General features: G+C 42.3%; 1 protein-coding gene across 1 annotated transcript; it reads left to right on the forward strand.

Annotated features, from left to right (window-relative positions):
- Positions 1 to 4,331: 4,331 nt before the first annotated feature.
- On the forward strand, positions 4,332 to 43,889 carry LOC134612037 (gap junction beta-5 protein-like). The gene is made up of 2 exons (XM_063456420.1): positions 4,332 to 4,484; positions 42,360 to 43,889. Exon 2 carries the CDS (start codon positions 42,391 to 42,393, stop codon positions 43,225 to 43,227), a length of 837 nt encoding a protein of 278 aa, XP_063312490.1. The 5' UTR covers positions 4,332 to 4,484; positions 42,360 to 42,390; the 3' UTR covers positions 43,228 to 43,889.
- The last annotated feature ends 28,200 nt before the right edge of the window (positions 43,890 to 72,089 follow it).

Raw genomic sequence — 72,089 nt, forward strand, 5'->3', positions numbered from 1 at the left:
TGTCTGTATAGTGGATGCAGTGTGTGTATTTTGTAATGGATGCAGTGTGTGGATAGCGGATGCAGAGTGTGTGTGTATATGGTGGATGCAGAGTGTATATACAGTGGATGCAGTGTGTGTGTGCATAATGGATGAAGTGTGTGCCCGCACAGAGGATGCAGTGTGTATGTGTATAGTGGATGCAATGTGTGTGCGTGTATAGCGAATGCAGTGTGTGCGTATAGTGGATACAGTCTGTGTGTGTGTATAGTGAATGCAGGAGGGAGGGGGTGACACAGTGAGGGAGGGGGTGACAGGTGGCAGAGTGACTGAGGGAGGGAGCGGGTGATGGGAGGGGTGACACAGTTTGGAGGGTGTGACAGATGGCAGAGTAAATGAGGGAGGGACGGGGTGACACAGGTGACAGAGTGGGTGACAGGTGGTTGAGTGACAGTGAGGGAGGGGGTGACAGGTGGCAGAGTGACTGAGGAAGGAAGGAAGGGGGTTATGGGAGGGGTGACACAGTTTGGGAGGGTGTGACAGGTGGCAGAAGGACTGAGGGGTGACAGAGTGGGTGACAGGTGGGAGAGTAACTGAGGGAGGGATGGGGTGACACAGGTGACAGAGTGGGTGACAGGTGGTTGAGTGACTGAGGGAGGGGGTGACAAGTGGCAGAGTGACTGAGGGAGAGGTTGACACAGTGAGGGAGGGAGTGACAGGTGGCAGAGTGACTGAGGGAGGGGGTGACACAGTGAGGGAGTTGATGACAGGTGGCAGAGTGACTGAGGGAGGGAGGGGGTGGCAGAGTGATGGAGGGAGGGGGTGGCAGAGTGAGGGTGACAGGTGGTAGAGTGACTGAGAGAGGGAAGGGTGACACAGTAAGGGAGGGGGTGGCAGAGTGACTGAGGGAGGGTGTGACACAGTAAGGGAGGGGGTGGCAGAGTGACTGAGGGAGGGGGTGACACAGTAAGGAAGGGGGTGACAGAGTGACTGAGGGTGGAAGGGGTTGACAGGTGGTAGAGTGACTGAGGGGGTAACACAGTAAGGGAGAGAGTGACACAGTAAGGGAGGAGGTGGCAGAGTGACTGAGGGAGGGAGGGCTGACAAAGTGGGGTGGGGTGACCGTGAGGGAGGGAATTGTAATTTAGAAAATACCTTTATTTTTTTCCCTGGTGGTCCAGTGTCTTTGATCCCTGGTGGTCTGTCTCTCCAATCTGCCCTGAGAGGCAGAGAACCAGCACAGTCTGCAGCGCCACCGGGTGTGAGCTGCAGACGGTGCAGTGTCTCGCGATATCCAGAAGTCAAAGCGTTGTCGTGGTAACCTGCGGCAACACTCTGATTGGCCAGAGATTGCGAGACACTGAACAGGCTGAGCTGCAGACTGTGCTGGCTCTCTGTCTCGCACCCATCGGCATACCGGGCAAGCCGCCGGGCCCCTTCCTGGTGTCGGGTCGGTGAGGAGAGCCACTGGCCCGCCACTGACAGGGGCAGAAAAATCATAGTGCCGCCTAGAGCCGTAACTCCAGCGCGGGTTATGGACGTGCCGCGCCCTTGGAGCACCAGACCGAGGGAGACTGACAGTTATTTTGTGTTTCTTCCATTTGCAAATTTGCACCAACTGTTGTCACCTTCTCACCAAGCTGCTTGGCGATGGTCTTGTAATCAGCAGGTGATCAAATACTTTTTTCCTCACTGTATTTTCTATTGCCCCTGACATGTACAATTCTTCAAGGGTGTGCTGGTGGGCCTATCTTTTTTTTTTGCCCCCCCCCATCTCTTTTGACTACCTTCAACTCCCTCCAAACCTCTACCATAAGAACAGCCCTGTGATGTGTGCAGAGATGATTATCAAATGTCCCCAAACTTTTCCACTGCTAATCTCCTTGCCACATAGCTTGCATTTTACCCAACATCCATTTCCCACAGTTTTAAAAAGATCCCACACTTTTCCACTGTGCTATAGATCTGCCGAACGGAATATGCATACATGTATACATATCTATACATGCATAAATACATATACAATATACAGGATATAGATTGATCAACCAAACATTAAAACAGCTGTAAGGTGAAGTGGATAACATTGACTATATCCCATAAGGGATGGGAATATTAGGCAGCAAGTGAACTGTCATTTCTTGAATTTTATGTGTTGGAAGCAGGCATAATGGACAACATTGATCTGATCGACTTTGACAAGAGCCAAATAGTGTTGGCTAGATATGAGTCGGAGCATCTCCAAAATGGCAAGTACATACCAAAAGGGGTGCAAGGAAGGACAACCAGTGAACAAGCGTCAGGGTCATGGACACCCAAGGCTCATTGATGCATGTAGGGAGCAAAGGCTAGTCCGTCTGGTCCGATCACACAGAAGAGCTACTGTAGCTCAAATTGCTGAAAGACTTAATACCATGATAGAAATGTGTTTTGCAGTTTGGTATGTATATGACTGCATAGTTGCAGGCCAGTAATAATGCCCATGATAAACCCTGTCCACTGTCGAAAGCGTCTTCACTAGGGACGTTAGAGTTAGAACTGGACATTGGAGCAATAGAAGAAGGTTGTCTGGTCTCAAAAATTACATTTACTTTTAGGTCAGGTGGATGACCAAGTGCGTATGAGTCCTTTACCTGGGGAAGAGATTGCAACAGGATGTACTATAGGCCATTCCATTGTTCAGGAATGGTTTGAGGAGCATGACAAAGAGTTCAAGGTGTTGCCATGGCCTTTAAACTCCCCCTATCTTAATCTCATTGAGCATCTGTGGGATGTGTTGGAGCAACAAACTCACCTAGCAACTTGCAAAAATTTAGAGCCAGAGCCAGCTCCTGACCTTCATTCCCATCAGCCGGGATCATCAGGATCCCAGGAAAGCTACTCTCCTGCACACAAAAGGTATGTTAACAGGAGGGTGGCTATAAATACATAAAGTATGGCATATCATGTGTATCTATGTGTGTCACTCTGAGTATGTGTCAGTATATGTATCTATGTTTTAGTGTGCGTATCTGCATGTCAGTGTGTATTTGTGTATCAGTGTGTGTGTCAATATGTGTATCTGTGTGGTAGTGTGTGTATCTGTGTGTCAGTGTGTGTATGTGTCAGTGTATGTATGTGTCAGTGTGTGTATCTGAGTGTGCGTATATCTGTCATATCTCTGTGTGTATGTATATTTGAGTGTCAAGATTTGTGTGTGCAGCAGTGAGTGTATCTATGTGTCAAGATGTGTTTATGTCAATTTGTTTATCTGTGTGTCAAGGTGTGTGTATCTGGATATGTGTGTATGTGTCAGTGTGTGTATCTGTGTGACAGTGTGTGTATGTGTCAGTGTGTTTATATGTGTTTATCTGTGTGTTAATGTGTATGTATATCTGTGTAAGTATGAATGCATGTTGCAGTGTATGTTTATTTGTACATACATCCAAGAAATCAAACACCAACACTACATGAAAACACATCCTACAAGCAAACACAAACATTATGTATAAACACCCTGCATTCAAATTTTTTAATTATATACACCCCTGCATTCAAACGAAAGCATTACACACTAGTACACCACTGCATATCAATGGCAAGAGTATATACAAAAAACTCCTACATGCACACACATACTCTATACAAAAACATGCTTACATTCAAATGCACAAACACTGCTCACATATACAACCCTGCAGGAATAGGCAAATGGTAAATCCCCAGATGGCCTAGCATCACAGATGGGGAGCTACCTTTTGGCAACCTTTGTGCTAGAAGGGTCACAAACATTTCATACACCATGGTCCACTCTGCATTCGTTCCACCACAGACCAGAGGACATCGAGAAAGATCTCGTGGAGTCCAATCATTGATGCATCAGAGCTGTTTTGGCAGCATGATGGTGTTTACACGATGTTAGGCATGTGGTTTTAATGTTGTGGCTGATACCCACACTGACACAGAGATGATTGATCAGCCACAAGCTTATCAAATGTCCTCAAACTTCTTCTCTCCTCTTAGTGCTTCCTCCGTCCTCTTGGCCCACGGGGTCTGTAAGCTGAGAGGAAGTGACACTCTCTTACTACCCAGCACTGACTAACGATATTAAAGTAGCCAGTTCACACTGCTAAAGATCTCCGAACTGATCTGCTTGCTTATTGGGTTCGTCCTAAGTGCGAATTGGGAGGTGTGCATCATTTATTTATATTTTCTCTCTCACACACTCATTCTTTCCATTTCTGCAGAGAAGGCTTAATGAATGCTTGCATGAGGTTATTTTCTTTTTTCTTTTGTAATACAGCTCTGCACATTTTATTGTATTCACAAGTGGATGGCAGTAGTAAGATACATTATTCTCTTAGCAATTTCTTTACCTGAATACTCTGGACACACCCAGACATGCCATTTGAGTCAGAAATTAAAAAGAGTTGGAATGGCTGACAAGTCAGAGCCATGAGTTCAAACAGCAAACAGAAAAGCTAGTCGAAGACCAAAATCTTCCCCAACCAAGCAACTAAAACAAGGTAAGTGATGGATACGGTTTTAAATGTCACTCAGAAGATACTTTACAATCTCTTGAGTGTATCTCTTGTCTGGACTTTATGTGGAAGTATCAGGATGCCTTATAAACTTTACAGCAATCACATTCAGCGAGATCAGTTCTCTGTGGTGTTGAAAAGTTTATTAAAATATGGCTACATTTGTTAAATTATTATTGATTAGCAAATATATAACACTTAATTGTCACAATGTCTTCCCTTACTGAAGTGAAGTTCTCTTATTGTAATATTTGGCAATTTAAGAAATCCAGGTGGGCTGGTGATAATTACATTTGAAATTAATTTGCTACAAATTACCAGACGTGTATGTAATAAATCAATAGATTAATGCAGTAAAAAGATTATAAAATAATATTAAAAGCAGTAAGGGGTGATAAATGAAAATGTGAGTCACATACAACTTTCATAAAGGGGTAGAAGAATGTAAATTCCAAACAAACTAAAATGGACTATACAGGGTGGAGAGGATCAACAGAAAATACTTGTTTTGTACAGACTTGATATTTTTAGAGGTGTGGTTACATAACATATGTTAATGGAATGTGTCTTCATGGGGGCCAGGTAACTATCACTAAGATATTTAGCGTTATGTACAGGAAAAAAACAAGATTTTGAGCGCAGGCTCAAAATAATTATCATTTTTACTTCCCGGTGGTTTTTCAATAAATGATGTAGAACATTTAAGTAAAATCAAATAGACAATAGTAAAAATATACCTTTTTTTCAAAGCAAGTAAATGACAAAGGTTCACACTGTGCACGATTTATGGGGAATTCACAGTGAATTCCATATTTTAAATGAAAATAACCAAATGGTAAAAGGAATCTGGTATGTTTTTAGTTCTGCTATGTTGACCCAAAATGTGAAATCCACTTTCAATGCATTTTGAATTTCTGACAATTACCAACGTAATAAACCAGTCAGATTTGAATGTAAAAAAAGTAACTATTTTAGTTTAGGTTCTAGAGAAAATGTTATATGTTTTGTTGTTTGTCAACTTGCACATTTTTTTTTTTATAAAACGTGACTTTGCCATATATTTAACAAAATCATTTGTACCCTGAAATCCAATGTGTGAATATAGTAATAATTAATGCATTTGTATTAAATCATGCTGCAGAATGTATGTTTATTTTAGATTTAAGGGCACTTGTTAATCAAACATTTGATGTGGCCACTTCATACAGTTTTAAAAAATATATTTTTATTAGGTTTTCAAACCATAAAAAATACATGGCCATCATTTAGAATAACATTCTGTTCATTTTAATAATAGTTATCAAATAACAATTTCACTGAATAACATAGTCTCGCAATTGGTGTCAGTGTGTTTCTACAGTAGTAAAGTTCACATTTGACAAAGTCCTTCATATAAGCAATATGTATACTATGACTTTACTAGTACATATTCGTGTTAACATTTCAACCTTTGGGGTTCAGGTGTGGAGACAACATAGTGTTTTTCGGCATCTTGCAGTTCGGTGTGCATGTAGGTCAGTACCAGGAGGAATGTCGAGTCCTCGCAGGAGTGTGTCACAGTCATCGCTATGGATTACGTTGTATCAAATCACTATATTTTCTACCCTAGCGTGTGGCATTGACTGAGTACCCGAGATATGTGATACTCGAGAGTCGGCTCCCACGTATTAATCATCTATGTGTGCTCGAAAATGCACGCGGTCTGGGAATGACTGCCTTTCAGTGAGAGTTGGTGTCTGCCAGTATAAAAGTGCTCCATGGTTCCCAAATGCTCGTGAATGTAGTGTCATTTTTGGATTTTGCATAGGTGATCTCTTCTATGTGTTTTACACCCTCTACCCTTTGGATCCATTCCCTAATGGATGGGGGCTCTATCTATTTACAAAAGACTGGAATTAGTTGGTTTGCTGCCATAAGTAAGTGGGTGGCCAGGGCTGTCCCCTGTCTTCTCTGTTGGGGGGGAGGTAGGAGAAATAGGAGGTATTCTGGGAAAAATGGAAACTGTGTTGCCGTGATTGTGTGTATCAGTGTGGGAATTCGTTTCCAGTATTTTGTGATTTTAGGGCATTGCCACCAGATGTGTGCAGGGTGTGCATCTGGTCGTTGGCATCTCCAGCACGTATCCATGGAGACCTTGTGTATTTTGTGTATTTTCGCTGGGGTGTAATGCCAGCGAGTGAGCCTTTTGTAATTACTTTCTTGTGTAATGAGATTTGTAGATGTCTTGTGTACTCTAATAAATATATTCTGCCACTGGTCATGTGTGATGTCTACATGCAATTCTTCTGCCCATTTCCCGGTGAACCCTGGGAGTTCAGGTGAGTGTGGTTTTTGTAGCATCGTGTACATTGTGGAGAGTATCTTAAATTTTAAGCTGCATGAAGTGCCCAGCTGGTCGAAGGTTGTAAGGTTCCTATCTCCATCTGGCAGTGAGCTATTTGTGTATATTAGAGGTGTTGTGTACCTTTGGGTGAGTTCATCGAGAAGAGGAACATTAGGCCTGAGTTGTGCCATGGGATTGTCAGGATGGGAGTGTCAAAGAAGGATGCTTCTATGTGCACACATTTTTGGGTCGTGCTAGTGTCGGTCCATCCATAGATCCTAGCGAGATGGATGGCTTTGCGGTACGTGTCTATGTCAGGGAGTCCAACAGCTCCCCTGTCACCACACTTGGTGAGGAGAGAGTGTGCCAGTCGGGAATGTGAGTGTGACCATATAAAAGACGTGACCATCGCCCTAACTATATCAAAGAATTTCTTGGGGAATACTATGGGAATCGTTTGCAGGGCATATAAAATGCATAGCAGCATATTCATTTTTAGGATGTTAAGTCTGCAAAACCAGCCATAACAAGGTTTATGCCATGTTGTCATATCCTTAGATATGGCAGCTAGTAGTGGGGGAAAATTCAGATCATATAATTGATTAGTCCTAAGCGGTAGGTGTATACCCAAATATTTAATAGAGGTGGCGGCCCATGTGAAGTGAAAATTCTGCTGCAGTTGTGCGTTTATGTCTGGGGTCGTGTGCAAGGGAAGTAACTCGCATTTTATGAGATTGGCCCGAAAGTTGGATAACCTTCCATAGAGGTCCATTTCTTCCAGGATGTGTGGGAAAGTGTGGAACAGGTCAGATACAGTGGAAATGAGATCGGCTGCAAACGCAGATATTTTGCATTCCTCCCCTTTGATTTTAAATCCATGGCTCTTTTGATTTTTCCTAAGTTCCTGTAGGAACGCTTCCAGAACCAGAATAAATAGGAGGAACAGGGGGCATCCCTGCCACTTGCCATTTGTTATCCTAACTGGGCTGGAGAGTTGGCCATTAATACGCAGTCGAACGGTGGGTGAGAAGTAGACAGCTCCCAGCCAATCAAGCCACCGCGGCCCAAAGCCCCACTTCATACATTTTATCTACACATCTATTGTGCTAGACAAATTAGTAGCAAACGTATAGATAAAATGCAGTTGACATTTGTAGCATTTATTTACAACTAGTGACACTGAACCATGTGTATGCATATCACCTGCAATCTTATGTGCAGTACAATGTATGGCAATTTTGTATATTGTTGCACTTAGTATTTAATTGGAGGGAACATGTATACATAATAGTTAGCATAAATTATAGCAGCCATCATGTACATGCAGAAGAAAGCCAATTTTACTGTAAGAACAATCAGGATGTGGAATTCTCTGCCTGAAGAAGTGGTGGAGTCCATGCAGATGTTCAAACAGCTACTAGATGCATACTTGCAAAAACAGAATATTCAAGGATATAATATTTTAATGTAGGGTAATAACTGCTTGATCCAAGGATAAATCTGATTGCCATTCTGGGGTCAAGAAGGAATTTTTTTCCTAGCTTGTTGCAAAATTGGAAGTGCTTCAAACTGTTTTTTTTTTTTGCCTTCTTTTGGATCAACAGCAAAAAACATATGTGAGGAAGGCTGAACTTGATGGACGCAAGTCTCTTTTCAGCTATGTAACTATCTAACTATGTAACTATGTAAATGTATTTGGTGTTAATGTTACAAGGTTAATACATAGATTTCTTTTCTATGTCTATCTTAAATAGATCTTGACATTCTCAACTGTTGTTGATGACAGATACTAGTTAAGTGCCTACCTGTTTTCTGTTTCAGCATTTACTATCAACGGTGTTTACTCATGTGTCATATAATTATATACTTGTGTACTGTATATATAGATTTTAAGATGATGCTATTGCTAATTATGTTCAAGCATTTAATCTTTTAAGAGAAAAAAAACACATATGGAATGCCCTTATTCTGCAAATAAAACAGCATATACGTTTTGGACATTTAAACTGGGGAGGAGAGGGAGTGTGAGTGATGCACCCTCCGGGAAATCAAATAACAGGGGGGAGACACATAATGGGTAAATTCACCCCCCATTAAATTAGGTGTATATATATTTTAAAAAGGCAGCAGGAAGTGGAACAGCTGAAGTTATATTATGTAAATTCAGGTGTTTCACATCCAGATCCCGCATAGGTGCCAACAATCTCAAATATGCTGGAACAGTTCTGCATTTTGGGGTACTGTACCAGCAAATTTAGATCCCAGTGACTTGTCCCTCTTTTTAAATCTGCTGGCAGATATCAAAATGCAAAAGGGGACTGGGCACTAAGACCACGCATAGAATCTATGTAGTGATCTGTGTGTGGTCTGCTGGAGGGGCCAGACTGTCAGTCAACCTTGCCATTATCTCTCTGGGCAAACATGCCCCCTTTAGTAGTAGGACCCATCCCCTTTGGGCCGGCTCGCCCCTTCCCAAATTATGACTTGTGTGTATGTGTATATGTGTCAATATCTGTGTATAGTGTGTAAGTGTCAGTGTGTACGTGTATCTGTGTCAATATGAGTATGTCAGTGTGTATGTAACTGTCTTAGTGTATGTGTGTGTCAGCAGGGCGTGTGTAAAGTGAATCCAGTGTGTGTTGTAAATGCAGACTGTGTGCTTGCAAGGATGCATTGTGTGTGTAAAATAGGGGGGGAGCATTTTTTTTTTGTTACATTTATTTGTGTATCTTTTATTCCCCCCTCCCTGTTTCTTACCTTTCCAGGAAGGGGGAGATCACATTCCCTGGTGGTCCAGTGGCATGGTGGAGTAAGCCAGCCGATGTTCAATGCAGACGGGGGCCCAGCAGCACACTCTATCTTCCCTTTCCAGCTGCTCTATGTGTATCTGTGCCAGTATATGTTATCTGTGTGTGTCTTCGTGTCTATGTGTATCGGTATCAGCATGTGTGTGTCAACATGTATGTATATCTATATCAGTATGTGTGAAGCAGTGTATGTGCATATGTTCATATCTCAGCATTCAAATGCCAACATTATACACAAATACAACACTGCATTCAAACAGCAACGCAACATACAAACACTTCATTAAAACACCAACATTATCAAACAACACCCCCACTGCATTCTGATGCCATCAAAACGCACACAAAGTTTAAAATTAATAAAATGTATTTGTTCAATGTTTATCTTTTAGCTGTGTAATAAATAATTCCCTAATTATCCTTCATATATTGCTCAAAAGTCATTTTGTAGATAACTCCCAAGTTTGTTACCCTTATGTGGAATTGCCTTGTATAAGGGCACTAAATTAAGAAACTATCTATTAAACTACTGAAGGTTCGAAATTAAGAAAAGTGTATTTCAGATGTTTAGTAGTTAGCGTCCTACACCCTGTTTCAAATTATTATGCAAATTATATTTTTCTCATTTACCTAAATAATTCATGTAAATAATAGGCATGTGCATGGGGAAACTTTTCGGTTTGGTTCGGCATTCCGAAATTTGTGACTTCGGCAATTCGGCCATTCGGCACTTCGACACTTCGGAACTTAGGCAACTTCGGAACTTCGGCACTTCAGAACTTTGGCACTTCGGAACTTCGGAATTTCGGCATTTCAGAATTTTGGGACTTCAGCACTTCAGAACTTCTCTTGCAGCCGCTTAGTATATAACTCCCTAATTCCCACGGTATTAGGGAGTTATCTACCAAAAGGCTGAAAGACCTAAATTGGTCTTTCAGGCAAATTTACTAATAATAACCCTCACTAGTGATGTACCGAACTGTCCGCCGGCGAACAGTTCCCGGCGAACTTAGCGTGTTCGCGTTCGCCGCGGCGGGCGGACACATGCGCAGTTCGATCCGCCCCCTATTCGTCATCATTGGGCAAACTTTGACCCTGTGCCTCTCGGTCAGCAGACACATTCCAGCCAATCAGCAGCACTCCCTCCCTTCCACACCCTCCAACCTCCCTCCCAGCATCCATTTTCGATTCATTCGGAAGATGCATGCTTAGTGAGAGGAGGGAAAGTTTAGCTGCTGCTGATTAGATAGGGAAATTGATAGCTAGGCTAGGGTATTCAGTGTCCACTACAATCCTGAAGGACTCATCTGATCTCTGCTGTAAGGACAGCACCCCAAAAAGCCCTTTTTAGGGCTATAACATCAGGCTGCTTTTTTTTTTTTTTTCCTGTGTAATGTAATTGCAGGTGCCTGCCTGCCAGCTTCTGTGTGAGGTTCACATTGGATACTGTGCCTACTTGCCCAGTGCCACCACTCATATCTGTTTTAACAATAGGTTAAGCTTTACATTTAAAATAAAAAAAAAAATTCACTGTAATAGAAGAGCAGTTTCCTGCCTGCCAGCTTCTGTGTCAGGTTGGATGCCTTGCCCATTTGCACAGTCAGTGCCACCACTCATATCTGTTTTAACAATAGGTTAAGCTTTACATTTAAAATATTTTTTTTTCACTGTAATAGAAGAGCAGTTGCCTGCCTGCCAGCTTCTGTGTCAGGTTGGATGCCTTGCCCATTTGCACAGTCAGTGCCACCACTCATATCTGTTTTAACAATAGGTTAAGCTTTACATTTAAAATAATTTTTTTTTTCACTGTAATAGAAGAGCAGTTGCCTGCCTGCCAGCTTCTGTGTCAGGTTGGATGCCTTGCCCATTTGCACAGTCAGTGCCACCACTCATATCTGTTTTAACAATAGGTTAAGCTTTACATTTAAAATAATTTTTTTTTTCACTGTAATAGAAGAGCAGTTGCCTGCCTGCCAGCTTCTGTGTCAGGTTGGATGCCTTGCCCATTTGCACAGTCAGTGCCACCACTCATATCTGTTTTAACAATAGGTTAAGCTTTACATTTAAAATAAATAAAAAAATTTCACTGTAATAGAAGAGCAGTTGCCTGCCTGCCAGCTTCTGTGTCAGGTTGGATGCCTTGCCCATTTGCACAGTCAGTGCCACCACTCATATCTGTTTTAACAATAGGTTAAGCTTTACATTTAAAAGAAATATATTTTTTTCACTGTAATAGAAGAGCAGTTAGTTGTCTGCAAGCGTCTGGGTGTCAGGCCTACTTCAGCGTGTGCTCTGCAGACCTGTGCCAGCGTGCTTTGACAGTTGCCAATCATATCTGGTGTCTCTTTAGCGTGCTTTTACAAAGAAAAAAGGTTTCTAGTGTAAGCTAATAGCAGCCAGTCAGTGTCCTTCAAGCGGCTCTGTCAGTCCTTCCTTCAGCGTGTGCTCTGCAGAACTGTTCCAGTGCACATTGCCAATCATATCTGGTGTCTCTATAGCGTGCTTTTACAAAGAAAAAAGGTTTCTAGTGTAAGCTAATAGCAGCCAGTCAGTGTCCTTCAACAGTCCCTATTCTGCTTTGTGTCAGTGTGTATCAGGGGTTTTGAGGACAGGTGTCAATCCATATCTGCCAAGTGACCCTATGTAGGGGGAACAGTCCCTATTCTGCTCTGTGTCAGTGTGTATCATGGTCTCTGTGGACGGTGAACAGTCTCTATTCTGCTCTGTGTCAGTGTGTATCATGGTCTCTGTGGACAGGGAACAGTCTCTATTCTGCTCTGTGTCAGTGTGTATCAGGGGTTTTGAGGACAGGTGTCAATCCATATCTGCCAAGTGACCCTATGTAGGGGGAACAGTCCCTATTCTGCTCTGTGTCAGTGTGTATCAGGGATTTGACTATCTTTATTCAGATTCAAAAATTACAATTCCAGGAAAAATTTAACAAACATTTACAAGAACATGTTATGCACATCATAGAAACAACGTGAACCTCTTTAAAGCCACAAACTTAAGACAAAAAATACGTACACACAATGTGTAAGGGTTTGAAAGAATATTCTGAATCCTTACATGTTTACTTTATCGTTTGTTTGATTTTTGTAAACCATATATAAACTACAAGCAGCGTGAAAACTATAAAAACTCAAGTGGCCATGCTGATCAAATTAAATAGTATGCTTTACACAGCGTATAAGGGCGATGTCACAGCACAACGGGAATCTAACAGGGGAAGAGGTGAAAGTCATCCTCCCCCTCCCACGACCCCACCATATCTGCCAAGTGACCCTATGTAGGGGTAACAGTCTCTATTCTGCTCTGTGTCAGTGTGTATCATGGTCTCTGAGGACGGGGAACAGTCTCTATTCTGCTCTGTGTCAGTGTGTATCAGGGCAGGGCTTTGAGGACAGGTGTCAATGTTAGGTGATTTCTGCCCTTTATGGATTAAAAGCAGACTCTGCATCAACTGTGCAATTTTCCATGGGAGTTTTGCCATGGATCCCCCTCCGGCATGCCACAGTCCAGGTGTTAGTCCCCTTGAAACAACTTTTCCATCACTTTTGTGGCCAGAAAGAGTCCCTGTTGGTTTTAAAATTCGCCTGCCCATTGAAGTCAATGGCGGTTCGCGCGGTTCGCCGGTTCGCGAACATTTGCGGAAGTTCGCGATCGCCGTTCATGACACGAGACGGGGGACGCGCGGCGAGCCCGGAGGGACGAGGGAGCTCGCCATCCCCCAAAATTCTTCTCCCTCCCCTTTTTTGTTTTTCCCTTCTCCTACATCCCCTCCTCCCCCTCCCTTCCTTCCTTCTCCCCCCACATACGATGACCGGGGTGGACGGGGCCTGCACAGGAAAGGGGGCCGAGGGAACGACCAAGGGCTCCCGAACCACGGAACAAACAATCTGGAGGTCAACCCACAACACACACACAACAAGGGAAACCTATAGGCTGGTGAAGGGAGGCAAAAAGGATCCAATAGCCCACACAATCGACAAGACAGAATTTGAAGAGACAAACAGAACATAAACGCGAAAGAAGTTGCATAGAAGGCAGGAACAGACAGCCACGACCACGAGACACAACTCGCCCCTACCTCACGACCTGGAATTATCCTACGACAAAAGAAGTGAGAACAGGGGAAGCACTAATACATGCCTGTTGGCTCCGAGAAACACAGAGTTACAGGAGGTAACCCCATATGGAAAGTGCACACAACAAGGCCAAACAAATTTTAGGTAAACAGCTAGCTAACTAACCTGTTGCACCGCAATTCCACAAAACAGGCTATAACACTCGAGCAAAGAGGCAATAATATTTCAAAATCAGCAGTACAAGAGAAATTGGCTCATTCTGATACCAGTGATAATGACCAGATGCACATAGTGTAAATAGCATAGTACTTAAACAATGTTAGCCAAACATGATTCGAAATATACAAATGGGAAGTTATATGTTTCAACGTTTTATATTGCATTTTGTCCAATTGGCTCTGTAACCAATAAGCTCAGTATCTTGTACGAATACTTAAATATGAAAATAAAGATTGTCAAAAAAAAACAAAAAACAATGCGCAGCCTATTTTACTTTAGGGCCCCCACCCGCCGCTCAGGGGTGGGGGCCGGTGGGGGGCAATAGGTACCTCCCCTTATTAGTATTTAGGGCCCCCACCCACCGCTCAGGAGGGGGGACCTTTTTTTTTTAACCGTGTTTAATAGACATGCCCCTACTCGCGGTATAGCGAGTAGAGGCATAATTTACTAATACTAAGTAATCTTTACTCAGTATTAGTAAATTTGGCTCAAAGACCAATTTAGGTATTTCAGCCTTTTAGTAGATAGCTCCCTAATACAGTGGGAATTAGGTAGTTATCTACTTATTCATTCCTGTCATTACATTGGCTGTCTAAGTAACTTACATTTTATATGAATGTATGTTAATTGATTGTTGTAAGTGTTGCAAATGCTTACAGCTGAATCCTGGCTATGTTTGTATACTTTTTATTTAAAATTGTATACAGTGTAACATTCTTCATTCTTCTAGCAATAATGTGCTTCGGAACTTCGGCACTTCAGCACTTCGACACTTCAGAAATTCGGCAATTTCGGAACTTCGGGACTTCAACAATTCGTCAATTCATCTATTCGGACATTCAGATGTACCCGAATGTCTGAATTGCCCGAAATTCGTCCGAATTCACATTCGGACCGAAACGAATTGCACATGTCTAGTAAATAACAGTCAACATAATTCTCATGTTATCAACTATTAAGAGTACAATTCAAATTTTATTGAACAAACCTCCTAATGATAACAGTATTTTTTTAAAACATAAAAAAACTTACAATGCACTGTTCCAAATTATTACGCACAGTAAGTTTCAAAACACTTTATAGGTTGTAAAGAACTGAAAATTGTCATTTGTTGTGTTTGCAGCATATTTTCTGAAATCAAAAGCTATTTCAATCAAACTTATAACAACATTTTAACTTTTTAAACATTTTAACAGGTCACGTTACATTTTAACATAGGTCCCCTTATTTGATAGCAGCTTCACAAGTCTTGCATCCATTGAACTTGTGAGTTTTTGAACAGTTTCTGCTTGAATTTGTTTGCAGGATGTCAGAATAGCCTCCCATAGCTGCTGTTTGGATGTAAACTGCCTCCCACCCTCATAGATCTTTTGCTTTAGGATGCTCCAAAGGTTCTCAATAGGATTGAGGTCAGGGGAGGATGGAGGCCACACCACGACTTTCTCTCCTTTTATCCCCATAGCAGCCATTGATGCAGAGGTATTCTTTGCTGCATGAGATGGTGCATTGTCATGCATGAAGATGATTTTATTACGGAAAGCATAGTTCTTCCTTCTGTACCAGGGATGAAAGTGGTCAGTCAGAAACTCCACATACTTTGCAGAGGTCATATTTACACCTTCGGGGACCCTAAAGGGGCCAACCAGCTCTCTTCCGATGATTCCGGCACAAAACATGACTCCACCACCACCTTGCTCGCAGCCTTGTTGGAACAGGGTGGCCATCCACCAACCATCCACCACTCCATCCATCTGGACCATCCAGGGTTGCACGGCACTCATCAGTGAACAGGACTGTTTGAATATTAGTCTTAATGTATTTTTCTGCCCAATGCAGCCATTTCTGCTTGTGAGCATTGGTTAGTGGTGGCCAAATAGAAGGTTTATGCACAGTTGCAAGACTCTGGAGGACTCTACACCTTGATGTTCGTGGGACTCCAGAGGCACCAGCAGCTTCAAATATCTGTTTGCTGCTATGTAATGGTATTTTAGCAGTTACTCTCTTGATCCGATGCATGGATCTGGCAGAAATCTTCCTCAATGTGCCTTTATCTGCACTAACCCGTCTGGGCTCTGAATCAGCCATAAATCTCTTAATAGTGCGATGATCACGCTTAAGTTTTCGTGAAATATCTAATGTTTTCATACCTCGTCCAAGGCATTTAACTATTTCACTCTTTTCGGCAGCAGAGAGATCCATTTTCTTCCTCATATTGCCTGAAAATGGTGCTCTGCTTAATTATGTCAAACACCCTCCTTTAGTAGTTTTTCCTTAAATTGGGCTCACCTGGCAATCTAATTATCACAGGTGTCCGAGATTGTTTTCAGTGATCAAAAGAGCCCTGAGATACAATGCCATCCATGAGTTGAACTGAAAAACAAAATATTTAATCTTTGTGACACTTAAATAGAATGTGCATAATAATTTGGAACAGGGTGTAATTTGGTATCCTTATATATGGCAATTCCACATAAGGATGCAAAATTAGGGAATTTTCAATTAAATGGCTTAAAGATCATAGTTCAGAAAAGTCAGCAATTTAGTAGATTTGATATACATAGATTTGGATTACCTAATATATAGAATACCAAATCAGAGAGCTATCTATTAAACTATTACATTTCTAAAGTTTTCAAATTAAATAAAAAGGCTTTTCTGAATTATGATCTTTCATTGTGTGATAGAAAATGGGGAATGGTTGTTGAGGGAAGATATATTAGGCCTGCTTTACTAAACAGCAGCCTGAGGTTTATCAGACTTTTATATACCTCAGGAGTTCCTGAGATGTGAATTGACTTTCACCTGTAGCTTTTAAAAGAAGTGATCAGCCTACTGCAGAGTGAGGGAGAAAGAGCCAGAGGAGTGGTGTGTTTTGCATCTATATTTTTGTTATTTTAAATTGTGTGAAAGTGTGAAAGCCACCCAATTCCAGATAGTGATTACTGTGTTTATTAAGTGCTCAAACAAGAGCAAGGAGCTTTGTTTTGTTTATTTTTATTTTGAAGCACCTGTATATTTTGCACCAAGTATATTGGCAAAATAGAGCTGGATGTGCCTTGGACTTTGATTTCCCTAGAATGCTGTGGTTTAACGTAAGATCTGTCAAAAAATCCTACCTGTAAAAGAGGTGGTTTGTTACAATATGTTTAGTAGATAGTTCCTTAATTTGGTGTTCTCATGGTGGATTGACATTTATAAGGTTATCAAATGAAGGGGCTATGTACTAAATTGCTAAAATATCAAAATTAAGCCAAGGGTTTACATCTTCCTAACCCAATAGGAGTTAAGTAAATAAATTGTTATGCAAAATAAGAAGCATCCTATCCCGTGGTAAAATTGAAAATTATGCTAGCTTTAGTGTATTTATAATCCTAATTCTAATAATGACAGGAGGCGAGAATTTTGCATAAACTTCCTTTATTACTCCATAGCAGCAAAGAACACATAGAAAAAGGGAACCAATCAGAAACAAGCAGTATAACATGCTCCTCCCACTGAGGCACTTCCTCTTGATAGTAGCGACATCACAAGTCACAAAGAAAATTAAGAAACATTAGGAAAAAGAATAAGGAATAAGAAACTTCAGAAACTATGAATAAGCCATTGTTAATACAGACCAAGGACATAGAACAAGCACAATTAATGTATCAAGTAGGGTACACACCAGTGAGTATAGTCATACGTAAACCATCCCCACCATATACATACATTGGCAATGACTTACCGGTATAAGGCTAACCCAATTCCGAAGAAGGGAAAGATAATAAGGGGGGGGGGGGGGGGAATACTTGTCTCCTGTCATTATTAAAATTAAGATTATTAGTAAACTAAAGCTAACATAATCTTAAATTTTATTACATGACAGGAGGCTTCATATTTTACAGTTTTAACGCTAAGGTATAATTGAGAAGGCGGCATGAGAAGATGGGCAGAAATAATACGTCCAGAAGGTGGATTCCTGTGACCAGTCTGCCGCTAGTAACATGTCTGATAAGGAGGCCCCTGCCTCGAGTCACGTAGGCCTGTAGTGCCTGGACCACATAAAGTTGGGGTTCTGACGGAAAAAAGGATGGAAAATCGCAGTTAAATTTGACTTGGTACATCGAGATACCCGAAAAGTGAGAGAAGTGGAGAAAACGATAAAAGGGTCTAAATCAAAGGCCCGAACATCCGAAATTCGACGGAAGGTTAATAAACACGAGAAGTGTAACTTCACCGTTAATTGTCGTAATGACAGCTTATCGTTGGAAGGCCATTCCTTTAGGAAGCTTAGAACTTGGGGCACATCCCAAAGGGAGGAGTACTTTGGGGCCGGGAGTCTATGCATCCTAATGCCCTGAAGTATTCTACAAACCAAGGGATTCTGACCTATCGGTTTCCCTTGGATTGGGATGTGAGCCACCACTATCGCAGAACGCACCACATTAATAGCCTGGTAAGACTTACCTTCTGAAAACAGAGATGCTAGAAATATGGAGGATAGAGATTCTGTAAAGGGATCGGTATTCCGTACCACACACCAATCGTTACAGGAATTCCTGGCTGAGAGATAAAATTTTCTTGTTCCTGTGACCCAGGAATCGCAGAGGATACCTCTAGCTGTTGACGATAGGTCGTTGGTACACCAAGCATCCCTGAAAGGCTCCAAGCTATTAAAGAGAGGTGTCCTTCTTGTAGCATGGGATGAGAATTCCCCGTGTGATCCGTCAGCAGCATCTGATCGTCCGGCAGTAGGCGAGGATCTTTGCACGGCAGTGCTAGGAGAACCGGGAACCAGGGTTGACTCGTCCACCGGGGTGTCACCAGGAGGATCGTCACTTCTTGTAATCTGATGTGATGGATCACTCTTGCAATCATTGCGAATAGCAGAAATGCATAAGCTCCTTTGGGTGGCCAGTTCTGCAGGAATGCATATACCGCTGAACCCTCCAGGACTGGCAACCAACTGTAGAAAATCAGTAGTTGTCGGTTGATGCAAGACGTGAAATTATCGATTCTGAGCAGTCCCTTCAACCTGATCAGCGTTGCAAATATGTGCGAGTCCAGTTGCCAATCGCTGCTGTCTCTCCAGTGTCGAGAGAACCAGTCCGCTGTCAGGTTGGTTTCTCCTGGCAGGTGTTTCGCCATTAGTGTGATATTGCGTGGGAGGCAATACTCGAAGATCTCCTTCATGAGTTCTACCAGCGTCTGAGAGCGAGTGCTGTGACGGTGGTCACAAACACAATGCAATAACTGCGAATGGTTTGTAGAACCCAAGAATCTGACGAAAGTTCTACCCACTTTAGGAAAAAATAAAGAGAGGCGACCTGCAGGGGGTGTCGCGGTTAGTACAGAAGTCATAACATTTCGACTCCCTTTCTTGGGTCTCTGCCTCCCCTTGCCATGAATGCCAGCATCATTTGGTCCATCTCAGGGGTGTATGCGATCTTATCTGATAGAGAAGGTCTGGAGAATTCAGACCTTAAGCGTTTGCGGACTTCCTTGTCCAGTGGCTTGCACATCCAGAAGTGCATGAATTTTAGCAGATGAGGGGGATGGTAAATATTTTGTGGGTCAAACAGCCATTGGCCCGTGGAGTCAAAGACATTTTTTCCGAAACCCGTTTCTCGGTCATGTCACTCATCTGCTGGGGCTCACCCAGATATGTTTCATTAATAAAAGAATTGGGGCTCCATGTGCCATCATCTGAATGGGACTCATTAGGTGGCCATTCGTTAAGGACAGAAAGTAAAGGAGGCATATCGTGCTCCTCATCCGAGGATACAGTATGAGTCATGGGGATCACTGGTCCGCCTGCCTTCTCTTCTTAAGGGGAGCCTTACCTTTTGAAAGTTTTGTCTTGGACCCTTCGCCCTTTCAGTGGTGTTTTGCCGTGCGTTCATGGTCCTTGGACAATAAATCTGAGTCTCAGATACTTCTCTCCTTTGAGAGTGCTTAGGAGTGATTTAGTATACCACGTAGTATCCTGCATGGCAGGCAGCTCCTTAGCAAATGTCTTCTCTACTGATGCAGCAACTACCATGTTAATCTGTGCTTGAAGATAAGAGGGAATCTGAGAATCTTCCATGTTGGGATATTAAAATAGTATTGGGGCTCACCCAAATTAAAATCTGTTATAAAATAAAAGGCAAATTGGTGACAGGGACTGCCTGGGGTACAGTGGTCAAATACGTGATGCACAATAATGCAGACTGAAGCAAAATCTGGGGCTCACCCAGTAATAAGGAGACTGCAAGTACAGCTCCACTTGGCAGCACAATATGCGGGGGCTCACCCCAAGCTGGGTTACTAGGCCAAGACCTGACCTGCTGACTTACCCTAAGGTTGCAACTAACCTGGAACAGTTCCCTTGGCAGATAATATGCTCGGTGGGCAGGAGAGTCCCAATGGCGCCTCACGCCCCCTGAAGGCAGTGTGTACCGTTGTGAGAATCCTCCTGAAGTGGCGAGTGTAGCCACAGAGCAGAGGGGGGCCTGACAGGTAGCAGGGGAACCCTGGGGAAGGGAAGACGGAGCGGGGAATGATAGGAAAAAGGGGGCTACAGCCCAGGTTACCATGCAAGGGGGTCCCAAATGCAAGGGAGCCCACAGTCCCAACGTTCCCCACAAGAAAGATGCAAAATAATACAACAACCAAAATACATATATGAAAATCAATATATACACATTAAAATAAAACAAGACAAGTCTAAAGTGTTAGAAACACACAGTGTTAGAGACCACAAAAGGAGGGCAGGAGTGGAAGACACACACAAAAGAGGCTGGGGGGAAAGAAACACAAAAAGGGGCTGGGAGGATAAAGAGACACACAAAGGAGCCTGGGGGTGAAAGAGACACACAGAGGGGAAGAGGAAAAAGAGACATACAAAGGGGCTGTGGTGGGTGGGAACAAAACAACAGAGGGGTTGGGTAAGGGGTACAAGAAACACACAGAGGACCTGGGGAAGGAAAGAAAGAGACAGACAGAGGGGCTGTGGTGAAAGAGACACACAGAGGAGCTGGTTGTTGAAGAAAGAGACACACAGAGAGGCTGAGTGAGAAAAAGACATACAGATGGGCTGCGGGGAAGAAATAGACATACATAAGGTTGGGGGGAGAAAGAGACACACAAAAGGGATGGGGAGAGAAAGAGTTGCACAGAGGGATGTGGGGTAAAGGCACACAAGGGAAAAGGAAAAGAGGGAAATAGATGGGCTGGGAAGGGGAGAAAGAGACACAGAGTGTCTGGGGGAAGAAAGAGACACACAGAAATGCTGAGGGGAAGAAATATACACAAAGTAGCTGGGGGAGAAAGAGAAACACAAAGGGGCTGGGTGATAAAGAGACAAACAGAGGGGATCGGGTACAAAGAGGCACACACAGAGGAAGGAAAAAGAGATAAGGGGGTAAGACATTTAAAACGGGAGTTAAGAGAAACACAGGTGAATATGCATTTTATTTTTGTGGATGGAAAAGAGGCAAAATGCACCAGCTGCCTGTGTAGACAAAATTCCTAGAACCAGCCCTACATGATCATACTCAACAATGAAAAAAAGTATGTACCAAACACACTATAGGATTTCTAGTGGACTTTCTGCCAAGATCGAATGAGTAGCAATTTATCATCCCTCTTTGGTCTTCATCAAACTACATTATGAGAGACTGTGGCATACAGGCTACCCATGCTGCCAGTTGTCACATGCTGTTTACAGAGTTCAGTGATTTCTTTTTACAGACCTCTCACTGTGATAAAACTTCACTGCTTAACAAGAGCTTGAACACAACCACCTGAAGCTTGATTAGCTGTCAAACATCTCACTGTGTATTACAAGGTTAATGTACATATGCCTATGCAGCACACAACATCAGTATCTGCACACCGTGAATGTTTAACTTTATTTAAAAAAATACTAATTGAGAAAGATGCACAATAAAAATAGTTTTTCTCTAGTGATAACAAGGTGCATAAAAAGAGTCACTTTAATAACATGCAAAATAAAATATTGTGTATAGAGTGTATTTTCCACTAGTAGGGGATATATACAGCTTTTCCCAATATCTACAATTATTCAAAAATACAAACAGAAAAAGTGACAGGGAGCACAATTATACACTCAAAATACAGTGAAAATAGTGAATAAAACTTTTTTGTCTTTCCTCCCTTTATTGGAGGTAATGTACATCACAGCAAATCTGGGAATGAAACAGCGAGAGACACTCTCATAGTGTAATATAGTTAAAGCAAATATTTATAGTAAGAGAGATAATTGGCCACTCGCACTTTGCACAGCCACATATTGCAGGCTCTGGCTACAATGGCACTTGGTATTTTTAGTAATCCTTTAGGCTCCCTGTCTTTTTGTCCGAGATCCAATCAGGACTGGAGTGAATAAACTTTAATAAGAAATAAAATAGTGCAAAAAAATATATAGCACAAACCATACCAATGGAATAAAAGTGGATAAATCACGACACGTTTTTACCTTAACGGTCTTCCTCTGGGTGCATATCTGTCCATTATACTCATTATACTACTGTGTTTCAAAGCATTAAGATCTGGATATTGAACTTCACACCTGTTTCCTAGCTTTTGTACCAGTCCTCTGTCGATGTCAGGGTTACGAGGTAATGCCGAATTGTCACTCTGTCTACGTCATGATATGACTTAAAAATGTTGTCTAGCTTGGGGGGGACCTGAGTAGATGCCTGAGTAGAAGCTCCTCATGGGCCTACCGAAAATATCCAATATCTCCCATCCGGCACTCCATCCAGCCTTGCAACCCTGAAAACTGAAATCAGGACACCTTCCGAACATTGATCGATGCCCTTTCAGTACGGGGCAAAACCCCACTGAAGTTTAAGGACTCTTCATTGAATTTTTTTCAGGATCTGACTAGGGCAACACTACAGTGGTGCAGAATTCCGGGTCCCATTATGACTCTGCTTACTGCTGGGGGAACTCAGGGTACCTTACTGGTAACCCAGAACGGAACGGTCCACACACTCCAATCAATGGCAGAAACTCCTAAATTCTACACTGCTTTGGGAATATCAGCACCCAACCCTGGTCACACCTGGAGTGTCATGCCCCAACTACCGGTAATTCCTTGTCTCTTCCGGGTTGACGGAGTTTAGCCACACCCCCTCTCTGACACGGTCTCGCCACGCTACATAATGCGACCGGAACTCGAACTAACCTCCTTCTCCTCTCCTCGACCACGGCTAGTATCTGGACTTCTCTCATCCTGTCTCAGAAAGAACCTCCCCGGAGGAGAACTCCGGGAACCTGATTTTTCACCCTCTGGAAGCTAAGTCAATTGTTTCATCTGTGATAAGAGCTTACCCTCTCTCAAGCCTGCTGAGCATTCCTTCCATAGTCTGCTCTCAAGTCCGTTAAGCATTCAGGCACCAGCTGCTCCCTGGCCTGCTATCTCTAACTCCAAAACGAATCTCTCTTGTTACAACTTCAATTATAGCTTTCTACATTTCCCTAAAACTTGCAAACACCAATGTGCTAGATTGCATGGATATAGGAAGCTGCTTACTCCAATTAAACCAACAGCGAAGTAATTAAAGATACAGTACCTGTATTTTCCTATATTAAAAAATACAATTCCTATATTATTCTCTAATTTTCCTAATCATCAATTTAAGTCCTAAGAAATCTGCAGTTGCGCTCCATATCAATCTATGTAAACGTGACATGGAGGTGCCACAACTAGGTCATGGAACCCTGCAACGGTTGTCCCTTTTGTACCTAGTGCCAAGAGCCTCTCCTCAGCAGGGACTTGACTCACGGGCATGCCCACACAGAGCCCATGAACTCACCTGACACAAAGTCATAGAGGCCAGCTAAGACACGACCTAACGTGTACGGTTCTCTTGTTCAAATTTACCATTGTGTTTCATACTGTTTATATTGCTGTTTTGCATGTTGTAGCGGGAAATGGTTAAGTATCATAAAATAAAACTCTGAGGTACCCAGCCCATTTAAGATTAATAGCTCACATTGTCACAGATTGGAGATAATCCCCCCCTCCCCCCGCACCCCGCCGCCCCACAATTAAGGGGTAATACTCACCAAAACAGACCTGTCACATACAGCCACACTTGCAGGCACTAGACACCTCTCATACCCCAACTGCATAAAGAAATGCAATGACACTTTGTAATACCTACCTGGAACAACACCCTAAAGTGATACGCCACGCATAGCTGACAAAACCCGAAACTACTCGAATTATTATCCTGTATATCACACTCGCTTGCAGCTCCACTCAGTAGTTAAGGAAATAGAATTGTTGAGAAAAAAAAATGGTGCGTTCCTCAGTCATGTAACGCCAAAATGTTATTTGCATTTTTTAAATACCATATTGACGCATAATGTATTGTATAAAACGAGCACTACTCAAAATAAAGGTTTGTTTGTTTGTTTGTTTGTTTTTTAAAGTCTAGCAACACTAGAGCTAATAGTCTCTGCTTTTTTTTTTTTATTTAATATTGTTGTTTTACATACCATACAGTTCCCACAACTGATGAAACCCTTTATAGATTATCTAAATTAATTAATAAGATCTCTTTTAGTTTTGGTTCAATCTTATTACTGTCCTTTTTTAATGTGTACACTAGTAGATCTTACTTTCTATACTCATGAATATTATCTATCTCTTTTTCAAGATTTTCTATCAAAGAGCCCCTATCTAATTACTGTTTTTTTTTTTTTTTTTTTTTAAAGATCTGCTTGAACATTATATTTATCAACTTCTGAACAGTTACTTCTTAGTCGCAGGAACTCTCCCCTAGTGATATATGCTAAACATGCTAGCTTATGTTTTAAGCTATTAACATAAATATGTAAAAGACTCTCCACAATAAGCCATAAATAAGTTAGCTTGGCAAAAACCTGATCTCCATTGCTGTACCCCTACACTGTAAAAAATAGTCTCTCTCGATTCAAAAAGGTTATTATTTAATATTAATTTTGTACCATCTATAATAAATTCAATTTGGTCCATGTGGAATAATCATTAGTCTTCTAAAAAGAATCTAGTGGTTTTACACCATATCTCGTGTTCTATACAAGTGTATAGGCTATTGTCATCCACAAAAAAAATAGTAAAAACTAGTCAGTCCATATAAATATTTTTAAAACCTGCAGGAGGCTCATCAAATCATTTAACCCATTAACGCCATTACGGCATTCCATGCCATCCTGCTTTTAATGGACTTTAAAGCCGTTGCGGTGGCATGGCCACAGCATCCTCCCTCTAATCATCTCTACCACCTAGGCGTTCAGGCAGCCCCCCCCTCTGCCTCCCCCGTGGCAATTTAGAGCCTATAATCCAATTTAGGGCCTATAATCCATAATAAGTTTATTTTGAGATTGATAGTTATATATATCAATATAAAATACACTTATTATGGAGTTACATATATATTGCAACTTTCCAAAACACCATAAAACCTGTACATGGGAAGTACTGTTGTACTTGGGAGACTTTGCTGAACACACATATGAGTGTTTCAAAACAGTAAAACTTACCATGACAATGATATCACCAGTAAAAGTGAAGTTTTTGTATAAAAAAATGCCAAAAAAACAAATATGACGCTAACTTTGGCCAGTGTTTGTGACTAAGTGGCAAATTTCAATTTGCAAAAACAGAAATTGGCAAATCTTATATTTGACCCTCTAACTTTCCAAACTACCATAAAACCTTTATATGAGGGGTACCGTTGAACACGTGAGACATTACTATTCACAAATATGAGTGCTAAAGAGCAGTAAAATGTTTTTCACTGATAATATAATTGGTGAACGGGCAGTTTATTTGTAAAAAAATACTAAAACAAGAAAAAAAATACATAAACTAATATAAACGCTAACTTTGGCCAGGGTTTGTGACTAAGTGCCTACTAAAAAAGACTGGACATACCCCATTTTGAATACCCTAGGCTGTCTACTTTTACAAATGGCATGCCAAAATGGGGTTAGTTTCTATTCCTGGGCTACCATATGGTCTCAAAAGCAACATAGGTCCAGCAAACCAATCTGGCAAATTTCAATGTGCAAAAATGGAAAAGGGGAAAGCCCTTTATTTGACCCCTTCAAGTTTCCCAAAACCCATAAAACCTGTACATGAGGGGTATTGCTGTACACCTGAGACATTGCTGAATACAAATATGTGTATTTTATTGCTGAAAATCTAACAGTATTATGACATTCACAGTTAAAATGGCATGCAGAACATGAAAAATAAAAATTTTTAATTTCTCACACTTGCTACATTTTATTCACATTTAGTTATGTGTTATATATATATACATGTATTATGTGTTATATATATATACATGTGATATAACACGAAAATTATATATATAAAGTGTGGGTGCACTTGTTTTGATCAAAACGTGTACAATTGCCTCCATCGTTAAGGGGTTAAATAATAGGGGCACTCTTTTTCCGATATTTTGTAGTTGGGTATCCACATATTTAGATAAAGGGGAAAGAAGGGAATCCACCCCTAAAACTATATGCCTTCCAGGGGAGTTCTGAATATCCTTGTGTAGTATGGGGAGGATATAAATAACTGGCATTTTAGGGGATTCAGTATTTAAAAATGTATACTCCTTTTGCACTAAAATTCCTCTTAAAAGACCTTTGTGTAAAGTTTTCATATATGTCTTTTTTATATCCACAGGAGGAGTTATAATTTCATTTTTTATATGTTTAGTTGTCTTCCAATTCTCTCTATATTTCCTTTAAATGCTTATCTTTGTTCATTATTACCACTCAACTTCCTTTATCTGATGGCTTTATTTAACTTTGTATTTCTACTTCTTTATATTTAATTCCCTAATTTCTCGAATGCATGCTTTTTCAAAGACTTTCATCTTAATAGACTTTAAATGAATGGGATAAAAAAAGATAAGGATTTTTTTTAAAGTCTGTGTGTTTAAATCATCTTTAACAATTACTTTTACTTTTTCATCATCAATCGTATATATATATATATATATATATATATATATATATATTTTAATACTTTTAAGGCACAAGATTCTTTAAAATCTGTTAATATCAGTATATGCTTCAAATGTATCACTTAAACTCAGGGCACATTTAAAACCTTTATTTAAATCACTTATATGGGATGCATTTTTGAATTAAATATTTGTATCTCCTCCTTATTTTCCCTTTTTGTTCTCTCCATTCTCTTTCTTCCTGTATTTCTATTTATAGAAACATAGAAACATAGAATGTGACGGCAGATAAGAACCATGCGGCCCATCTAGTCTGCCCATTTTTTTTAAAATACTTTCATTAGTCCCTGGCCTTATCTTATAGTTAGGATAGCATTATGCCTATCCCACGCATGCTTAAACTCCTTCACTGTGTTAACCTCTACCACTTCAGCTGGAAGGCTATTCCATGCATCCACTACCCTCTCAGTAAAGTAATACTTCCTGATATTATTTTTAAACCTTTGCTCCTCTAATTTAAGACTATGTCCTCTTGTTGTGGTAGTTTTTCTTCTTTTAAATATAGTCTCCTTCTTTACTGTGTTGATTCCTTTTATGTATTTAAATGTTTCTATCATATCCCCCCCGTCTCGTCTTTCCTCCAAGCTATACATGTCCTTCTTTGAGATCTCTGCATCTTCTTTTCGTGGAATATGTTTTTTTGAGCGAAAAATTCTCTACACCCCCTTCTTAAAAAGTGACAGTGTTTCAACTTTTCCAATTGTATTCAGTGGTTCAAACCAATTAAATATAGGAATTTTTCCTTTTGGGGTTGCGGCTTGTTTTATTTAATTGGTTATCTGAACTCCTCCATAATTTTTGTCTGTCCTCCTTCCTGTAACTTCTAAAATGTTTTTTCTTCTAACCTCCATCCATTCTGATTGTTTATTTTCTTCCAAATTAATAGGCTTTCTAATAATCCTTATTTTAACTATTTTTTTTTTTTTTTTTTTAAATAGACTTTGGGGGATTTCTGAGGTCTTGAGTCTGTTTTAAAGGAAATCTCCTTATGTGTTATAGTTTTTTTTCTTATGTTGTTAGTAGCATAATCTATAAGTCCCTAATATTTTTTTGTTTTTCACTGTAGCAATTGTGGTTTCCAACTTATCTAATTTAACTGAATTTTGGTCGGTGATTCACAGTCCTTGGTGCCTAGAAATGGCTCAAGTTTGCCTTGAATCTCCTTGATGATCTTATCAATCTCTTTTAGGTTTCAAGATCTCTAAACAATTATAATTCTCAACTCCATGAAAAAGGATTCCAAAGCTCTTTCTCAACTTCCCATAAAAAACCGTATCATCCCGATCAATTTTAGGATATTTGGTAAATCTTAAACCCCGAGGTGTAATTTGTTCTTTAAGATTAGTGATGTCGCGAACACAAAATTTTCGGTTCGCAAACGGCGGACGCGAACTTCCGCAAACGTTCGCGAACCGGCGAACCGGGCGAACCGCCAATGACTTCAATGGGCAGGCGAATTTTAAAACCCACAGGGACTCTTTCTGGCCACAAAAGTGATGGAAACGTTGTTTCAAGGGGACTAACACCTGGACTGTGGCATGCCGGAGGGGGGTCCATGGCAAAACTCCCATGGAAAATTACACAGTTGATGCAGAGTCTGGTTTTAATCCATAAAGGGCATAAATCACCTAACATTCCTAAATCACAATGGATATGGATTGACACCTGACATATGACATATTGACACCTTGTCATATGGATTGACACCTGTCCTCAGAGACCCTGATACACACTGACACAGAGCAGAATAGGGACTGTTCCCCCTACATAGGGTCACTTGGCAGATATGGATTGACACCTAACCTAATGATCCCTGATACACACTGACAGAGCAGAATAGGGACTGTTCCCCCTACATAGTGTCACTTGGCAGATATGGATTGACATCTATCCTAAGGATCCCTGATACACACTGACACAGAGCAGAATAGAGACTGTTGCCCCTACATAGGGTCACTTGGCATATATGGATTGACACCTGTCCTCAGAGACCATGATACACACTGACACAGAGTAGAATAGAGACTGTTCCCCCTACATAGGGTCACTTAGCAGATATGGATTGACACCTGTCCTCAGAGACCATGATACACACTGACACAGAGCAGAATAGAGACTGCTCCTCCTACATAGGGTCACTTGGCAGATATGGATTGACACCTGTCCTCAGAGATCATGATACGCACTGACACAGAGCAGAATAGATAAGGTTGCCCCTACATAGGGTCACTTGGCATATATGGATTGACGCCTGTCCTCAGAGACCATGATACACACTGACACATAGTAGAGTAGAGACTGTTCCCCCTACATAGGGTCACTTGGCAGTTATGGATTGACACCTGTCCTCAGAACCCCTGATACACACTGACACAGAGCAGAATAGGGACTGTTCCCCCTACATAGGGTCACTTGGCAGATATGGATTGACACCTGTCCTCAGAGACCATGATACACACTGACACAGAGCAGAATAGAGCCCCTGATACACACTGACACAGAGCAGAATAGGGACTGCTCCCCCTACATAGGGTCACTTGGCAGATATGGATTGACACCTGTCCTCAGAGATCATGATCCACACTGACACAGAGCAGAATACAGACGGTTCCCCCTACATAGGGTCACTTGGCAGATATGGATTGACACCTGTCCTCAGAGCCCCTAATACACACTGACACAGAGCAGAATAGAGACTGTTCCCACTACATAGGGTCACTTGGCAGATATGGGTTGACACCTGTCCTCAGAGACCATGATACACACTGACACAGAGCAGAATAGAGACTGTTCCCCCTACATAGGGTCACTTGGCAGATATGGATTGACACTTGTCCTCAGAGCCCCTGATACACACTGACACAGAGCAGAATAGGGACTGTTCCCCCTACATAGGGTCCCTTGGCAGATATGGATTGACACCTGTCCACAGAGACCATGATACACACTGACACAGAGCAGAATAGAGCCCCTGATACACACTGACACAGAGCAGAATAGGGACTGTTCCCCCTACATAGGTTCACTTGGCAGATATGGATTGACACCTGTCCTCAGAGACCATGATACACACTGACACGGAGCAGAATAGAGACTGTTACCCCTACATAGGGTCACTTGGCAGATATGGATTGACACCTGTCCTCAGAGCCCCTGATACACACTGACACAGAGCAGAATAGGGACTGTTCCCCCTACATAGGGTCACTTGGCAGATATGGATTGACACTTGTCCTCAGAGCCTCTGATACACACTGACACAGAGCAGAATAGGGACTGTCCCCCTACATAGGGTCCCTTGGCAGATTTGGATTGACACCTGTCCACAGAGACCATGATACACACTGACACAGAGCAGAATAGAGCCCCTGATACACACTGACACAGAGCAGAATAGGGAATGTTCCCCCTACATAGGTTCACTTGGCAGATATGGATTGACACCTGTCCTCAGAGATCATGATCCACACTGACACAGAGCAGAATACAGACGGTTCCCCCTACATAGGGTCACTTGGCAGATATGGATTGACACCTGTCCTCAGAGCCCCTAATACACACTGACACAGAGGAGAATAGGGACTGTTCCCACTACATAGGGTCACTTGGCAGATATGGGTTGACACCTGTCCTCAGAGATCATGATACACACTGACACAGAGCAGAATAGAGACTGTTCTCCCTACATAGGGTCACTTGGCAGATATGGATTGACACTTGTCCTCAGAGCCCCTGATACACACTGACACAGAGCAGAATAGGGACTGTTCCCCCTACATAGGGTCCCTTGGCAGATATGGATTGACACCTGTCCACAGAGACCATGATACACACTGACACAGAGCAGAATAGAGCCCCTGATACACACTGACACAGAGCAGAATAGGGACTGTTCCCCCTACATAGGTTCACTTGGCAGATATGGATTGACACCTGTCCTCAGAGACCATGATACACACTGACACAGAGCAGAATAGAGACTGTTCCCCTTACATAGGGTCACTTGGCAGATATGGATTGACACCTGTCCTCAGAGCCCCTGATACACACTGACACAGAGCAGAATAGGGACTGTTCCCCCTACATAGGGTCACTTGGCAGATATGGGTTGACACCTGTCCTCAGAGATCATGAAACACACTGACACAGAGCAGAATAGAGACTGTTCCCCCTACATAGGGTCACTTGGCAGATATGGATTGACACTTGTCCTCAGAGCCTCTGATACACACTGACACAGAGCAGAATAGGGACTGTTCCCCCTACATAGGGTCCCTTGGCAGATATGGATTGACACCTGTCCACAGAGACCATGATACACACTGACAAAGAGCAGAATAGAGCCCCTGATACACACTGACACAGAGCAGAATAGGGACTGTTCCCCCTACATAGGTTCACTTGGCAGATATGGATTGACACCTGTCCTCAGAGACCATGATACACACTGACACAGAGCAGAATAGAGACTGTTCCCCCTACATAGGGTCACTTGGCAGATATGGATTGACACCTGTCCTCAGAGACCATGATACACACTGACACAGAGCAGAATAGAGACTGTTCCCCCTACATAGGGTCACTTGGCAGATATGGATTGACACCTGTCCTCAGAGCCCCTGATACACAGTGACACAGAGCAGAATAGGGTCTGTTCCCCCTACATACGGTCACTTGGCAGATATGGGTTGACACCTGTCCTCAGAGATCATGATACACACTGACACAGAGCAGAATAGAGACTGTTCCCCCTACATAGGGTCACTTGGCAGATATGGATTGACACCTATCCTAAGGATCCCTGATGCACACTGACACAGAGCAGAATAGGGACTGTTCCCCCTACATAGGGTCACTTGGCAGATATGGATTGACACCTGTCCTCAGAGACCTAATTGTGTAATAATTGTAATACTATTACCTATTATATAATATTGGCAGGGGCAAGGAAATTCCCTCTAAATAGATGGGTATAGGCAGAGAGTATGGAGACCGGAGTGATAAAGTGTCAATAAGGTGATATAAAGTTAAATGTATCACAGACACCCTTTCTCTTAGCTAGTTTCCAGTAATGCTGGATAGGTAGAAGGGCTATAAAGACCCAGAGAGGTCTAAGAAGAATCCTCTAAACTAGCCCTAATCTCCTTAAACACCTTCAAGGGTGTTCTAAGCTAAAGCTCAATCTAAACGTTTAGATAACTGCCTGATTTCCCATCACAGATGCTGGCCTGACACCCAGACGCTTGCAGACAACTGCTATTCAATCTATTACAGTGAAAAAAATTGTTTTAAATGCAAGCTATTGTGACACCAGATATGAGTGGTGGCACTGGGCAAGTGGGCACAGTATCCACTGTGAGCCTGACACAGAAGCTGGCAGGCAGGCAACTGCAATTACATTACACACAAAAAAAAAAAAAAAAAAAAGCAGACTGATGTTCTAGCCCTAAAAAGGGCTTTTCGGGGTGCTGTCCTTACAGCAGAGATCAGATGAGTCCTTCAGGACTGTAGTGGACACTGAATACCCTAGCCTAGCTATCACTTTCCCTATGAAATGAGCAGCAGCTACACTTTCCCTCCTCTATCTAAGAATGCAGCTTCAGAATGAATCTAAAATGGATGCTGTACAGGAGGTGGGAGGGTCTGGAAGGGAGGGTCTGCTGCTAATTTGCTGGAATGTGTCTGCTGACCGTGAAAGTTTACTCAATGATGACGAATAGGGGGCGGATCGAACCGCGCATGTGTTCGCCCGCCGTGGCGAACGCTAACACGCTATGTTCACCGGGAACTATTCGCCAGCGAACAGTTCGGTACATCACTATTTAAGATATTTCTCAAGGGTAAAAATTTCCCAGTTAATTTTCAATTCTCTGGTTAAAGGGATTCATTGTGTAAATCTGTGTTTGTATGTGTAATGGATGCAAAGTGTCTTTATGTGTATGTAAAGGATGCACTATGTGTGTCTGTATTGGATGCATTGAGTGTGTGATATAGATGCATTGTGTGTATGTGTGTGTGTGTGTGTGTGTGTATGTGTGTGTGTGTGTGTGCAAGAGACACAGTATGTGTTTGTGTGAGTGGGCGGTTTGTTTGTAAGGGATGCATTGTGTGTTTTTGTATGTAAGTAATGCCGTGCGTGCAAGGGATGCATCGTGTGTGTGTGTGTGTGTTTGGGATGCATTGTGTGTGTGTAAGGGATGCATTGTGTGTGTGTGCAATGGATGCATTGCATGTTTCTGAGCGAGTAAGGGAAGCATGGTGTGTTTTTGTGTGTGTGTAGGATGCATTGTATGTTTCAGTGTGTCTGTGTGTGAGTTGGGATGTCTGTATTGGATGCATTGAGTGTGTGTTAGAGATGCATTGTGTGTATGTGTGTGTGTGTGTGTGTGTATGTGTGTAAGAGACGCAGTATGTGTTTGTGTGAGTGGGTGGTTTGTTTGTAAGGGATGCATTGTGTGTTTTTGTATGTAAGGAATGCCGTGTGTGTGCAAGGGCTGCATCGTGTGTGTGTGTGTGTGTGTGTTTGGGATGCATTGTGTGTGTGTAAGGGATGCATTGTGTGTGTGTATAATGGATGCATTGCATGTTTCTGAGCGTGTAAGGGAAGCATGGTGTGTTTTTGTGTGTGTGTAGGATACATTGTATGTTTCAGTGTGTCTGTGTGTGAGTTGGGATGCATTTTATGTTCTGTGCGTGTGTGTGTGTGTGTGTATAGGGATGCACTGTGTGTTTTTGTGTATACCGTATATACTCGAGTATAAGCCGAGTTTTTCAGCACATTTTTTGTGCTGAAAAACCCCAACTCGGCTTATACTCGAGTCAATAGTCTGTATTATGGCAATTTGCATTGCCATAATACAGACTGGGGGCTGTGGGGGCTGCAGAGAGATGTTACTTACCTTTCCTGCAGCTCCTGTCAGCTCTCTCCTCCTCTGCCGGTCCGTTCAGCTCTTCTGTCAGCTCACAGTGTAAATGGCTCTCGCGAGATTTACACTGGGAGCTGACCGAGGTGCTGAACGGACCGGCAGAGGAGGAGAGAGCTGACAGGAGCTGCAGGAAAGGTAAGTAACATCTCTCTGCAGCCCCCACAGCCCCCTCCTACACAGTGCCCATCCACTGGACCACCAGGGAAGGAGAGCCCCCCTCCCTGGCCAGCTAGCAAGCAGGGAGGGGGGACGAAAAAATGTGTATATATATATATTAATAATAATAAAAAAATAAAAATAATAAAATAAAAATAATAATAAAATAAAAAATAATAATAAAATACAAAAATAATAATAAAAAAATGTAATGAAACAAAAAAAATATTAAAATAATAATTAAAAAATAAAAATGCCCACCCCCCACCAAGGCTCTGCATCACACTCTGCATTACACACACTGCATTCATACACACACACACTGCATTCATGCACACACACTGCATTCATACACACTGCATTCATGCACACACACTGCATTCATACACACACTGCATTCATACACACACACTGCATTCATACACACACACTGCATTCATACACACACACTGCATTCATACACACACACACTGCATTCATATACACACACTGCATTCATACACATACACACAGCATTCTCATACACACACACTGCACTCATACACACACGCACTGCATTCATACACACACACTGCACTCATACACACAGCATTCTCATACACACAGCATTCTCATACACACACACTGCACTCATACACACACGCACTGCATTCATACACACACACTGCATTCATACACACACACTGCACTCATACACACAGCATTCTCATACACACACTGCACTCATACACACAGCATTCATACACACACAGCATTCATACACACACTGCATTCATACACACACACTGCACTCATACACACACTGCACTCATACACACACTGCACTCATACACAGCATTCTCATACACACACGGCATTCATATACACACACGGCATTCATATACACACTGCACTCATACACACTGCACTCATACACACACTGCACTCATACACACACTGCACTCATACACACACACTGCATTCTCATACACACACACTGCATTCTCATACACACACACTGCATTCTCATACATACACACTGCATTCTCATACACACACTGCATTCATTATATACACACACTGTAAATAAATATTCAATTAATATAATTTTTTAAGGATCTAATTTTATTTAGAAATTTACCAGCAGCTGCTGCATTTCCCACCCTAGTCTTATACTCGAGTCAATAAGTTTTCCCAGTTTTTGGGGGTAAAATTAGGGGCCTCGGCTTATATTCGGGTCGGCTTATACTCGAGTATATACGGTATGTAGGGATGCATTGTATATGTGTGTGTGTGTGTAGTGTGAAAGAGAGATATTGTGGGATAGGATAGGGGCTGAGAGTGGAGCAGCTCTATTTTTATTACTATATTTATTTTGTTAATAAAAAATGTTTATTTTTTTCTTTAAGTTTTGTGTCTTACATCCTGCTTTAGTGTATCCCTACAGGACCCTTGTGCGTCTTTTATTCCCTCTCTTTGTATGTCTCCTACATCCTTTAAATCCATTTTCGTGTCTTTCTCCCCCCCCCCCCCCCCGGCCCCTCTGTGTGTCTCCCTCCCCCGCAGTCCCCTATGTGTGTCTCTCTCCCCCAGACCCCTCTGTGTGTCTCCCTGACAAGAGACTCTGTGTGTCACCCTCCTGAGCCCCACTGTGTGTCTCTGTCTCCCTTAACAGCCCCTTTGTGCTTCTTTTTCATGCCTCTATGTGTGTCTTACACTCCCCCCATCCCTTAATTATCTCTTTTACTCCCACCTCCAGTCCCTTAGTGGTCTCCTCTCCTCCCCTGTCCGTTATAGCTCTCCTCTCCCCTCCTGTCCCTTTGTGTTCTTCCCTCCTGTCCCTTAGAGATCACCTTTCCTGTCCCTTAGAGATCCTCCCTACCCCCTCCTGTTCTTTAGTGGTCTCCCTGACCCCCTGTCCCTTAGTGCTCTCCCCTGCCCCACTGTCCCTTAGTGATATCCTCTGTCCCGCTGTCCTTTAGTGATCTCCCCTGCCTCGTGTCCCTTAGTGATCGCCCCTTCCTGTCCCATAGTGCTCTTCCTTCCCCTCCTCTCCCCTCCTGTCCCTTAGTGCTCTCACCTGTCCTCCGTCCCTTAGTGATCTTCTTACCCACTGTCCTAAGTGATCTCCCATGCCCCCTGTCCCTTAGTGATCTCCCCTGCCGCCCTGTCCCTTAGTACTGTCCCCTGTCCTACCGTCTCTTAGTGGTCTACCCTGGCCCCCTGGCCCTTAGTGATCTCGCCTGCCCCCCTGTCCCTTAGTGGTCTCCCATGCACCCTGTCCCTTAGTGATCTCCCCTGCCCCCTAGTGATCTTCTCTGCCAGGGGGGATCTCCCCTTCCCCCTGGTGCCCTCCCTCCTTTAATATGAACATTATGTGACATTTAAAGAGCTTAAAAGACCACTCTGGGCATTGTAACATCTCCACCACAAAAAAATTGTAATGGTCCAATGAGTTCCTAGGTACCATCTGACCTTAAGAAGTAAAACCATTAATAAATGAGTTAACCCCAGAGTTCCCAAGACAGAGTCTGATCACTCTCACTTCCACTTCCTATGTAGGCCAAGGATCAATCAAGAGATCTTGGAGTGGGCACTGCTGGTATGCTGACATTGTGAGCTTATGCTTTCAGCTTATAGCTACCTCTCATTCAGAAAATTAAGTGAAAATAACTTTCTGAAGACAAAGGGGAAAAGTGGGGTTTAGATACACTAAAGTGGGTAAAACAACAAAATATCTGATTAGAAACACAAAAGGGGATAGGAAATTCAAAAGGGGAGTTAAGAGAAACACAGGTGAAAAAGGTACACGTGTCTTTTTCACTCACTTTTCTGAAAGAGGAGCTACGGCTAAGAGTACCAGTCTGAGGCTTTCTGACTGAAGCCTCAGACTGCATAGGAAGTAGAAGGTCAGAGCGATTAGACATTCTCTCACAGAGTTTGGGATAAACTGTATGTTAACGGTTTACAGGGGTCAAGTCCTGGGGAAAAAAGTGTGGGAACTCACCCAAGATTCCCGCACCCCCCAACCCCCCCCCCAAAAAATTAAATAATTTATACTCCTATGCATATAGTGCAGTGCAGGGTGTGTATAATGCATGTAGTGTGTTTGTAGTGAATGCAGAGTATGAATAATGTATGTAGTGTGTTTGTAGTGAGTGCAGAGTGTGTATAATGAATGTAGTGTGTTTGTAGTGAGTGCAGTGTGTATAATACATGTAGTGTGTTTGTAGTGAGTGCAGAGTGTGTATAATGAATGTAGTGTGTTTGTAGTGAGTGCAGAGTGTGTATATTGAATGTAGTGTGTTTGTAGTGAGTGCAGTGTGTATAATAAATGTAGTGTGTTTGTAGTGAGTGCAGAGCGTGTATAGTCAATGTAGTGTGTTTGTAGTTAGTGCAAAGTGTGTATAATGAATGCAGTGTGTGTAGTGAATGTAGTGTGTTTGTAGTGAGTGCAGAGTGTGTATAGTGAATGTAGTGTGTTTGTAATGAGTGCAGAGTGTGTGTAATTAATGTAGTGAGTGCAGAGTGTGTAGAATGAATGCAGAGTGTGTAGTGAATGTAGTGTTTGTAGTGAGTGCAGAGTGCATAATGAATGCAGAGTGTGTATAGTGAATGTAGTGAGTGCGTATAGTGAATGTAGTGTGTTTGTAGTGAGTGCAGAGTGTGTATAGTGAATGTAGTGTGTTTGTAGTGAGTGCAGAGTGTGTATAATGAATGTAGTGTGTTTGTAGTGAGTGCAGAGTGTGTATAATGAATGTAGTGTGTTTGTAGTGAGTGCAGAGTGTGTATAATGAATGTAGTGTGTTTGTAGTGAGTGCAGTGTGTATAATAAATGTAGTGTGTTTGTAGTGAGTGCAGAGTGTGTATAGTGAATGCAGTGTGTTTGTAGTTAGTGCAAAGTGTGTATAATGAATGCAGTGTGTGTAGTGAATGTAGTGTGTTTGTAATGAGTGTAGAGTGTGTATAATTAATGCAGTGTGTGTAGTGAGTGCAGAGTGTGTAGTGAATGTAGTGTGTTTGTAGTGAGTGCAGAGTGTGCATAATGAATGCAGAATGTGTATAGTGAATGTAGTGAGTGCAGAGTGTGTATAGTGAATGTAGTGTGTTTGAAGTGAGTGCAGAGTGTGTATAATGAATGTAGTGTGTTTGTAGTGAGTGCAGAGTGTGCATAATGAATGCAGAATGTGTATAGTGAATGTAGTGAGTGCAGAGTGTGTATAGTGAATGTAGTGTGTTTGAAGTGAGTGCAGAGTGTGTATAATGAATGTAGTGTGTTTGTAGTAAGTGCAGATTGTGTGTAATGAATGCAGTGTGCGTGTGCTGGAAGATGCGTGTGTGCGGGATGATGTGTGTGTGTGTGTGTGTGCTGAATGATGTGTGTGTGCGTGTGCGTGCTGGATGATGTGTGTGTGTGCGTGCTGGATGATGTGTGTGTGTGCGTGCTGGATGATGTGTGTGTGTGCATGCTGGATGATGTGTGTGTGTGCGTGCTGGATGATGTGTGTGCGTGTGTGCTGGATGATAGGGGGGGAAGCATTTTTTTTAATTTATGTGTTCATATTTTTTTATTCCCCCTTCCCTGCTTCTTACCTTGCCAGGGAGGGGGGAGATCACCTGGTGGTCCAGTGGTATGGTGGAGAGAGCCAACCGCTGCACACGGGGGCCCAACACACTCTGTGTTCCCTCTCCAGGCCCTTTGTATATCTCTTTCTTCCTACCACAACCTTTGTGTTTCTCTTACTTCCTCATCAGCCCCTTTTGTGTGTCTCTTTTCTCCTCACAGCCCTTTTGAGTCTCTTTCTTCCCCCAGCCCATTTGTGTGTCTCTTTCTTTGCACCACCACTTTCTGTGTCTCTTTCTCCCACCACAAGCCCCTTTGCCTGGCTTTTTCCTCCCAAACCATACAGACATAGATATACAGGTACAAATACATACATGCACAAAGGCACAACCATACAGACACATAGTCATAAAAGGAATACAAACAAACACAGTCATACAAGCAACCAGTCATGCACAGACACAGTCATACAGAGAATTACACACAGTCATACAGAGACAAACAGACGAAAAGCATACAGAGACATACATAAACAGACATATACTGCTTGTGATGAGAGGAGGAGAGGGATGGCTGCTAGTGATAGGGGGATAAGGGATGGCTGCTAGTGATGGCAGGGAGATAAGGAATGGCTGCAAGTGATGGGAGGGAGAGAGGATGATAGCTGTTGGTAACAGAGAGAGGAGGATTGCTGCTAGTGATAGGGGTGAGAGAGGGGTGGCTGCTAGTGATGGGAGGAGAAGGGGGTGGCTGCTGGTGATAGGGATAAGTGAGGGATGGCTGCTAGTGATAGGGGAGAAAGGGATTGGCTGCTAATGATAGGGCAGAGGAGGATGGCTGCTAGTGATAGGGGTGAGTGAGGGATGGCTGCTAGTGATATGGGTGAGTGAGGGATGGCTGCTAGTGATAGGGGAGAAAGGGATTGGCTGCTAATGATACGGCAGAGGAGGATGGCTGCTAGTGATAGGGGTGAGTGAGGGATGGCTGCTAGTGATAGGGGTGAGTGAGGGATGGCTGCTAGTGATGGGGAGAAGGGGATGGCTGCTAGTGATAGGGGTGAGTGAGGGATGGCTGCTAGTGATGGGGAGAAGGGGATGGCTGCTAGTAATAGGGGAGAAAGGGATTGGCTGCTAATGATAGGGCAGAGGAGGATGGATGCTAGTGATAGGGGTGAGTGAGGGATGGCTGCTAGTGATGGGGAGAAGGGGATGGCTGCTAGTGATAGGGGTGAGGGATGGCTGCTAGTGATGGGGAGAAGGGGATGGCTGCTAGTAATAGGGGTGAGAGAGGGATGTCTGTTAGTGTTTAGGGGAGAGGAAGCATAAGAGGAATACAAGTGAGGTGGCACTGTTGGACCAATAAAACACAGAGCTCCACATGAACTATAAGATTTAGCTCTGTGGAGCTCTGTGCTGGATATATAATTATTTAATGAAAAAATAAATAAAACATGGCTACTTACTGTTGGTGGTGTAAGTAGCTGAAAAGAGATCTTCTTACTCCTCCCTGCTCGGTAATCCTCTAGCAGGGCCTGACAGGAAGTGAAGTTAAATGCCCCGCCCACTGCAGGCTTCACTCCTCAGTAAACTACCGCAGGGGAGAGTAGTGTGAGCAGGCACATCGCCTGCATCTTGACAGCCATCATACCACCACCACCAACAGCAGCAGACAGTGCATTGTGGGCGGCACTATGCTGGGGACTGGAAGAAATGAGGCAGCACAGCGACATTGCACCCCCTGGGCCAGTCCTGTAGGATCACTAGCGGGAATGGCGTTCCTGCTTTGGAAAAAGTGCAGGAACGCCGTTCCCATGCGTTCCTGCAGGACTCGAGCCCTGACGGTTTAACCCCTGAAGGTAAGGTGGCACATTGGACCTCCCCACACTACAACAGCTTCATTGATGTTGTTATGGTACCTGGATTATCCCTATAATAATAGAAACAGACCAAACTATGTCTTAAATCCTACTTGTAGCGCTATGCCTACATACACTGTTGTAACTTTATTTATTAAAGGTATACTGTAGTCACCAAAAACAACTTGAGCTTAATGAAGCAGATTTGGTATATGGATTATGCTTCTGTTTCACTCCTAAATTCACTGCCATTTAGGAGTTAGATCCCTTTGTTTGTATTTATGCAGCCCTAGCCACACCTCCTTTGGCTGTGACTGACACAGCCTGCATGAAAACAAAATGGTTTCATTTTTAATCAGGTGTAACTTAGTTTAAAAGATTTGTATCTCCTGCTCTGTAAATTGAACTTGAATAACATACAAGAGGCTCATGAAGATTCTAGCAAGCTATTAACAGTGCAGAAGATAAGACATTCTTAATAAAACAGAGTTTGCCGTAAAGGAAGTGTAAACAGTAGATGGCTCTTTACAGGAAGTGTTTAGGAAGGCTATGTAAGTCACATGCAGGGAGGTGTGACTAGGGCTGCCTAAACAAAGTGATTTAGCTCCTCAATAGCAGAGATTGAGCAGTGAGACTGCAGGGGCATATTCTATACACCAAAACTGCTTTAGTACGCTAAAGTTGCTTTTATGACTATAGTGTCCCTTTAAAGTATGATGTAAAGTATTGTGACACGTATTTTTCATTTAATTTAGATTTCCTTTTTCACCTTATATTTGCTCTTTTCTCAAAACTTCTGTAGACTGATTCCTAATAAAGGTTAGTGACAAACAATGCACCCTTTAACGGTTCTGCTGGAGTTGACATTGTATTAGTGGAATTAAAGCTAATGGTATCATCTGACAGCCTCCATGATATTGAACAAGTAGCTTTATTTATGTATTTAAATTAAGAAATTGAATGCTATGTTGGCCATATAAGATTAGCATGCTTGCTAATTGTCTTGAATGCACGTGAAGTTCAATGGTTTGGTGAAAGGTTTTGTATGTACGTAGCGGGGAATGTGGTGCGACTAAGAGTAAGGAGACTACCCCAATTCTCCCCCCAATAATGACAAACAACGAATATTGGATGAAACAGGCCACAGCATTTATTAAACTTACAACTGTAGGACACATCCGAACTTTATTCTTTTTCTTTAATTCAAATATAAATAAACATATAAATATATACATATACATACCATAATTAACATATAAATTACACTTATTGCCCTACAGCCTCCAACTTAAATAACCGTCCTTGCCAACGAACTTAACCAGGTGCCTATGCACCAAAACTTTACCCACTGGTGTCTCGCCTCCCCCCTCGTCCAAACCAAAAATTCCCATCATCTTAAATGCTCTACCACCAGCCGGCTTTTTGCTCGGTGGGCACGTCCTATTCGGTAACTTAAAAGTTTACCTTACAGAGCAGGGGAGGTTGAGACCCACCATGTCCATCTCCTGACATTCCATCTGGTCCCCAACCCTGTTGGCGAGGACACGCTCCCCGCTAGCTGTGATGGAACAAAAACAGAAAATTAGGGTGGGTGGGAGGGAAGATATTTGCTGGCCAGAATCCCAAAAGGCACTGAGGTAAGATGATCCCTGCCCCACTACAAACCCATAACCACTCCCCTAAACACATATAGCCAATTACTAGCACCATCCCCACACTCATACATGTGCCCTTGTCTGTTTAGCTGTGCTGACTCCCCAGGGCCTTAGCCAGTTCCCTTTTTCAACAAACATTAGTGAAGGAGAGTAATTTCTCAGGAATAAACTTGCAAAATGGAAAAAATCACCTTGGTGTTTCCTTTCAAAGTACATTTACAGCACAAGATATTATTTAAACCTCTATTTTCTTTTTTCATTCACAGATTCCGTTACTAGGCCTGAAAAAGAAGAATTATGAATTGGGGTGTGTATGAAGCTTTGTTAACAGGTGTCAACAAGTTCTCAACTGAATTTGGGCGTCTGTGGCTCTCCATTGTGTTCATCTTTAGGATCCTTATATATGCAGTCACCGCAACTCGAGTCTGGGGAGATGATCAGAAAGACTTTGATTGTAACACTCGCCAGCCAGGATGCGCTAATGTCTGCTATGACCAGTACTTTCCTATCTCACATATCCGACTTTGGGCTCTCCAGCTTATTATGGTCACATGCCCTTCTCTCCTGGTCGTTATGCATGTTGCATATAGAGAAAATCGAGAGAGGAAGCGCAAGGAACAATTAGGAGAGAAATGTGATAAACTTTACAAAGACATTGGCAAGAAAAGAGGAGGGCTATGGTGGACATATCTTGTCAGTCTTTTGGTTAAGGCTGTGATAGACACTGCATTTATCTATATCTTTTCTCAACTATATGAAAATATTTTTCTACCTAGTGTAGTGAAATGCTCTCTCTCCCCTTGCCCTAATATTGTGGACTGTTTCATATCAAGGCCATCTGAAAAGAATATATTTACTGTGTTTATGATCGCTGCTTCTGCAGTATGTGTCCTTTTAAACATCATTGAGGTCTTCTACCTTGTTGGAAAAAAATGCAAAGAAGCAATACACGGCCCTAGGCAAAGGTATTTGCAAGAGAAAACTGAAGCAATTGAACTTACCAGCTGTTGCGTTGAAGAAAAGAATAAATTTACAACATGCAGTGGAGATATTTGTCATGTGACTAATTGTAAGACTTTAATTACTGATGTTAAAACTACTAACAGCAACCAGAACATTCAAAGTTCTGGATGACACATTATCAGGGTTGTATAGAACAGCATTCCTGCTAAAGGTTCAGGAAAATAAATAGCATGAATATTGTCAAAGTAGTTGAGCTATGGACAATGCTACTTTGAAGGATAAGGAGGAACAACCTATTTAAATATTCACTAGGGTTGTCTCTGCCACCACAAGGAAGTAGTATACCATCTGTGCAATCCAGAAGTAGTGTATATATTTAAATATGATGGACAGTTTGTAAAAACTTTGCAATGGTTTGTAATGGACAATTTGTATCATGTCTGTTTTTAAGACACCCTTATTACCTTAACAAATGCATATTTGCAGATGGTCAATACTTATGGTCAAATATGATTTATGCTCATATCTTTAAGAATACCTAAACAATTATCTTTTGATACAGCTATAAAATACTTTTAAAACAATTTTACATAGCTAGCACACGACATGAAGAAAATGTTGTAGATTAGAGATGTTATGCTTTAAAAGTTGAATTGAATTAGTTGAGTTTAAAAACAGGTCTCCATTTTAGCTATTTTTCCTGTTAACAAGAAGCTTCCGTTTACCAACTGTGAAATTTCACTAAGCAACACAGAGTTACCTGCTGCTGTCATTTAAAGGAACACTCCAAGCACCATAAGTACAACATGTCATAGTGGATATGATGTCCTGGAGCCCCCACATAGTAAATAATAAACCCTTTTTAGAACTATTTGACTTCTAACCTGGCGCCCACTGTGTGTTGCTCTCTGCCTCCAGAATAGGGCTGCCAACAGACATTTTGAGGCCTCTTATACAACTAAAGGTCTGGGCCCCTGGGGCCCTCCCCCAGAGTTCACCCACTGGGCCTACCACCAAGAATGCAGTGTTTGTGTGTGTGTGTTTTGAGTGGATGCAATGTGTGTGTTTTTTCAGTGGATACAGTATGAATAGGCGATGCAGTGTGTGTGTAGTTGACGCAGGGTGTGGGGTATGACAGGGGCTGAAAAAAGTTTTATTATTATTTATTGTATTCCCCCCTCCCTTGCCTCTTATCTTTTAGCAGTGGCCAGGGAGGAGGGACATTACACTCCCTGGTGGTTCAGTGTCATTGAGCATGCTGCTAGGTGATGTGTTGTGAAGAAAAGGCCTAGAACAGCGATCTTCAGCTTTCAGAAGCTCTCTATAACTCTTGCGAGTCCAGTCCACGTGTCGTGTGCCCCCCACAGTTATGCACACAAGCACATTGACGCAGTCACACATATACATACACACACACACACATTCACTCACAGTTACATTCACACACTCACAGTGCAAAACTTTTATTGTATCCAGTTAAAAAAACCTATAGATCTGTAATTTGAATCTAAATTACTTAAATAATATAAGACTGAAACATGCACAGCTCTAGTTTGACAATAAATAAAGATATTCCTCTAAAATAAATGATACTTTTGCAAAGAAATTTGTGCAACAAGTGTCAAAGGAAAAGTGTTTAACAAATGGTAAACTGGGATATATGTGTAACGAGAGCTGTGTATCATCAAACTATAGAACACCCATCACCCTCAACCTGCTGAAGCTAAATCCTACAAATGCTGTAGGATAGGTATTTGTAGTAGATTGTTCACCAGTATTTGCAGTAAGGAAATCAGCATTAATCATACATAAACACAGTGCTTGTACTGTCTGTATTATATACCATATATAATACGTTTATGTAAGGCAAATTATATCTAAAGGTATGGCACTGTGTAGCAAAATGATAATATAAAAAGTATTGGGCTAAATTCTGTACTACTCACAGCCTTCAAGGGCACCCCACTAAAGGGCGATCTACTACAAAGACCTATCCTCTATAGCAGGGGTTCCCAATCCAGCCCTCAAGTACCCCTTACCTGTCCAGGGTTTAGGGGTTTCCCTGTTGTGTCTAAAGTGTTGTTTGTTTGTTTGTTTTCCTAAAAACACCTTAGACACAACAGGGTAATCTCTACGTCCTGGACTGTTAGGGGGTACTTGAGGACGGGGTTGGGAACCACTGTTTTATATCATTAATAAGATATAGCTTCAGTAGATTTAGGGTGATAGGTGTCACAGCTGTGTTTTTCAGTGCTTTACCAGCAAGTGGCTAATCTGCAATCTGTATTTTGGTCGATAGGGCAGCACCATTCCTTCAAAATGCATGTTCTTGGTGTGACCCCAATTTACTTTTGTCTTTACCATTCAAGTTTGGAACCTAGACCAGATTACTTTTGGGTTGAACACCCCACCCAGCACCCCAGCTTCAGATGCCTCTTTGGAGGTGACCACAGGTATATATTTGAGGTGGTTTTGGATAGTAATGGCACTTTTATTATAAGTTTCATAGAGCAGAAACTTGTACATCAAAGCACTATTACTTTAATTGTTTAGTTTTGACACTGCTATATTTTGAATTGTGTTTATCACATTTATTTTGCATTATATATTTGAGGATATTTATGGGGTGATAAATCTTAAAAATAATATTTTCATAAAAATTATTAGAATTTAATTTATTAATTTTTATTATATCAAAAAATTATATCTTGGCACTGTTTCCCTGAATAATAATGTAAAGCTGAGAATTACTCACGATTTTCCATTCTCTTAGATCCTAAAGGAAGTTTCACTAGAGGATTTTTACTTCACACAGTAATCACAAATTAATTATAAAAATATAATTTATTGTGACAATAATAATAAAAAATAATAATAATACTTAACATGCGTGAAAATCAGTGAATAATTAGTATAACATAATTATACAATATAGGAATAGTTTAAACACAGTATAGGCAGCTAAAAGCAACCAGTTGTCAACAAGATTTATGATAGGACCCTGTTTAGAAATCACTTAAAAAACAAATTCACATAGAAGACAAAACTTCACAGCAGCCCAGCATAAGCAATAAAACTTTGGCTGACAGATCACACTGAATTAACTCTTCCACTGCTGGCTGCAATTCTTAGAGGCATGATATCCTATTATATAGCAATTTTACAATTAAAGTAATGTTTATACCAGATCATTTGACCATTCCTAAGACATCCAATAAGAATAATTCTACCAGATTTTACGTTTGCCGAATTTTAACTTTCCTAAATAAGATTTACTATCTTATATCAGAAAGAGTCAATACCTCTGGATAAAAATGTGGTATGCTAACATTTGGCAAATTTACCGTTAATATATCGTTATATTTATTCCACCTGCAGGAATGGCATTTTTATAACTATATATTCCTTAGCTAATTATGATTTCTAATAATTGAAATCTGACCAATATTTATCTAGATATATATTTCTGCTATAAGTAAAAATGTATTAATTTAATTTAATTAAATAAAACCAGCATAATTATCAGTTATGTTGTAGATTTTCTCTCGGATGTGTAGATATGTCCCAGGAATTTCAAATGCAAGTATGATGTATAGAGAATTGTATGGAAATAGATACATTTTCATAGTTTTGAAGTTGTTAGTTGGACAGTGTAATAATAAGAATTAGGTGTGTCCAGGAGAGTTGTGAGTTTCTTAAGTACAGTCCAAGAGTAAGAATATATTTCAAAAAACCCGAATCTCCTTCAAAGAGTGTTCAAATCTCTCTCTTCCCTTTGTCCTTACTTTTTAAAGGGGAAAACTATCTGCATGTCACTAGTTGATAGGACCAATAAGGAACTGTAGGTGTGTCTTCCTTACAGACTATCATCTAGATTTTGGTCAGTAGATGGCGCAATTACATCATCACAAATTCTTGTCAGGGGGTCCATTTACCTCTTTGTATAATGGGTTAACTGAATTTGGGTCGGGTGGGGATACCTGGCAGAGTTGTTGATGGCATTTGGCTTTAGGGTTTGGATTTTAAATGCAATCCTGATCTTGTACTCCACTCCCTCTGCTCGAACTGTGGGACCTAATATAGTCGCTGGATGGTTTGATCTCCGCAATGGTACAAGGCAGGGGTGTCCTTTATCCCCTTTATTGTATATTCTGTCTCTAGAACCTCTTGCTATTTATATCAGAAATAATTCTATGATTAAGGGGGTTTCAATAAAAGACAAAGACCTAAAATTTCCTTATATGCGGATGATGCATTAATTACTCTTACTTCCCCAGAAATTTCATTATATCATTTAATGCAAGAAATAGACAAATATTCAGGGGTCTCAAATTTTAAGTTAAACATATCTAAATCTACTGCGTTATATATGAATATGGACAATTACATCATAGAAACTTTATCTCACAAATTTAATTTTATTTGGACTAATAAAGAATTGAATTACTTAGGATTAATTATCCCTTCAGATATAAATTATACTATGGAGAAGAATTTCTTACAACTAATGAAACATACAAACTCTAAATTAAAAATATGGAAAAACCTGGAAATCTCATGGTTGGGCCGAATTAATATTATCAATTCATATATCTTATCATAGTAGTCCTATCTTTTTCTATGATTCCACTCAAAGTCTCTAACTTTTGGCTTACAATGATTCAAGTTGGTTTCTCTAAATTTATTTGGAAGAATAAAACCCCTAGGATTAGTTGAAAAATGTTGTCAAAAAAACTTTCCAAAGGTGGTATAAACTTCCCAAATATCACCTATATTTATTACGCCAATATGATTAGACACATATACCTATTACAAGATCCCTTGATGACTCAAGAACCCTGGTTTATGATAGAATCCGCTGCCACCCCTACCTCGAATTTGCAATATATTATGTGGATGGAGTATAATAATAAAGCTATTAGATCTCAAATCAATTCCACTACTCTGTTACAATCTATAGAGGTTTGGGAGGAAATTAAAAAAATTCTGGGTCTTTGCCATCGTATTCCCAGATCGTCCAGACTTAGGTTATTGGAGCTAAATATTGAAGACCTTTCATTAAGCCATTGGGCAGACACGGATAAGATCAGAATTTCTGATCTTATGATAGCTGATAATATATTACCATTCCAACAGATAGTGGACAATTTACATTTCTCTCGGAGGGAAATTTTTACTTACCTTCGAATAAAAAGTTACATCGACAAAAATGTCCTAAGGAGTTCCTCTCCACTTTCAACTCAAATGGAACATATTTGTGATTATAAATCTTTAAATAAGGTTACTTCACTTGCTAACTAGGTGTTGGACTCTTTGAATGTCATTCCTTACAAAATTATTAGAACATGGGAACAGGAGCTACAAATGGTTATTTCCGAAACGGACTGGTGTATTTCATTGACTCATGTGGCGAAACACGTCCACTGTTTGAATTTGGTGGAATGCCATTTTAAACTTCTTTTTAAATGGTATTTCACCCCAGCAAGAATTGCTAAGATGTATGAGAACTATGACCCCACATGTTGGAGATGTGGAACCCATACAGGGTCCTATATACACATGTTGTGGTCTTGTTCGCCCTTTATGGTCTTGGGCATTTTCCATTTTTAGTTCTTTGTCTTATACATCTATAGACCAAAATCCGGCAGCTGCCCTTTTGCATTTGAATTGGAACCTTAAATCAAAGGATGTTCCAATTGCTACTCACTGTTTTATGGCCGCTAAAATTTTAATTGCAAGGAACTGGAGATCATCTATCCCTTTTCAAAAACCTCTTCTAATTAAACAAATTAGGTTCCAAGTATCAATGGAAAAAGGCCTAATTAATAATACAGGTCAATTCTCCAAGAAAAAGGAACAATTGTTTTCTGAATTATTAATAAAGCTCTCTTAGATTCAGGATAACCTGTTCTTATGAATGAGTCCTATTATCATAGCTGATTGAAAATCTATAGAATTTGAATACATTATCCCTTGCCTATATACAGATATATTTAATGGCATATAGGTAATAACACAAGGGTATTTTTATGATATTCAAGTTAAGGTATGGCGCTGGACGTTATTATTTTTTCTTTTGGACAGTACTTTGACACAATATGGCTATTCATTCTCTCCTGCTCGGACGGGGTGTTGGGTGTAATTTGTCTTGTTTCTATTACTTTTGTTTATTTTTATTTTTATTTTTATTCTTGTATCTCTGCTTACTTCCTACAATTTAAATAATATTGTTCTTATTTGATAAACTATGATATCAGATTTATTGTTAATGGAATGTGCTGAGATACTTACGATGTATTTTTTGTACATGTTATTTGTAAGAACAAAATTCTTAATAAATATTTATTACAAAAAAGGGTTAACTGGATTTGGTGATGCTTTTTACGTCATTTTTGGTTATCTTTATGGCCCTCTGAATCAAAATTCCTGCCAATTTCAAAGGCTTTGGTTCACTCTTACCCAGACAGAGCGTCTGCAATTTGATCATAATTTTAGAATTGACACCTCCTAACCTTAATTTTATCCTTTTCTCACAATGGAACTAGTAATGTTCCGTTAGTTTTTTTTTAGAAAGTAAAATGAATTACTTTCCTGCCGGTGGGGTGAGACCTAATGCGCATGCGCATTAGACCTCCCCAGAAAAAAGCATTGAAAAATGCTTTCAATGGTTCCCTATGGGGATTTTAGCGACGCTGGAGGTCCTCACATAGCGTCTGTGCTATGAACCAGGAAGTGCCCTCTATTGGCTGTCTAGTAGACAGCCACTAGAGGAGGAGTTAGCCCTGCAAGGTAAATATTGCAGTTCATCAATATTTACAGTTGCAGGGTTAAGGGTAGTGGAAGTTGGCACCCAGACCACTCCAATGGGCAGAAGTGGTCTGGGTGCCTGGAGTGATCATTTATACTCCACTAACATTAGTAAATAATATGATATTTCTTCATTGATATTTATCCATGAATAGTCTATATTATTAACATAATACCAACTATATATGATTAATATAATATAGTAAGTTATAAGTGGATAGTGTGTGTGTATATATATATATATATATATATATATATATATATATATATATATATATATATATATATATATATAATCTATAGATGGGTGAAAAAAAGCCAGCACTCTTGGTCTTGCAGAAAAAAACTTCTCAGGTTTTATTCCAATAGTCAACGTTTCAGTTACGAACTGAAATGTTGACTATTGGAATAAAACTTGAGGAGTTTTCTTTCTACAAGACCCAGAGTGCTGGGTTTTTTTCACCCATCTATCTATTTATCTATCTATCCAGGTCCGGCGCATCCATAAGGCGGCACAGGCGGCCGCCTTAGGGCGCACCGGCCCGGGGGCGCAAAAGTCCGGGTGACCGGCAGGAGGGAAGCGCACAGCTCCCCTCTCCTGCCGGTCACTTCTTGTAGCATGGCCGAGCGCCAACTACAGCGCCGCGGACTGTGTTTAGGGGGCGGGGATATGAACACGTCATATCCCTGCTCCCTCTGTAGCACACAGCGCGGCTGGCGCCCAGCAGGGGCGGAGCAGCAGCCGGCCACATGCAAGTCAGCATGGTAGGATTTCCTCCCAAGAAGACTGAAACAGGAGAAGGCAGAGAGGAGGGGAGCTGGGCAGGACCAGCTCCTCCAACTCCCAACTACCTCAGGCAGCACTTTGGATCCCAGGTAAGGGATCTGTCAGTCTGTGTATATGTCTGTCTGTCTGTCAGTGTGTCTGTCTGTCTGTGTGTGTATATGTCTGTCAGTGTGTCAGTGTGTGTATATGTCTGTCAGTGTGTGTATATGTCTGTCAGTGTGTCAGTGTGTGCCAGTGTGTCAGTGTGTGTATATGTCTGTCAGTGTGCCAGTGTGTCAGTGTGTGTATATGTCTCTCAGTGTGTGTATATGTCTGTCAGTGTGTCAGTGTGTGTATATGTCTGTCAGTGTGTGTATATGTCTGTCTGTCTGTCTGTGTGTGTATATGTCTGTCAGTGTGTCAGTGTGTGTATATGTCTGTCTGTCAGTGTGTCTGTGTGTATATGTTTGTCTGTGTGTGTATATGTCTGTCTGTGTCTGTGTGTGTATGTCTGTCTGTCAGTGTGTCTGTGTGTGTATGTCTGTCTGTCAGTGTGTCTGTGTGTGTATATGTCTGTCTGTCAGTGTGTCTGTGTGTGTATATGTCTGTCTTTCAGTGTGTCTGTGTGTGTATGTCTGTCAGTGTGTGTATATGTCTGTCAGTGTGTCAGTGTGTGTATATGTCTGTCTGTCAGTGTGTCTGTGTGTGTATATGTTTGTCTGTGTGTGTATATGTCTGTCTGTGTGTCTGTGTGTGTATATGTCTGTCTGTCAGTGTGTCAGTGTGTGTATATGTCTGCCTGTCAGTGTGTCTGTGTGTGTATATGTCTGTCTGTCAGTGTGTCTGTGTGTGTATATGTCTGTCTGTCAGTGTGTCAGTGTGTGTATATGTCTGCCTGTCAGTGTGTCTGTGTGTGTATATGTCTGTCTGTCAGTTTGTCTGTGTGTCTGTGTGTGTATGTCTGTCTGTTAGTGTGTCTTTGTGTGTTTGTGTATGTCTATCCCTGTGTATGTGTGTATCTGTATGTCTGTCAGTGTGTATCTATGTGTCTGTCAGTGTGTCTGTATGTCTGTCAGTGTTTGTGTGTATCTGTATATGTGTGTGTATATCTGTGTGTCTGTCTATCTGAATGTGTATCAGTTTGTGTATATGTGTGTCAGTGTGTGTATCTTTGTGTATGTGTATCACAGTGTGTGGCAGTGTATGTGTATATGTATATGTGCATATATCTCAGCATTCAAACACCAACACTACACACAAATAAACACCTGCATGCAAACGTCAACACAACATACAAACACACCGCTGCATTAAAATGTCAAAACTACATACAAACACACCTCTGTATCAGACACCAAAATTATACATAAACACACACCTGCGTTCAAAAACCAACACTACTCATAAATGCATGCTTGCATTCAAACGCAAACACTACATACAAACACACCCCTACAATCATACAAACATACTCCATACAAACACATGCTTAAAGTCAAACACACAAATACTGCTCCATGCTAAATACAATCCTGCAAGCATGGGGAATCGGTAGAGCCCCAGCTTTCAAAGCATTGTTGAAGTTGCACGACAGATGCAACTATCTTTTAGCCATCCTGTGTACATACACAGACCGTCATACAGAGACATACAGTCTGTATGTCTCTGTATGACTGTCTGTGTATGTATTCAAGAGGAATAAACGCAGGCAACACTCCAATAGTAAGGATGGTATATTTATTGATAGGTGAACCACCCCAAAGAAAGTGCAACGTTTCGGCTCAGCAGAGCCTTTTTGCATGAGCTGAAACGTCACACTTTGGTAGGGGTGGTTCACCTACCAATAAATATACCATCCTTACTATTGGAGTGTTGCCTGCGTTTATTCCTTTTGAAGACTTTACTGGTGGATCCAGCAACATCCGCCTGACACGGAGCATCCACCACTGTGGATGGCTGGAGCATTTACACGGTATCAGTGTGCAGGGTTCTTTGTTTGTCTGTGTATGTATGTCTCTGTATGCCTTGTCTATATGTCTCTTTATGACTGTCTGTGTATGTATGTCTCTGTATCATTGTGTATGTATGTCTCTATATGCCTATCTCTATGTTTCTTTATGTCTGTGTCTGTATTTCTGTGTGTGCCTGTGTCTGTATGAATGTATGTTTATGTTTGTACGACAATGTACCTGTATGTGTAGATTGTATGACTGTGTTTGTTTGATTGTGTGCCTTTTATGACTGTGTGTCTGTATATCTTTGTGACTGTGTGCCTGAATAATTATGTCTGTGTGCTTGTATGGTTGTGTGTCTGTATGTTTGTGCATTTGTGCATGTATGTATTTTTGCCTGTATCTATGTCTATGTGGGAGAAAAAGAGAGATAGATAGGGGCTGGGGGAAGAAAGAGACAGAAAGGGGCTGGCAGGGAAGTAAGAAATACATAAGAGGGGTTGTAGGAGACACACTAAAGGGGGGTGTAAGGCACAAAGGGGCCAAAGTGGTAAGACATTCAAGAGAGTGGATATGCAACACTAATGGGGTAAGAAATTCAAAAGGGGGCTACGAGACACAGAGGTGAAGATGCATTTTTTTTTTTTGGGGGGGGGGGGGGGGCGTCAAAATGCATCTTCGCCTGTGTAGTCAAAAATCCTAGCACCGGCCCTGTATCTATCTATCATGCAGTCGAGCACAGAGCAATATTTCAAGGGATAGATAGCAGGAGTGCAGAACCTCTTGGTATTATATTTATATATATATATATATATATATATATATATATTTCTGGGTTATAGCATTCCATCCCCCTTTCGCTGTTAGACATCATGCCTTATCTTAAGTTGTGTTTACATAAGTTGCATTCCTTAGCTCAGACTTTGGATGAATAGAGTGATAGAGAGAGAAATCTTGTGTCTGTCTTACCCTTGTAATACAAAATGGAGTCATCTTAACACAAAATGTCTGCCAATATAAATATACTGACATATATATATATATATATATATATATATATATATATATATATATATATCAAAATCCAAATAGGTTATGGTGGGAAAAAAATGTGATTGAAAACCCCTTCCACCTGAAGTCTGTGGATAATTAATACAATGTTAAACAAAAATCTGCACACCAGTCAAGCCATAAGACTTGCTTTTCCCACAGAAATCCCATAACTGCAGCAATGTTACAACCACAAAGGATTCTGGGTGGGCGAATGCAAATTAGTTTAACAAAGAATCACATTTTTGCCTCATTCCATTTTAAACATGGATATCCACACTAGCATTAAGATTTCCCCAAATGAAAGAATTAGAAAAAGCTTCCCTATGGGGATTCTGGTGATGATGGGGGTCCTCATGCATATCATGAGGACGTCCAGCTTCAGTTAGGCGACCAAAAGTCGCCTAAGAGCCCGGAAATCCCTATGGTGACTGTCTGGTCAATTGCCACTAGAGGTGGATTTAACCCTGAAAGGTTATTATTGCAGTTAACTAATAACTGCAATAATTACCTTTATTGGGTTAAGGGGCCTGGGACACTGCACCCAGACCACTTCAATGAGCTGAAGTGGTCTGGGTACTTAGAGTGTCTTTAAAATTAATTGTGGGAATCAACTGCTGTATTTAGGTCCATCCTGCCTCTTCCTGGTTTCCGGTCAGTTACTTTTATAGGCTCTGCTCTTTTCTTTCACTAAACATAATGTGGACCTTGACAAACAAAAACAATTTATTATTGTCTTAGGCAATTTGTGCCTCTTTTGGTGCGATTTATTAAATCCAAATAAAAGGCATCCAGCGCCTTGTTGGAAAGAAACAGACATATGGATCAAATAATGAAAAGTTATAAATAGTGATGTCCCAAACTGTTCGCTGGCGAATAGTTCCCGGCGAACATCGCTTGTTCGCGTTCGCCACGGATGGCGAACAGATGCGCTGTACGGTCCGCCCCCTATTCGTCATCATTGAGTAAACTTTGACCCTGGCCTGTACCTCACAGTCAGCAGACACATTCCAGCCATTCAGCAGCAGACCCTCCCTCCTAGACCCTCCCACCTCCTGGACAGCATCCATTTTACATTCATTGTGAAGCTGCATTCTTAGTGAGAGTAGGGACAGTGTAGCTGCTGCTGATTTGATAGGGAAATTGATAGCTAGGCTAGTGTATTTAGTGTCCACTACAGTCCTGAAGGACTCATCTGATCTCTGCTGTAAGGACAGCACCCCCAAAAAGCCCTTTTTAGGGCTTTATTTTTCTGTGTAATGTAATGGCAGTTGCCTGCCTGTCAGCCAGCCTGTGTGTCAGGCTCACATCATATACTGTGCCCTCTTGCCCAGTGCCCCCACTCACTCACTGGTGTCACAATAGCTTGCATTTAAACAAAAAAAAACTTTTTTTAATGTAGTATAATAGCAGTCAGTTCCCTTCACTAGTGTGCGTTTCAGGGTCTGCCAGGGCACAGTTTCACACCAGTGCAACTCATATCTGGTGTAACAGTAGTGTACATTTAAAAAAAGAAATACAATTTTGACTGTAATAGATTGAATAGCAGTTAGTTGTCTGCCAGCGTGTGTGTCAGGCTCGCAGCGTATACTGTGCCCACTTGCCCAGTGCCACCACTCATATCTGGTGTCACAATAGCTTGCATTTAACAAAATGCAATGTAATATAATAGCAGTCAGAAGAGAGAAGAATGGGTAGTATACCAATATTGGGGTATTGGGAACGTATAGAAGGTATCATGAATTATAATACCAATGGGGGCTAGAGGTACCAATCAGGAATAATAATCAAAAAATAAAAAAGAGTTTATTTAAAAAAAATATATATGTTGTTAAAAATTGCCGAACAACTTGGCAATCAACCAGAGTGTCACACACTAACTAAATATAGTGGAAAAAAACGAAAATAAATGGAATGATTAAATGAAAGAGGGCTTGATAACTAGAGATTCAAGAGTTCTAAAGTTGCACTCCAAATAATTATCTGTGGAGCACACGTCTGTGCTTCACACAAATGAGAATGATAACCATAAAGTATTGGGGGGGGAGGATAAGATGCCTCGAAAAGTGTGGAAGATATAGAAAAAGCCTGTGTATATAGATGTTAAGGATAATACCTGAGTGAACACAGAGCCTTGATACAAAGTCTGCAAGCAGTAGGCTCAATAAATTAGCATACGTGATAAGATGTAGCGATTTATCAATACGTATTGCCAATATTTAGCACTGTCTGTTCACTGTATATATGGACTGGCAGTGAGTCTCAGTAGAACGCCAAGCAATATGAGGCTTGATACAAAGTCTGCAAACAGCAGGCTCAATGATTTGGCAGGTATATCACCTACACTGCGCATTGGGTAAACCTGCTGATGGCTGCCAAGCATGGAATGCATGGCTCTGCAGAGGAGTTGGTGACACCGCCACGACTTGCAGGCAGGCCTCCTGCCACCTCCTCTACTCCTCCTACTCCATCCTCTTCCATAACCTCCTCGGCTGAGTCCTCTTCTGCTGCTGCGTCTTGCTCCACATCAACGGCACCCCCCCAGCTCCCTAGGTACTGTTCCACATCCCGGATACGGCAGTGTCACGCCGTCTTGGGGTTGACTTGCCTGAAAGCAGAGAGTCACACCGGACCAGCACTCCTGAATGCACAGGTGGATCAGTGGCTGACTACGCACCAAATGGAGATCGGCAAAGTGGTTTGTGACAACGGAAGAAATTTGTTGGCGGCATTGCATTTGGGCAAGTTGACACATGTGCCGTGCATGGCACATGTGTGTAATCTGATCGTACAACGCTTTGGGCATAAGTACCCAGGCTTACAGGACGTCCTTAAGCAGGCCAGGAAGGTGTGTGGCCATTTCAGGCGTTCCTACACGGCCATGGCGCACTTTTCCGATATCCAGCAGCGAAACAACATGCCAGTGAGGCGCTTGATTTGCGACAGCCCGACACGTTGGAATTCAACACTCCTAATGTTCGACCGCCTGCTCCAACAAGAAAAAGCCATTAACGAGTATTTGTATGACCGGGGTGCTAGGACAGCCTCTGCGGAGCTGGGATTTTTTTTGCCACATTACTGGACTTCATGCGCAATGCCTGTAGGCTCATGCGTCCTTTTGAGGAGGTGACAAACCTAGTCAAACCTTTGTTTTCTTCCTGGAGCGTGCCCTGCGAAGAGTGCTGGATCAGGCCGTAGATGAGCGTTAAGAGGAAGAGTTGTGGTCACCATCACCACCAGAAACAGCCTTATCAGCATCGCTTGCTGGACCTGCGGCAACGCTGGAAGAGGATTGTGAGGAAGAGGAGTCAGAGGAGGAATGTGGCTTTGAGGAGGAGGAGGAAGACCAACCACAAGAGGCATCCCAGGGTGCTCGTTGTCACCTATCTGGTACCTGTGGTGTTGTACGTGGCTGGGGGGAAGAATATACCTTCAGAGAGATCACTGAGGACGAGGAACAGGACATAAGTAGCTCGGCATCCAACCTTGTGCAAATGGGGTCTTTCATGCTGTCGTGCCTGTTGAGGTACCCTCGTATAAAAAGGCTGAAGGAGAACGACCTGTACTGGGTGTCCACGCTACTAGACCCCCGGTATAAGCAGAAAGTGCCTGAAGTGTTACCGAATTACGACAAGTCGGAAAGGATGCAGCAGTTCCAAAATCAATTAAAAAGTATGCTTTGCACAGCGTATAATGGTGATGTCACAGCACAACAGGAATCTAAAAGGGGAAGAGGTGAAAGTAATCCTCCTCCTCCCACGACCACGCCGGCAAGGACAGGACGCTTTACAGACGTGTTGTTGATGGAGGACATGCAGAGCTTTTTAAGTCCTACGCATCACCACAGCCCTTCGGGGTCCACCCTCAGAGAACAACTCGACTGACAGGTAGCAGACTACCTCGCCTTAACTGCAGATATCGACACTCTGAGGAGCGATGAACCCCTTGACTGGTGGGTGTGCAGGCTTGACCTGTGGCCTGAGCTATCCCAATTTGTGATAGAACTTCTGGCCTGCCCCGCTTCAAGTGTCCTGTCAGAAAGGACCTTCAGTGCAGCAGGAGGTATTGTCACTGAGAAGAGAAGTCGCCTAGGTAAAAAAAATCTAGATTACCTCACCTTTCTTAAGATGAATGAGGGATAGATCCCGAAGGGACTGACAGTGGGCAATACATTCGACTAAAAAAGGCCTGATGAGGGGGACTACTTAACACACCACTCCTATCTGGTGGCACATTAGATTGCACGTGCAGTGCCCCAAATTTGAAGTAGGAGGACCGACCAAGCATCTTTTTCCATCTCCCGCTTCCTAAAATCGATTCCTTATATACACGTCCCCTGATAGGGGACGTAACAGAGATTAAACTGTTAAACAAGGATTAAGTACTACTTAACACACCACTCCTATCTGGTGGCACATTAGATTGCACGCGCAGTGCCCCAAATTTGAAGTAGGAGGACCTACCAAGCATGTTTTTCCATCTCCCGCTTCCTAAAATCGATGCCTTATATACACGTCCCCTGATAGGGGACATAACAGGGATTAAACTGATAGGATAATAACGCAGAGAGAGGCAACACAGAGAGAGGAGTCTGAAGAAGAGGAGTCAGAGGAGGAAAGTGGCTTTGAGGAGGTGGAAGACCAAACACAGCAGGTGTCCCAGGGGGCTTGTTGTCACCTTTCGGGGACCCTTGGTGTTGTACGTGGCTGGGTGGAGGAAGAGACCTTCAATGACATCAGTGAGGACAAGGAACGGGACATGGCTAGCTTGGTATCCAACCTTGTGCAAATGGGGAGTTTGCGGTTGTGCAAATGGACTGTTTGCGGTTGTTTGCGGTGCGTTAAACGGGGAGTTTGGTCTGTCACTGTGAAGCGGGCGTAACCCTTACACTACCTGATCAATACAACATCATACCTGATGTTTTAAAGAAGGTTATTCCAAACAATTTAGGAATGTTAGGGGATTTATACCCTTTATGGATTAAAACCAGACTCTGCATCAACTATGTAATTTTCCATGGATTCCCCTCCGGCATGCCACAGTCCAGGTATTAGTCCCCTTGAAACAACTTTTCCATCACTATTGTGGCCAGAAAGAGTCCCTGTGGGTTTTAAAATTCGCCTGCCTATTGAAGTCTGAGCCGGTTCGCCCGGTTCGCGAACATTTGCGGAAGTTCACGTTCGCCGTTCGCGAACGGAAAATTTTATGTTCGCGACATCACTAGTCACCACTTGCAGAGTATGTTTTTCCCTAGTGTAAATGTTGAATTTGGCTGCATAAACAGAAACAAAAATGATTTAACTCCTAATTAGCAGAGAATTGAGCAGTGAAACTGCATGATCTATACACTAAAACTGCTTAATTAAGATAAAGTTGTTTGATATCCATAATATCCCTTTAACCCCTTAAGGACACATGGCATGGCAGAAGTTTGGTCATTAAGGGGTTTAGCTAACATCCCTGAAGCAATAAATATATTTGTATCTTTATGATAAATCCTGTATTCATTTCTTAGATGTTATCAGTTAAAGTGAACCTGTCATGATAGGTTCAGTTTAATTTTGATGAGCAGTGTATTATCGAATACATGCAAGTACAAGTCTGCAAATAACTTTGTCTGGAGACTGCCAATCTACTCTAGTCAAAACAATTAACTTTGCGACAGAACTGCTGCTGAATAGTGCTGTTGATTTCACTTAAAGGATAACTGTTACAAAATTCTTACTTCTTGTTTTTTTTTATGTATTACATGTAATAAAACAATGTTGCTTTTTAAAATTATGTTAATGGGTTTTGTTTTTTTTAGAAAATGTAACTTTTTTTTATCTGGCTGAGCAGCCATGTTGGATCAGATTCTACTCTTATCCGACTAGCTGCGACTCAGCCTAGCTTGCTTGCTGTCACAGGTTCACACAGGTGCCTCTTACAACTAAGGTCACAGTCACAGAAACAGCCAAGTTAGGTTGAGCAGCAGTTGGTTAGGTAACCGTTATATATGTATCGGTCAACATGGATGCTCAGCCAGATAAATAAGTGAACTTATTTTTTATAAATGCAAGGTACATAGTTTCAAGAAAAAGAATCCTGAAGTTTTATTAAATGCTATAAACATTTAAAAAATGAGAAGTGAAAAAGTTGTCCTTTGAAAGAACACTCTAAACAACAGCTCACTGCAGTAGATTTAGTGACCAGAGTCTTTGGACACCTGCTCCTGCTTTAATTTCAAACCATTTAGAAGCAATTTTACATTGTCCTAAAACTACCCCCTCCTCAACCACACTGATAATGTGGAATTAACACTTCCACATTATCAATGTCAGTTTCAACAAACCTTAAAGGACCACTCTAGGCACCCAGACCACTTCAGCTTAATGAAGTGGTATGGGTGCCAGGTCCAGCTAGGGTTAACTAATTTTTTTTATAAACATAGCAGTTTCAGAGAAACTGCTATGTTTATCAATTAGTTAAGCCTTCCCCTTTTTCCTCTAGTGGCTGTCTCACTGACAGCCGCTAGAGGCGCTTGCGTGATTCTCACTGTGAAAATCACAGTGAGAGCACGCAAGCGTCCATAGGAAAGCATTATGAATGCTTTCCTATGCGACCGGCTGAATGCGCGCGCAGCTCTTGCCGCGCGTGCGCATTCAGCCGACGGGGAGGAACGGAGGCGGAGAGGAGGAGGAGAGCTCTCCGCCCAGAGCTGGAAAAAGGTAAGTTTTAACCCTTTTCCCCTTTCCAGAGCCGGGCGGGAGGGGGTCCCTGAGGGTGGGGGCACCCTCAGGGCACTCTAGTGCCAGGAAAACGAGTATGCTTTCCTGGCACTAGAGTGGTCCTTTAAGAGAGTATTAAGATGAGAGTGCTGGGGGTGGATTTGTCATGCTAATGCATTGTTTATGGAGTGTTAATTCAGCATTATCAATGCAGGTTTGGAGGAGCCAGTCTCCGACTTCAAAGAGAGCCCTGTGTCAAATTATCTTAAATGGTTTGACATAAAAGCAGGAGACGACTGCTGACCTATCGTCCATGTCCCCACCGTTGCCCCTCAATAACACACCAGACACCTTCCTAGTGGATAAGAGCAACGGCCACAGCTTTATTACATTTTTAACTTTAACATTATCCAACTCTGTCAGCTGTTGAGCGGTTGCCCAACACACAGTTCCCCCAACCTTTGTCCATGGGCCTAAACAGCCGGCACTTGCCATCCTATGCTGGCTGTCATCTCCACAAAGCGACTCTTCGTCTGAACATTTTCCTTTGCGCTGTCCAGGATACCGCCAAGCTGTGACAAAACAGAAAGAAAACAAAGCCAGGCACAAGACAACCAGAGCTCAACAGGGTGGGAGGGCAGAAAAGTCAGGGTGCTCCTGTCCCTTGTATCTGCTGACTGGTGAGTCTCCTTCTTTGGCCTCTTACAAAACTGACCATTTGCAACTTTTGCATTATTTTTTCATCCAGGCCACTAGTCATGGGAAGCAGTCATGCTCCCCCTTCCCAAGTTGTCCAGGGGAAAACTATACCAGGACATTGTACACATCATAACCACCACAACAAGCTGTAGTAGTTGTGTTACTTAGAGTGCTACTGTCTCATTTCAGGTTTTATTTTTAAATTAACTCTTTCTAGTCCCTTCTGGAGAAAATGAAATGAGCATCGGCATAAAGTGCTCAGACATCTGAAACTCTCTTGCAAAAGAGATCAATCACAATAGCATAACAGAGTGGCGGAAGCATTATGCCGCCAATTATCGAGAAATCTCAGAATGATAGAAACATTCTGTAGGGTGGAATACTGTGAAAGTGGCGGGCATGTAAAACAAATGTGGCAAAGGAGCCGACAAACGAACTGGTGCTGCCTGCAGGAGTATCATTTATACTAGAATGTTCTGTTGAACTAGCCGAATGATAAAGATTAACCATCCGGCAAGCCTTCCTGTTATCAAGAAGGAAGTCAAAATATGGAGAATAGTCGTCATTGAGGCCAATACAGGATCCAAACTGCATTCCATGCACCAACCATTCCATGCACACCAAGCAGACTTGTAAGATTGTCTTGTACTTGGTGCCCATGTGCCATTTTTTTAATAGACAAAAAACACCTTATTAAACACCTTATTAAACCACAGTGGCCTTAGGTCACTGAGGTTGAGAATCTATAAAAAGAGGGGATTAGTATATGTAATATATTAGTAAAAAAACAAGATAAAATGGTCTTTATTACACCTGGAACAATCAGATATGTGCCTGTTATAATACGTACAGATACAAATGGTATGTTTTTTACTCCTAGCAGGGTGGACTTAAAAGCTGTATTTGAAGAGCTCTCCAAGGAAAACTATATTCTAATGCATAACATGCATACTGGTTTGCATATAAAATCCAAGATACCATTAGAGGAGTAAGAAGTAACAGCTATATATGTTTAGGCCAGTGTTTCCCAATTGGTGCTCTGCGGAACCCTAGGGTTCCGCAGAATACTAATTGGGGTTCCGCCAAAATGTTTTAAAAAAAAAAATGGCCGCGGGCCGCGAGGGAGTAGTGAGCAGTGATCTCCCTGCTCAGCTCCCTCGCGCACACAGCAGTAATGCTGGAGCCGGAATATGACATCACTCCGGCTCCGGCATCACTAATAGGCGCGCAGGGAGCTGAGCACGGAGATCACTGCTCCCTCTCTGCCTGCATGCCAGCCACTCAGCAGCCCCACTGGACCCCAGGGACCCCATGCCAGCTGCTCAGCAGCCCCACTGGACCCCAGGGACTCCATGCCAGCTGCCCAGCAGCCCCACTGGACCCCAAGAGCTCCATGCCAGCCACCCAGCAGCCTCACTGGACCCCAGGGGCTCCATGCCAGCACTCCTAAAGGTAGGTGTGTCTGTTAGGGAGTTTGTATGTGTTTTAGTGTCTGTCAAAGAGTATATGTTGTAACGGACCGTTTCACTTACAAGAGGATAAAACCCAGTTTAGGCGATAATCCCCTTTCCTAGAGACAGGCACAGCTACTGCAGAACACCAAACTCCCGATCTGGATACAAGATAACACTCCGAACTGGAACAGCTGAACAAGAAAAGCATACAATCCGCTTACACTCCTGGCAGTCAGCTTACAATCCAATTCCCCCCAAGAACGAGACGACACTTCATTTTGAGGGTTAAGCAGGAACTCTAGACTGGGACACCCAGTCTGGCTTTTATTTCCAACTCACACATACAGGCCACACCCAGGGGGAGGCATAAAAGAACCAATGACATAGATGTTACCTCCCACACATCCCCTCCCCTTAGTGTGACACATAATCCCATTATGCATACAGTGTAAAATATACTTTTACACAACCTTCATAACTTTAAAACCATACATCACATTCACATAAAAATACATATCCACAATCAATCCATTCAGGGGAACAACATATTAGAAAATGGCATGAATCCGAACAGGGGTTTAAAAGTTACTAAAAGTATCTTTTGGGCCCTGGCTTGCAGCATGGCACAATCTGGCTCAAACAGAAGTAAAACATCCCCCACAATGCATCCCGGCTTCCTCCCTTCTGCCCTGGAGATAATTGGAGAAGTAATCCAATTATCTAGGACTAGAGTCAGACTCCATTAACCACATGGTTGCAAAAAGACAGTAAAAGACATAAAATTACATACTGATACATTTAACACATAAAACACACATTTCTACATATCCCCAGTTTAACTGAACATATAAATACCTACATGATATTTAAGACAGTATTACTGTGATATGTTACAAAGTCTTAAAGGGACATTAGTCCCAAAAGTCCCAATATGTCCATCACTGATTTTAAAGGGCCAGTAGCAGCAATATAAATTATTACATGCCCAAATATAGTGTTTATAGAGCAATATGTCCATGGGCCGTAGTCGCAGGGCAGGAGGCTAGCAACCAGGCTTCTCCAGTTCACAGTGGCGAAGTTGGTTTCGCCACATATGTGTGTTTGTCAGTGAGAGTAAATGTGTGTTTGTCAGTGAGAATGTATCTGTACTTGTCAGTGAGAGTGTTTATGTGTTTATATGTGTGTCTGTAAAAGAGTGTGTGTGTCTGTAAAAGAGTATGTTTGTTTGTCAGAGAGAGTGTATGTGTGTCTGTCAAAGAGTATGTGTGTCTGAGTGTCTCAGTGTGTGTATCTGTGTGTCAAGGTTTGTGTATGTGAAAATAAATAGTTGCGGCGCACTCAGACTACAAAGCCCACCACTACTTTCAAAGTACCCCAATATTGGTGGGTCCTACGCTAAAATGTGGGGGACAAATTAAATAGTACTAGTGTTAAAAATAAAAGTTAATTTGTCCCCCACATTTTAGCGTAGGACCCACCAATATTGGGGTACTTTGAAAGTAGTGGTGGGCTTAACAACATATGGCCATATGGTGGAACCAAACCCCCATATTTATTCTTAGATAGGCATTTTAGTAGCCTTCTTTGTATTATGCTTTGTAGTCTGAGTGCGCCGCAACTATTTATTTTCTCATTATGAAACTTGGTCACTGCGGCAGCACCTTTCATGCAAAATGCAGGTCCCGGGTGTGCCCCCAATCCTTTCTCTGTACACAAGGTTTGTGTATGTGTCACTGTGTATTTAAGTGTGTGTTTGTATGTGCCTGTGTCTGTGTGTATGTCTGAGTGTATCAGTGTGTGTATGTGTCAGTGTGTATCTGTGGGTGCAAGTGTGTGTATATGTCACTGTGTGAATCTGAGTGTGTGTGTATTTGTGAGTCAAGATGTGTGTGTCAGTGTGTATCAGTGTGTCAAGGTGTATGTCAGTGTGTATCTGTGTGTCAGTGTGTGTGTATCTGTGTCAAATACATACACACACACAGATACACACTGACACAGAGATACACACATTGGCGCATACAAACACAGATATACACTCCTTGACACACACTGGAACATACAAACACAGATACAAACACTTTGAAACATAGATACAAACACCTTGACACACAGATACAGACACACACCGTGTCAAGGTGTGTGTATCTGTGTCAGTGTGTGTATCTGTGTGCCACGATCTGCCAGTATGTGTGTATCTGTGTGTCAGATTCATTAACATTGGCACATACAAACACAGATACACACACTTTAAAACATAGATACAAACACCTTGACACACAGATACAGACACACACCATGTCAAGGTGTGTGTATCTGTGTCAGTGTGTGTATCTGTGTCAGTGTGTGTATCTGTGTGCCACGATCTGCCAGTATGTGTGTATCTGTGTGTCAGATTCATTAACATTGGCACATATAAACACAGATACACACACCTTGATACACAGACACATGCAAACACAGATGCACACATCCTGACACACAGACAGATACATACATACACACACACACACACAGATACACACTGTGTGTCAAGGTGGGTGTATCTGTGTGTCAGTGTGTGTACCTGTGTGCCACTATGTGCCAGTGTGTGAGTCGGTATCTGTGTGTCATTTTTAGGAATTGTTACTGTTCTCTCTATAATATTAAACATAAAGAAATATCCAAATCATCAATGAAGGATTTCTTACAAAAGTGAAATCTGCCAAGAATTTCTGAAGGAAAAACTGGAAAGGTCAAATCAACCTTTCTCCTTAGGAGAGGTGAAAAGTGCAATACTGGGCTTGAAAGCAGGGAAATTGCCGGGTCATGATGGTTTCACAGCGTTGAAATCGCTGGGTCATGACAATTTCACAGCGTTGTTTTGTAGGATAGGATATAGGATGGACCATGTGATTTCCCCACTACTGCTCAGAGTGTTCAACCATTTTAGGGAAAAGTAGGACATACCTGAAGGGATGTTTCAGGCTTATATCTGCCCAATCCCTAAGGTAGGGAAAGATCCTAGTCTAATTACAAACTATAGGCCTAGCTCCCATATAAACTTAGATGTAAAATTATTTTCAAAAATCTTAAGATACTTAACCCCTTAAGGACCAAACGTCTGGAATAAAAGGGAATCATGACATGTCACACATGTCATGTGTCCTTAAGGGGTTAAGATCCTAATTACAGACTTAGTAGAACCAGATCAGCCTTAATTTTTTTTCAAGGTAGAACTGAGAAGGATAAAACTCAGAAATTGATAGACCTGACATCAGAGATCCAGCAGAATTTCATACCGACAGCTTTCTTGACATTAGATGCCGAGAAGACTTTCAGTAGTGTAAGCTGGGCTTTCCTATCTGAGACATTGGACAATTAAGGCTCTTTTTAGAAATATAAATATAATATATATATATATAACAAGGAGCACACCATATGCTGGTGTACCATATAGTGAGGAGGGCCTGGAAATATAGCTTGTATGGAGACCACTAGGAGCCCAATCACATGGGCCAAATGCTTGAGAGAAAGTCAGGTGGCAGGGATCATGCGTCTGATTTCCTTTTTGATGCTTTTTTACTTTTGTCACCAGGAGGTGTAGAGTCTGTTGGGTGGAGTTCATGATAAGAGTCATGTGTTGAGTAGGGAATAAGAATGGATTTTTTAGAATTTATGATGAAACCAAGATTCTACAGTAAGGTCATGGTCCAACCAAGATGAGTATGGAACAGTGGAACAGGCTGAGATAGAATTAGGGTATTGTCTAAATAAATGAGACCTACCCCACAGGTTTGCAGGATGAAGACCATTGGATTCATGAGTTTGGTGAAGTACCAAGGGCTGGCGCCATTTCTGGCATTGCCATGCAAACTGCAGGAAAACTTGATGAATGTCCATGGCAGGCACCATTAGATTGGCGCCTCGCAGGTCTAGCTTCGCCATCTTGACCTTTGGCAGTCAATGCCTTCCATCTTGAAATGATTGTAGGTCACATATGCATTGAGCTGCTTCAGGTTGATTACTGGATTCCACCTCCTTTCTTGGGGACTAGAAACAAGATGCTCACGAAGCTCAGAGTGTGCATTGGAATATCGAGGATGGCTTCTTTCAGTGGCGTCGCTAGGGGGGGGCCAGAGGGGGCCATGCCCCCCCCCCCACATCATGCTGTGCCCCCTTACCCCCCAAATGCCAGCAACTTGCTGGCCATGTGTTTAAATTCTAGTCCCTTGAGCTGTAACAGTGTGGGACTGACAGCCCGAGGGAATGCAGGGCAGCTCAGCTGGAACAGTGCTGGGTGTTTTCAGCACCCAGCAGCTTCCCCGGCACAGACCCCACCCACAAACAAAGCCCTGCCTCCCCGCCCCCACCGTTAAGCAGCAGCCCATGCTGCTGCTGGAAAGGATGAAAGATGGCTGCCTGACCACCAGCAACATGCTCCAGTGACAGGTAGGCTTAATGTGCTTGTGTGTGTCTGTCTGTCTGCCAGTGAGGAAGCTTGTGTGTGTATGAACTCAGCAGTGTGTGTGTATGGACTCAGCAGTGTGTGTATGGACTCAGCAGTGTGTGTGTGTATGGACTCAGCAGTGTGTGTATGAATTCAGCAGTCTGTGTATATGGACTCAGCAGTCTATGTGTATGGACTCAGCAGTCTGTATGTATGGATTCAGCCGCCTGTACATGTGTATGGACTCAGCAGTGTGTATGGACTCAGCAGTTTGTGTGTATGGACTCAGCAGTCTGTATGTGTGTATGGACTCAGCAGTGTGTATGTATGGATTTAGCAGTGTGTATGTATGGACTCAGCAGTCTGTATGTATGGACTCAGCAGTGTGTATGTGTGTATGGTCTCAGCAGTGTGTGTGTATGGACTCAGCAGTGTATATGTATGGACTCAGCAGTGTGTATGTATGGACTCAGCAGTCTGTATGTGTATGGACTCAGCAGTGTGTGTGTATGGACTCAGCAGTGTGTGTGTATGGACTCAGCAGTGTGTATGTGTGTATGGACTCAGCAGTGTATGTGTGTATGGACTCAGCAGTATGTATGGATGGATTCAGCAGTCTGTATGTGTGTATGGACTCAGCAGTCTGTGTGTATGGACTTAGCAGTGTCTGTGTATGGACTTAGCAGTGTGTATGTATGGACTCAGCAGTGTGTATGTATGGACTCAGCAGTCTGTACGTGTGTATGGACTCAGCAGTCTGTATGTGTGTATGGTCTCAGCAGTGTGTGTGTATGGACTCAACAGTGTGTATGTATGGACTCAGCAGTGTGTATGTATGGACTCAGCAGTCTGTATGTGTATGGACTCAGCAGTGTATGTGTATGGACTCAGCAGTGTGTATGTGTGTATGGACTCAGCAGTGTATGTGTGTATGGACTCAGCAGTATGTATGGATGGACTCAGCAGTCTGTATGTGTGTATGGACTCAGCAGTCTGTGTGTATGGACTTAGCAGTGTCTGTGTATGGACTTAGCAGTGTGTATGTATGGACTCAGCAGTGTGTATGTATGGACTCAGTAGTCTATATGTGTGTATGGATTCAGCAGTGTGTGTGTATGGATTCAGCAGTCTGTATGTGTGTGTGTATGGACTCAGCAGTGTGTGTATGGATTCAGCAGTCTGTATGTGTGTATGGACTTAGCAGTCTGTATGTGTGTATGGACTCAGCAGTCTTTATGTGTGTATGGATTCAGCAGTCTTTATGTGTGTATTGATTCAGTAGTCTGTATGTGTGTATGGACTCAGCAGTCTGTATGTGTGTATGGACTCAGCAGTCTGTATGTGTGTATGGATTCAGCAGTCTGTATGTATGTATCGACTCAGCAGCCTGTATGTGTGTATGGACTCAGCAGTGTGCATATATGGATTCAGCAGTCTGTATGTGTGTATGGACTCAGGAGTGTGTGTGTGTATGGATTCAGCAGTTTGTATGTGTGTATGGACCCATGCTGCTGCTGGAAAAGATGAAAGATGGCTGCCTGACCACCAGCAACATGCTCCAGTTACAGGTAGGCTTAATGTGCTTGTGTGTATATGTCTGTCTGCCAGTGAGGAAGCTTGTGTGTGTGTATGAACTCAGCAGTGTGTGTGTATGGACTCAGCAGTGTGTGTATGGACTCAGCAGTGTGTGTATGGACTCAGCAGTGTGTGTATGGACTCAGCAGTGTGTGTGTGTGTATGGACTCAGCACTGTGTATGTATGGATTCAGCAGTCTGTATATGTGTATGGACTCAGCAGTTTGTGTGTATGGACTCAGCAGTCTGTATGTGTGTATGGACTCAGCAGTGTGTATGTATGGATTCAGCAGTGTGTATGTATGGACTCAGCAGTCTGTGTGTATGGACTCAGCAGTGTATGTGTGTATGGACTCAGCAGTGTATGTGTGCATGGACTCAGCAGTCTGTATGTGTGTATGGACTCAGCAGTGTATGTGTGTATGGACTCAGCAGTGTATGTGTGTATGGACTCAGCAGTCTGTATGTGTGTATGGACTCAGCAGTGCGTGTGTATGGACTTAGCAGTGTGTATGTATGGACTCAGCAGTCTGTATGTGTATATGGACTCAGCAGTCTGTATGTGTGTATGGACTCAGCAGTCTGTATGTGTGTATGGATTCAGCAGTCTGTATGTATGTATCGACTCAGCAACCTGTATGTGTGTATGGACTCAGCAGTGTGCATATATGGATTCAGCAGTATGTATGTGTGTATGGACTCAGGAGTGTGTGTGTGTATGGATTCAGCAGTTTGTATGTTTGTATGGACCCATGCTGGAAAAGATGAAAGATGGCTGCCTGACCACCAGCAACATGCTCCAGTGACAGATAGGCTTAATGTGCTTGTGTGTATATGTCTGTCTGCCAGTGAGGAAGCTTGTGTGTGTGTATGAACTCAGCAGTGTGTGTGTGTGGACTCAGCAGTGTGTGTATGGACTCAGCAGTGTGTGTATGGACTCAGCAGTGTGTGTATGGACTCAGCAGTGTGTGTGTGTGTATGGACTCAGCACTGTGTATGTATGGATTCAGCAGTCTGTATGTATGGACTCAGCAGTCTGTGTGTATGGACTCAGCAGTGTATGTGTGTATGGACTCAGCAGTGTATGTGTGCATGGACTCAGCAGTCTGTATGTGTGTATGGACTCAGCAGTGTATGTGTGTATGGACTCAGCAGTGTGTGTGTGTATGGACTCAGCAGTCTGTATGTGTGTATGGACTCAGCAGTGTGTGTGTATGGTCTCAGCAGTGTGTATGTATGGACTCAGCAGTGTGTATGTGTATGGACTCAGCAGTGTGTGTGTATGGACTCAGCAGTGTGTATGTGTGTATGGACTCAGCAGTGTATGTGTGTATGGACTCAGCAGTATGTATGTATGGATTCAGCAGTCTGTGTGTGTGTATGGACTCAGCAGTCTGTGTATGGAATTAGCAGTGTCTGTGTATGGACTTAGCAGTGTGTATGTATGGACTCAGCAGTGTGTATGTATGGACTCAGCAGTCTGTATGTGTGTATGGATTCAGCAATGTGTGTATGGATTCAGCAGTCTGTATGTGTGTATGGACTCAGCAGTGTGTGTATGGATTCAGCAGTCTGTATGTGTGTATGGACTCAGCAGTGTGTGTATGGATTCAGCAGTCTGTATGTGTGTATGGACTTAGCAGTCTGTATGTATGTATGGACTCAGCAGTCTTTATGTGTGTATGGATTCAGCAGTCTTTATGTGTGTATGGATTCAGTAGTCTGTATGTGTGTATGGACTCAGCAGTCTGTATGTGTGTATGTATGGACTCAGCAGTGTGTGTGTATGGACTCAGCAGTCTGTATGTGTGTATGGACTCAGCAGTCTGTATGTGTGTATGGATTCAGCAGTCTGTATGTGTGTATGTATGGACTCAGCAGTCTGTATGTGTGTATGGACTCAGCAGTGTGTGTATGGACTTAGCAGTCTGTATGTGTGTTTGGACTCAGCAGTGTGCATGTATGGATTCAGCAGTCTGTATGTGTGTATGGACTCAGGAGTGTGTGTGTGTATGGATTCAGCAGTTTGTATGTGTGTATGGACCCATGTTGCTGCTGGAAAGGATGAAAGATGGCTGCCTAACCACCAGCAACATGCTCCAGTGACAGGTAGGATTAATGTGCTTGTGTGTGTCTGTCTGTCTGCCAGTGAGGAAGCTTGTGTGTGTGTATGAACTCAGCAGTGTGTGTGTATGGACTCAGCAGTGTGTGTATGGACTCAGCAGTGTGTGTGTATGGACTCAGTAGTGTGTGTATGGACTCAGCAGTGTGTGTGTATGGATACAGCAGTCTGTGTATATGGACTCAGCAGTCTATGTGTATGGACTCAGCAATGTGTATGTATGGACTCAGCAGTCTGTATGTGTATGGACTCAGCAGTGTGTATGTATGGACTCAGCAGTGTGTATGTGTGTATGGACTCAGCAGTGTATGTGTTTATGGACTCAGCAGTATGTATGTATGGATTCAGCAGTCTGCATGTGTGTATGGACTCAGCAGTCTGTGTGTATGGACTTAGCAGTGTCTGTGTATGGACTTAGCAGTGTGTATGTATGGACTCAGCAGTGTGTATGTATGGACTCAGCAGTCTGTATGTGTGTATGGATTCAGCAGTGTGTGTGTATGGATTCAGCAGTCTGTATGTGTGTATGGACTCAGCAGTGTGTGTATGGATTCAGCAGTCTGTATGTGTGTATGGACTTAGCAGTATGTATGTGTGTATGGACTCAGCAGTCTTTATGTGTGTATGGATTCAGCAGTCTTTATGTGTGTATGGATTCAGTAGTCTGTATGTGTGTATGGACTCAGCAGTCTGTATGTGTGTATGGACTCAGCAGTCTGTATGTGTGTATGGATTCAGCAGTCTGTATGTGTGTATGTATCGACTCAGCAGCCTGTATTTGTGTATGAACTCAGCAATGTGTGTTTATGGACTCAGCAGCCTGTATGTGTGTATGGACTCAGCAGTGTGCATATATGGATTCAGCAGTCTGTATGTGTGTATGGACCCATGCTGCTGCTGGAAAAGATGAAAGATGGCTGCCTGACCACCAGCAACATGCTCCAGTGACAAGTAGGCTTAATGCGCTTGTGTGTGTCTGTCTGTCTGCCAGTGAGGAAGCTTGTGTGTGTGTATGGACTCAGCAGTGTGTGTATGGACTCAGCAGTGTGTGTGTATGGACTCAGCAGTGTGTGTATGGACTCAGCAGTGTGTGTATGGACTCAGCAGTGTGTGTGTATGGACTCAGCAGTGTGTGTGTATGGATTCAGCAGTCTGTGTAAATGGACTCAGCAGTCTATGTGTATGGACTCAGCAGTGTGTATGTATGGATTCCGCTGTCTGTATATGTGTATGGACTCAGCAGTGTGTATGGACTCAGCAGTTTGTGTGTATGGACTCAGCAGTCTGTATGTGTGTATGGACTCAGCAGTGTGTATGTATGGATTCAGCAGTGTGTATGTATGGACTCAGCAGTCTGTATGTATGGACTCAGCAGTCTGTATGTATGGACTCAGCAGTCTGTATGTGTGTTTGGACTCAGCAGTGTATGTGTGTATGGACTCAGCAGTCTGTATGTGTGTATGGTCTCAGCAGTG

This window comes from Pelobates fuscus, chromosome 1 (genome assembly GCF_036172605.1).
Source record: "Pelobates fuscus isolate aPelFus1 chromosome 1, aPelFus1.pri, whole genome shotgun sequence".
NCBI lineage: Eukaryota > Metazoa > Chordata > Amphibia > Anura > Pelobatidae > Pelobates > Pelobates fuscus.

Coding starts and splice junctions, on each gene's coding strand:
- LOC134612037 (XM_063456420.1), top strand. CDS start 42,391: ATGAATTGGGGTGTGTATGAAGCTTTGTTAACAGGTGTCAACAAGTTC.